This window comes from Bidens hawaiensis, unplaced genomic scaffold (genome assembly GCF_021521415.1).
Source record: "Bidens hawaiensis isolate Kalapana, Puna unplaced genomic scaffold, B.hawaiensis_p1.1 tig00005028_1, whole genome shotgun sequence".
In the NCBI taxonomy this organism is placed as follows: Eukaryota; Viridiplantae; Streptophyta; class Magnoliopsida; order Asterales; family Asteraceae; genus Bidens; species Bidens hawaiensis.
In genome coordinates, this window is record NW_027491319.1 from 1,278,994 (window position 1) to 1,351,082 (window position 72,089).

A 72,089-nucleotide genomic window follows, 5' to 3' on the forward strand; every position below is an offset into this window, starting at 1 on the left:
ATATAATATGGTGTTTGGCTTAAAAAAAATTCTAGAATTACCCTAGGCGCCGCGCAACCAGAGGGTAAGGACCTGGCCGCGCGACGCCCTCATTTGGTAAAATTTGGCACGCGTTGCGCGGAGATGGGAAGAGAGACCCCGTCGCGCGGCGCGAGGGGCACTTTTAACAGAACGTTTGACGTTTTTTAGAGCCATTATGCCTTAGAAAAATTTTTAGAAAATTGCCAATTCTTTGTTATGCCTTTTTTATGTTAATTTTACGTGTAACTAGTCGCCCACTAACTTGAAAGTCTTTCAAATGAGATAGTAAATGTAATGGCGCGTACCCATTATTTGTATATGCTAATATGTTACTAGTAGCCACTATTAGGCAGACACAACAGGCACGCTGCATACATTGTGTATCAGTAGATTCTTCGATTATTAGGTAATCTACCATAAAGTCTACTATACATTTGAGTTTTAAAGATTTTTATAATCAGATTCTTTTGTATCAAAACCCAAATAAGTATAGCACATTTCCCTCCGTTGGTTGTAGTCCAACGAATCCTCATACCCAGCTAACGCATAGCCCTCAATGGACCCCTATAGAATGTTAACAATCTCCAAGGTGACAGTCGCCTCGCTAAATGGCAGGTGAAACGTGCGCCACCTTTCAACCAGAGCTTCTACCAACGCTCGGTCAACTTTCCTATAACCACAACTCATAAATACTGTCAACACATCTGGAACAAAACAGGGTTTGAGGGGGTGTTTGGCCTAGCTTTTATTTTTATGCTTATACATAAAATTAGCTTATAGCTTATTTTTTATTATTTTTCTATTATTTTGATAAGCTCTTTTTAAGTGTTTGGATTAGCTTATATTCTACAAGTTAATTATGTGTCTTAATAAGTTGTTAAATCCATCATTCTTTATTTTGTTAGAGTAATAAGTTGCTTCAATATTTACTAATCCACCACCATTTAAGGACAAATAAGTGATTTACACCTTTAAACAGATAAGCTTAATCAAATAAGCTAAAAAAACCATCTTCAAATAAGCTTCTTCAAATGAGCTTATATAAGCTAATAAGCATAAGATTAAAAAGCTAAGCTAAACACCAAGTTAAGCTTATTTTGTAAAAAAAAGCTATAAGCTTTACTAAAAAAGCTAGGCCACACACCCCCTGAATATGTTCTCCTAATCCGCCATTGGCAATGGCGGTTTAACTATAATCATTTTTTTTGGCTTTCCCATTATCCTTTTTTTTTTGTTAATTATACACCATTTTAAAAACAAATTCTTGTTCCGACATAACACCTAAAATTTCTGTTCTCACCCACTAGAAACTCTCTACAACTTTTTCCCATTTTGAAAAAAAATTCCTAGTTATAGGCAACTCTTCGCCTAGTCAATTATATCAGCATATTGCAACAATATGACATGCCATTATTGTAGGTATTCAATCATGTATGATACTAAAAAACTACAAACCTAACAAGAATTAGCAGAGAAAAAAAGAAAATACTAAATAGTTAGTTGTGAGTATACCTTATTATGATATTATGAAGGTAATCTATTTCACTTGTAGGCTAGACACAAACTAAAAAACATGCAGTCCGGTGGCCGACCAAACGAAGTCCACCACCCCTTCATCTTCATCTTAGAAAGGATTGTAGATGGAGATCTGGAGCCATGGAAAAGACAACGGCTGGTTTGCAACGAGTGACAAAATGAGACATGTATGTACTATGTAGGTTTACAAGATGGGCCTCATCTTCTATTTTAACTCTCATAGCCGGCCCAAGAGATTTTTTTTGAGTCTTTAAATTACTAACACGAAAGTCGAAAGGTTTACAAGATGGGCCTCATCTTCTATTTTAACTCTCATAGCCGGCCCAAGAGATTTTTTTTGAGTCTTTAAATTACTAACACGAAAGTCGAAACACCTAAACTCCTAAATAATTGGTTAGTTGGTAATTTAGTATCAACTATAACTATCGATGTATTAATAAAAACTAGTTTTGTACTCGTCTTGTTGTGGTGGTGTATTAATACACATTTGGTTGATATGATTTAAGTTCGTTATGATTCTAACAATAAATTAGAAAAATAATTTGCCAACGAAGAAACAATAGCGGTACCAATAGAGTTTATAATAAAAAATAACATATTAAAAAACAAACACGATGTTGGCAACAATTTTTTAAAACTAACATATCAAAATATACACGGTACTAGCACGAAACACAAATAATAAATTAATATACGTTCAAAACAATACTGGCACTTTATATGATGAAATACACTAGCATAATTCGTATAGCTTCTGATAGAAAAAAATAACATATTTAAAAAATAAATACGGTACCGACGCCAAATAATTAAATTAAAAACAACATAAATAAATAAATAAAGCACATGACACATCCATACAAGGACTAAACACAAAAAATAAGTTAGTAAACGTTTAAAACAATATTGATATTATGATAATGATACAAAAAAAATAAAATAAAATAACTGATGATGTAAGATGGTCATGTCACATAGTCTAATGGGAGATCGGTGATGCCATCGGCAATGCTTTTTAATATGTAGCTAGGTAACAAAATCTGTCACGTTACGTCGACAACGTAATTTTACGGATTCGATTTTGTTCTTAAAGACACGAAGGAAGAAGTTATAATTACCATCACTAAAGAGCATGGATGTCCTCAGGGGCGGATTCAGCTTATAACTAGGGTGGGCTGGTGCCCACCGTCCGGTTACCGGTATGCCGGTTTGCAGGTACGGGTTAGTATATTATAGACTCAACAATTAGCCTATGCCCACCGTCCAACACCGGTCCGTGCCCACCGTTGGTTACCTTCATCGTTGGATTTACAAGGAGATTTTAAACTTTCGGTGGTCTCATGATACTGTTGAAGAACGTGAAGAAAAGAAAAAGAATAGGAAAGAAGAAGATGAGTGCAGACTTAAAATGCATTTTTTATTTGTTTGGACTTTTGAGTACTTGGTGGAAACATTAATTGTAAATATATATATTATTTAATTAAAAACCATTATTTTTCCTTATAAAACTTACCATCTCTTATGTTTTTAGGATTGTGAAGTTATAGTTTATTTTTATCATTTTATTTATTTTTTGTTTCATATATTAATAGTATTTGTGAATGAATTCCCTGCTATTATGTTTTACGTAACAAAACTTTTTTGTTTTACGTAATATTTTTGTTATTTGATTTGATATATATATTTTTAGTTTGTTAAAAAATAATAATATTATTATATGTAAAAAGTTGTTTTTGAAATATAATTTGTAACCCTTCTATTATTATCAACTATTGTCAGTAAGTTCGTGAAACACATACACACAAAAAGTATATTGTGACCTTTTAATTAAAAGTTTCTAGTTTCGTCACTGAAGTTCATAATAATAACTGTGGGGCTTGGTGATATTATATAATAATTAAAGAGACGAGTCTAAAATGCAACTTAATTGATATATGTACATATTATATAAAATATAATATGTATTTCAACTTTCAAAGATTGTTTGTAAAAAGACTAAATTTATTTTCTCATGTGTCTCGAAAGTTCAATCCGCTCTGTACCTCCAAAATGGTAGGTCGGTCTTATTCTCATTGACCCGACCCATTTTTAACCCGATTCATTTTATGCTCACCGTAACGAATATTTCTGGATCCGTCACTAGATATCCTCCCAATTGATGTTTACATATAAATTAACACAGGATGAATTGAAATGACACAACATAGCAGCTTTCATCTTAAACAAATAGAAAATATATAGTATTCTTTTATGACTTTGTATTAAAAGAAACCTGATTTAGGAAAGACGCACCTATCAGCATATGGGCCCTAGTGGGCCCAGAAGAAGAGTATGCCATAAGCCCATAACAATGGGAATTCAAGTTCAAATTTTCAGTTGGTACCCTACCAATCAACATTATTAAATTATTATATTATTATCAGTGGGAGCTAAAGGAATTTGAAACACAAAAAAAGACAAGTGAAGTTGAATCTTTAGAACTTAAATGAAGGTTCCGGGACACAATGCATGTTCCTAGTAAAGCAGGAAACAAGTTTATTTGAATGGGAAACAATGGACCACTAGATAGATATACCTTGAGTTTTAGGAAGGCAACCTCTTTTGTTTGTCTTCCCATGAGACAAAAACAAAAGCTACATGTCTACAACTCTAGATACCATAAAGTGTTAGTCACACTTCAACATTTACAACACTTTTATTCGATACATGCCTTTCATCTTTAATATGCAACCGCGACTAAGAATATACAACATTTTTAAAGTAACTTAAAACGTAAGGCTTGTGGTGAAACATATGAAGTAATTGGACCATCAGAGCCGTACTTCAAGCTGGATTTGCACATAATTCAATGTATTGTTAAACCTATGTATGTGTGTTACAATTGCATGACAAAGAATTGGTAAGTTTTAGTGTGGACAGTGGACCCAATGACAACCTAAAGCAAGAATGGTTGTCAAAAGTTGATCTATTTTTTTACCTTTTATCTAATAACATCTCTCTGAGAAAGAAAAGTGCAACAGAATTGCTAGTAGTATTCCATCTTTAAAGAAAAAGTGGTCTCTCTTACCCTCCAAGTTAAAAAAATTTACACACCCCTTCTTTACTCTCTATATATCAAAGGGAGGGTGATGCATTATCTTGATGCCAAAAACACCATGATTGTTATAAGTTTATCATCACCCATCATTCACTTTGACTGCCCAATATTCTATATTGGACAAGACATCTAGAGGGGGTGGGTTGGGTTAAAAAGAGGTAGAAACTAGAAAGAGTCTCATGGGGAGGAAAAATAGTACGGTTTTCAGGGCATTTGTGTTTGTTTGCTTCTTTTTGTTATTCGGTGTTTCCATAATCACACACGGTGTAATTCCACCCACTGCAATCGGTTTCCACACGTCAAACAAAGCACCTCTAAGGGCAAGGCACACGGGGTCTTTTTTTAACACGAGCAAAAGACGAGTACCAAATGGACCCGATCCTATTCACAATAGGTATGCAAACACATTTGTCTTTATTTTCATCTTCATTGTGTGTTTCCATCTTGTTGTAGAGATCTATCTTGATAAGTTTTAAAGCATTAATGTGTTGTTGATCTTGTAAATGATATTTTTTTCGTCGAATATCTTACAAAACGGTGTTTTGATAATGCAATTATCGTTAAAGATGATAGAAGGTAAATAATAAGAGGTTTTAAGTGATGATAAAAGATAACTAATAAGCGGTTTTCTTAAGTGAATTTTTGCATGCATTTGTTCAGGAAAGTTGCTAACACAAGACAACCGCCTGAACGAGTCTAAGAGTGGCATAGATTGGAAGAATCGCGTATGAAAATAGGTCCGGAAACCGAGGTAGAATTGCAAGAAGTTTCTGTGGATCTTGAAATCAGTCATAATCTTACATTGTTGAGATAGTGGTCACATGATGATATTTGATCATCTTTTTGAAGCTTTTTTAAAGGGTAATGATGGGTGTCTTTGTATGTAGTAGTTAGTTGTTCAAAGTTTGAATTGAAAGATTCATGGATTTGTGATGTTAAGTTTTAGATAAAAAGGAATGAAATCTAATACAGTTTGTGTGTTTGTGAGTTTTGTAAAAGGAGTATTGCCTTTGCTTTAGCTTTGAGCTTTATTCCTGTTGTTAAGTGGGGTTGTGTTCCTTAGTTAAAGCACTTTGCATCTCTTTGATTTCTCTTCTTTCAACAATTTTTTTTTTCTTTTTTGGATTCTCAATTATAAACTAGAGTATTGGGTTTTATCGGGTTAACCAGTCAATCGCTTTTGTTAATTAGTATATCAAAGAGATTACAAACGAGCTAAATGAGCATTAAGTTATGTTAGAGATGGCATGCATTACATTGAATAACGTTTTAGAACAAGTACATGTAAATATAAGCACAAACGGGTTCATGTTGGATTCATATCACCATTAATGACTTTTTGCTCATTATTTATTATTTAATTCATAAATTGATTTAATATGATTATTAAAGTAAGATTGTTACTATAGCAATTAAACTTTTTTGAATAAAATAGTTTAAAAGATGATAAATTCGAAAAGGGCACAAAATTCTTTGCGAATAAAATGATGAAGTATTGCTTGGACACTAAAATGATGACGTGATTGGACACACCATTTATAGTTATCTAATACAAAGACTACGACTATCTGTGGTTTAGAAATTAATAAACTTAGTAATGTATAAAATGATTTACTCATAAAATAACTTGTTTAAAAATGCATTAAAAGAAAACTATAATCCCAAACCAAAAGCCCAAAAACAAGCAAAGGACCCATGTCATGGGAGGACTAGTAAGCTGGGCGACCATTTAGAGCCCACTCTCTCATTGGACGCAAAACAGAATTTTAGAAAACTTTAGTAAATAATTTTTCTTATAAAACAAAGCAAGTAATTAAATAAAAAAAAAAAAGCTTAAACCCGGTATATTTATAAACCCGTTAACTTATGCTAGTTAGTTTAGACCCATATAAACACATAAACTCAAAAATGTCATTAAATGTCAAACCCATTTTGTAAAACAAACATATATTTTTTTTTTATTTAGAAGCCCATTTTTTATATATTAGTTACTAGTTTTTATCCACCGTATTACGGGGGTTGTTTTATATTATTTGTTCTAATATTTATTTATATTTTTTTATTGTATGAAAGTTAATAATATACTTATGGTTTGATGATAAATTGTTTCACAAATAAATGAGATGTTATAACCCGGTTTAAAAGCTATATGGTTTTGATAAGACTCAAGACCCGTTTATTTTTTTTACTATAAAATTGGTTTTTAATTATAAATAATATTTATGAAAGTTAATAATATACTTATGGTTTGATGAGACCCAAGACCCGTTTATTTTTTTACTATAAAATTGGTTTTTTAATTTAAATAATATATATATATATATATATTTTAAAATAAATAACATATTAATTTTTTGTATATCCTATTTTATAGGATTTTTACATCAACAATTTGGTGAGAATGATTTTTAATTTAATGAGATGTTATAACCCGTTTAAGGAATATCTGGGTTTGGTAAGACCCATACCCATGAATTCGGGTCAAATGCATGAGAAGACTCCATTTAAAAATCAAGCAAATCTGGTGACTCCAAAAAAAATGGAGCGACCACACGCGACACGTAGGATTTTTATGTTTTCGTCCATATATATTTATCCCCTGTATTACGGGGGTTGTTTTATATTGTTTGTTCAAACATTTATTTATTTTATAAATTTATAATTTTTTTATTGTATGAAATTTAATAATATACTTATGGTTAATATATATATATTAAAATAAATAAGATATTAAGTTTTAGTATATTCCTACTTTATGGATTTTTACATCAAATATTTGGTGAGATTAGTTTTTAATTTAATGAGATGTTATAACCCGTTTAAGGAATATCTGGGTTTGGTAAGACCCATACTCATGAATTCGGGTCAAATGCATGAGAAACCTCCATTTAAAAATCAAGCAAATCTGGTGACTCCAAAAAAGGAGGGAGCGACCACATCGCTACACGTAGGATTTTTATGTCTTCGTTTATATATATTATATATTGCATTTGTATTTCACAGGTTCATTTTTTTCTACTCGTTCAAGGCCCCTGAATTCTTAAGGATTGCCTTGCACCCCATAATGCGTGTCTTTACTCTTTAGCCTCTGGTTCATAACACCTACCACCACCATCTAAGCGCATGACAGCCAATCGAAGACGGTCTAACACTCTTAAATGTATTACATAATTAATAATCATTGACTGACTGTTTCACATCTGGGTTTGAACACGAGATGTTGTAAGCTATTAACGATCTTAAAATTCTATCATGATCATATACATATACATACAACTTGTCATGATTGATTGGCAAGTTTATATGAAAGAATATAAAAGAATAATTTATGGTGTTTAGGCATTGAATAAAGTTGGTGCTTTAATTGTCTTCTTTTTTTTCCATCTTTAGCTTTTCTTTCGTCTCGTGTTTTCTTTCATGGTTCTTGATTTTGAAAGTTTCAAGAACTTTGGGCCCAGATTCAGATTTCAAAAGCACCTTTTGTTTTTTTGGGTTTGCATGCATCATCGCCTCACTGCCACTCTCAATTCCTTTTGTTATTTTCGTAATCTGTGTATAACTCTTCATACCATTTATATTCGATTTAAGTCATATTTTTAAGATAAAATCAAGAATTATTATATAGGGTTTGGATCAAATACAAATAAATAACGTATTAAACGTGAGAATCAAGAAGAGTAATTATATATACAAGTAGAGTAATTATGTAATTACATCATAAAGTAATTATGTAATTATCATATGATGTAATTACATAATTACTTGTATATATAATTATTCTACTTGATTATCATGTTTAGCACGTTAATTTCATTTGCACGTTAATTTTCCTCTAATTATCACAAATTCTAATATAATTTTAATAAAATTACTTAATACATTTTCTTTTAAACTAAAGCAGTCACTCCATTCACTAATACTTTTTTCTCCAACTGTACAAATTTACTTAAAGAGTTTGAATATTATTGTGAAATATTTCATATTTGTGTGACTTGATGGAATGTATAGATATAAAACTTAATCAGCATTTAGTGATTTTTTTTAAGTTATCTCCTTGTTCATGTTAAACTTTAAAATAATAATCACTACTTAAGTATAAACTAGTCAATAAATCAACCAATCATACCCAATAAAGTCCCACCAATAGCATAGCTATAAGTAGGGTCTGGGGAGGGTGGGATGTAGGCACACCGTACCTCTATCCACATGGATAAAGAGGTGGCTTCCAGAGAGACCCTCGGCTCTAACGTTCATATGTATGAAGCAATACAAAGGAAATCAGAGTTCAAAAGTAATAATAATAATAATAGTAATAATTATAATAATAATAATAATAATGATATTAATACTATTTATGTAGAGAAAATATTATTATGGTGTGTGACTAAAATAAGGTAAATAGAAGCCCTAAGGTATTCTTTTCTCTCTAAAAATCCTTAACTTTAATTCTACTTCTCCAAGAATTCCTATCCTCAACCATGTCCTCGGAGAGGTTTAAGTCTATCAAATCATGTTTAATCCTCTCATCCCAAGTCAATTTAGGTCGGCCTCTACCCCTTCTCCCCTCTATAGTAATGTTTTATATGGATCTAACAGGATTCGTCGTTTGTCTTATCTTCACATGTCCAAACCATCTCAATCTCCACTCTCTTATCTTGTCTGCTATGTTCGTCACCCCTAATCTCCCCCGAAACACGACGTTTCTTATTCGGTCTAACTTTGTGTGCCCGCACATCCAACGTAGCATTCTCATTTCTGCTACCTCCATTTTCCGCACTTGTGCCTTCTTGATGGCCCAACAATCTGTTCCATGTAGCATTGCAGGTCTAACTGCAACCCTATAAAATTTTCCCTTTAGTTTAGTTGGGAAACTCTTGTCGCACAATATACATGTGGCTGCTTTCCATCTACCCCATCCTACCTGAACTCGATGGGTCACGTCACTGTCTAATTCCCCATCGCTCTGAACAAATGATCCTAGATACTTGAACTTCGTTACCTGCGGGACCACCTGCCCTTCAATGGTAATCTGCACATCCTCATTGTCATTTACCCCTCCAAAAGCACAGTGGAGGTACTCCGTCTTAGATCGACTAATCCTTAAACCTTTTGTCTCTAAGGCTGTTCGCCACTCCTCAAGTCTCATGTTTAGATCTTGTTTTCTCTCAGCAAGTAACACAATTCGTCTGCGAACATCATGCACCATGGGAGCGTCCCCTGAATCGACTTTGACAACTCATCCAAGACTACTGCAAAAAGAAACGGGCTCAGCGCTGACCCCTGATGAAGACCTACCTCTACAGGGAAGAAATCAGTATCACCCACTGGCGCACGGACACTTGTTGCACTCCTGGTATACATATTCATAATTATCGCTATGTATTTCCTGGGTACTCCTCTACCTCTACCCTCTAAGAACTCCCAAAGCACCTGTCGTGGCACACTGTCGTAGGCCTTTTCTAGGTCAATAAACACCATATGCAGGTCACGCTTCTTCTTCCGATATTTTTCCATCAATCTTCTTATAAGGTGTATTGCCTCTGTGGTGGAACGCCCCGGCATGAATCCAAATTGGTTCACCGTAACCTGAGTTTCTTGTCTAAGTCTAACCTCAATCACTCTTTCCCAGAGTTTCATAGTATGACTTAGTAGTTTGATTCCTCGGTAGTTACCACAACATTGGGCGTCTCCTTTGTTGCTAGGTTGTATATTTGTTTTGATTAAGTCACTTAAATTTGGTATTTACATGGAAGTAAAAAAAATTGTTGCAATAAAAAGTTAGTGGTTTATTGAAAACATGCTTAAAGTGATTATAAAAAGGTAATTTTTTGTTTTTCAATATTCATATTTAATGTATAGATTATTTGATGTTTACTCAAAGTTACTCATGTGGGCCTCTTTTGCCTACTTTATCATCTCAAATTTTTTAATGCAAAGTTTTGTTAATTTTCGTATAAACACGCTAAGATTTTCAATTTATCAAAATACAAAATCTCTTTTTTTGGGATTTTATAAATTATTGAGTCTTGTAAAGATTATAAACTTGTAAAAAGGCTAATGCAAAGCTGCTTAAATTACACATATAAGAATAAAGGTATGAATTGTTATCTGTATATATTATGATTCATATTACAAAATTGATTTTTTGGGCTTATTTTCGACAATAATAAATAATTATGATAAATTAATTGAATTATTATTATTATTATTATTTTGGAAAACAATAAGAAATTTTATTTAAATAAAGAAACTGGCAGCCGGAAGCCACAACAATGGACGATTGGACGATACATTAAATTGAAACAGGGGAAATTGCGCCCACTCTACTCACACAATCTCCTTATAAAACGATCTATACTTAATCCAAACATAAATTTTCATCACAATTGATGCTCAAAAAGTAAATTGATGTATAATTTGATCTGATTATAAACATCAAATCAATTTCTGTATCTATAATATTTTACAATTTTATACTCTTTAGACTCACCTTTATGTATGGATATTATATACACCCCACAGTCTATTACAACGGCGAGTCTAGTTTTTCAAATCTAGTTTGTTTTAATAGTGTTTACTTTTGATATACAACTGATTACAATAGTGTCCAAACAATTACAACAACATGCCCAACTTTTGATTCATTGTAAAATGAGTTTTGATTACGTAAGTTTCCTTCCTTCATTATAGTTGTGTGTATAATCTATTTTCTAATGATGTCTCCAACTTATGTATGTAAATGGATGCAAATTCCCATCGCCCCTAAACTAATGCATGTAAATGTGTCGGCAACTCGGCACAATACCTTCGGACACTTTTTATATTATTGATGTTTTAAATTAATAGCTCCTTTTATACATGTGTGCGTAGTGCTATGATCAATTACAGAAATGTTTTAGCATGCTAAACATAAGCAGCAAAGAAAAAAAGGACGTAGTGGTATTTTAGTAAATATGATTAACTATTCGACAAATAATTACTTTACAAAAATTGAAATAGAGCAGTAGCATCACGCTATCAAAAAATTGAAATAACGTAATAATTATTACTCTACTTCACATGCCAAGGTTTTGCATTCATCTCATTCTCGCACGTCCCTTTTCCGTAAGTGACAATTTAGCACCCACAACCTGGTTATATTAAGTCATATTTAGCGGGTAAGCTTGTTTGTTTAAAAACTGATCGTAAATATAAAAATGCAATTTACAAAAATACAATGGTACTCGTAAAGGTCGTAATTTTTTAATCATTTAGAGGTAGTCTCTTAACCACTCATATTTAAAATTATCTCTTAACTATTAAGAGACTATAAACCATTAAGGCTATGTGTAGTGGAGGTGCTACAAAATGGGGCGTTTTGCGTCATGTGACACCCAGTCAGCAAAGAGTGGGTTTTTGTTTTTGTGGTGTAATGGTGTTGTGGCCCAATATATATATAACACAAACAAATATAATAATAATAAAAAGAGAAGGGAAGCAGGCGACAAATAGATCCCCTTCCCCTATCACCCCACATTTCGCCAGGGGGGTGGGGGTGTGGGGGGGGGGGGGTGCTCGCCCTTCATCGCTGGAAATTCCCGCCCACTACAGGTGGCCTAAGAGGTAGCCTCTTAATGATCATTAAGAGACTATCAAATTAGTACGTTTGGATAATTTATGAAAACCAAATAACTAAATATTTATCATAAAAACAATTGGGCCTAAATCTAACTATATTGGTTCACAAAATCAGGCCACCGAATGCATCCGTGACCGACAATTGTTATTGGGCTTGTATCCAGGTCGATATGCATATTTCCCAATATCAAAAATCCGTCGTCATAACGAACCGAATCGATTCTGATTGAACAATGTTGAAAATGGAGTTGATTAATAAAAGCGTTTAACTTATATCTTACATTACATCAAGTGCCAGTACCGTACTAGTGTTGTGACGAAGTGAACTGATCCTGACTTACAACATCAATATAAATATTATTGGAACTGGTATCAGTATTCGTTTTTATGGTTTTCAATCGGTGTAAAACACGTGTAGATATTGTTTTGAGCATATCACATGTTTATTTTGTTAGTCTCATATAATAAACTTTTAAAAGTTTCTACATGATAATATAGCTAAATTTATAATTACATTAAAATAAAATATGTTTTGAAACCGTATAAATTCTATAAATACAACAATCCTTTTATGCCATGAGACTAGCGGAAATCGCTCATCGGACTTGAGCTTCGAGTTTAGCTCGAGACTCAACCATCAACCAATACCTTTCTTGCGACTAAAATACGCATGATCATTATAAAAAGATTTTATACGCAATCTCCACATATAGAAATGCACCAGCCATATGGAGCTTTTGAAAAGCGTGTCCAATGTCCATCACGAATACACACGCTTTAACTGGAAATAACAAATCATCTGTCTATAAAACAATCTGTGATCCTTTTAACCAAAGCAAGTTTTCACTACAACCTTAAGTTTTAGATGACTTAAAATCACAACGGAAAACTTTTTATTGAATTAGAAAACACAGATGTCCTGGTATATATTATTTTTTTACATTTAGTTTTAATTTCTTTTTAAAGAAAAGAATAATATGATCCTCTCATTTGGGTATTTTCAAACATGGATTAGCGTTAAACAAACGAGATACAAAAGTTTAAACAACTGGAGAACGCAAACAATATAATGCACCAGACCAGCAACTATCAAACAATTAGTGAACAAAACTCAAATTACTAGACACAGAATTATAATTTGCTAACAATCATAATAATAATGTTAATAATAATAGTAACATATTAGAAATCTTCAAAAAGCACTTGAAGATAAGTTGGAATAATATGGTTTACATATTTAAAATGCATTAATAATAGAGCTAAATAGAAAACATATAGGATCCACAACAAGCATACATCAGTTATTAGATAATGGATCAGAAACCTAATGCAGTGGTGTTAGCTAAAATAGCATCACTCTGAGTATCAAAAAGAAGCGGAAACGCATCATGATGTTCGGATAAACCTAGTCCTTCTGTCATACCGTTCAAAGCTTTATAAACCTCGTACATTGACCATCTTGCTTTAGCCTTATAAGTAACACAATTACCTGCAATTCTCAAAAATTCAACAATCTTTTCATCATCACCCATGCCTCGAATGTTCTTGTCTATGGCGGTTTTGATCTGGTCCGAACTGGATAGCTGATTCACCCAATCAACTAAATTACCCTTATACCCTTCTTCAGCAACTGTTACATTAGTAGCTTTCTGACCGGTGGCTAGCTCAAGAAGCACGACGCCAAAACCATAAGTATCTCCTTTCAAAGAAGCAACCATGGTGGTTGAATACTCTGGCGCCACGTAACCAAACTCACCAAAGCTACTCTCGTTTGAATGGTTACTGGAAAGATTCAAAAGCCGAGCCAATCCAACATCCACTATCCGAGCGTCATATTCTTCATCCACAAATATAGCATTTGAGCTGATGTTTTGATGCAAGATTGCAGGTCGACACCCATGGTGAAGCCAAGCAAGCCCTCTGGCTGCACCTAGACCGATCTTGAACCGTGTGGGCCAATCTAACAAGCTAGACTGTTTAGCCAACAAAGAAGACAAAGTCCCATTAGACATGTGCTTGTGAACCAAAAGCTTTTCATCTTCAACTACGCAGTAACCTAACAACGGAGTCAAATTCGGATGTCTTAGATTGCCCAACGCATTCATCTCAGCTTGAAACATCCTCTTGTGAAGCTTATAGTACCAGCCAAGTCTCTTGATTGCAATAGCGGAACCATCTCTGAGAACAGCTTTATATGTCGTTCCTGTTCTTGTTGAAGTTATAATATTTTCCTTACTAAAATTATTCGTCGCCATCATCAGTCCACTAGCCTGACCTTCACAAGTGGTTTCTGAAACAACTGTACTTGAATACGCCTGTGTGATCTCAACTTATCGGACCAGCTGCCACTCTTCCTTTTCGACCTCATAAAGCACCACCACCACAACCCATATCCTATTAACGACTCTGCTGCCCCATACTGTTGGGTTTCAACGGTGGTTCGGAACGAAAACGGTCAAATAATTTCACACCCGTTTTAGTTATAATTTCTTTCCATAAATATTAATCAATTTTAATATACTAACTCATAAACGAACTATAAAACGCAGCGGAATATAAACGATTTAAACGAACCATAAACGGAAACCCGAACCCGGATCCGATTACAACAATACGAGCAAGATAAACGAAAATGAATCAACCATAGATAAGGTAGTCGATATACCTCGGTTATCGAAACCGGGAAGACACCGAGGGTTAACGAGATGAGCTAGATGAACGACACTACCAACAGCCTCTAAAAATTCCAACAGCAGCGGCGGCGGCTCACGGCGGCGGCGGACTTCTCCGGCGACGGCGGGAAACGGCGGTGGTGGGTTGGTTCCAACGTACAGCAGTTTAATAATAACAATAAGAACCTGACAGCTACAGCAACTTGTTCCGGCAGCTTCAATAAATGGCAGCAACGAAGATCCGGTGACCTGAGATGGTTCGCCGGAATAACGTCCTACAGCAGTCGGCGGCAGCGAGCGGCAAGCAGCAACACCAACAACTATGGCGTTGGTGGTTCTGGTGGCTAAGTAGTTACGGCTGTGGTGGGTTGGTGACTTGGGGCGGTTTTCCGGTGGCCGGAAAACGGCACCGGAATGTATATATGGTGGCTAGGGTTTGTATTTGTTTAAGGTTATCATCTAATATTATTATCATATATTATTTAACGAATGATATTAGGGTTTAACAAGTTAAACCAATTGGGCTTGAGACCAATTAACAAAATAAAGCCTTTAACTACCATCTCGGTCCAACTAATAGATTGTGTCGGGCCTAATTAACATTTAAGTAGGTTTATATCTCGTTACCCCCGGTGTAACTCATACCGGGTCACATTCGGGTCGGTCGCGTTGACTTGACCCGAACCGACCATTAAATCCAACAGTCTCCCACTTGGACGGATTTGGGTCAAGTATCACAACGCTAACAGCCAGAGGCGTTCTAGCCTGTCCCCAACCAAATATGACATTTTAAATCCATAACCAAAGTATCTTGGAATACCTTATTGCAAGATAATGAATTTATAGTAATCGTTGTCATCTATCCTTTCTGTATAAGACATCAATTGAACAATGAGACATAGATCAAATCAATCTCATACAGTGTTCAATTATTGTAGTTCTTGATATAGAGTCAAAGTGGTCCAATCAAACACACAGTAAGTTTGGGTGAGGCCTCACACTTTACCAGTTTGAATCAACGAGGGCGCCAATATGTCTAACTGTTACATTTTAATGTAAGAGTACAAAATCCCATCTTGACTACATACAACTTCCACTGAACTCCAGAACATTCCCAACCAATGCCTTTATGGCTGGCAGTTACGCAACAACGGTTGACATGATCAAAGAATATTCCTCGGTAAACGAAAGTTCTAATATGTATCTCAGGTCTAAGGATACTAAATGAGCATACTATTATCAAAACATCTTATGATCAAGATCCATGAAGATGATTTGATGCGAGTTACATCCAACGTCATTCATAATGAGGTATGTGAGTTTGGAAGTCAACTGCTTGAGTTCAAAGTCAGAATAGTCTTAATTCGGAATCGCTCCCACGAGTCTGACCGACTACGGATAATTTAGAATACAATATTCACGGATTAAACGTATTAAAATGAACACAGTTGTATTATTCAACGTTTGCATTTAATCATTAAATCAAAAGTGAACAGAGAAGTACAACTGATTAAACGTCCATACATCCAAATACTAAATCAAAATAAATCACTAGCAAGTCTAAGCCCGATAGCATCTCTATGCTGATCATGCTTGTCTTGAGTCATCGGCTTAGTGAACGGGTCAGCTAGATTTTGATCTGTGTCTACTTTGCTTGTCACGATGTCACCTCGTTCCAATATTTCCCGAATAAGATGGAACTTCCTTAGAATGTGCTTGGTTCTGTGATGAGACCTTGGCTCTTTGGTTTAAGCAATAGCACCTGTGTTATCACAGAATATCTCGATTGGTTTGTGAATACTCGGAACCACATCGAGATCGGTGATGAACTTCTTCATCCAAGCAGCCTCTTTAGCAGCATTTGATGCAGCTATATATTCGGATTCGGTGGTAGAATCCGCCACTACACTCTACTTGGAGCTCTTCCAATAAATAGCTCCTCCATTGAGAGTGAAAACGAAACCTGACTGTGAGCGAGAATCATCTCGGTCAGTCTGAAAGCTAGCATCAGTGTAACACTTTACAGTGAGCTCCTCTTCCACTCCTCCAAACACCAAGAACATGTCTTTGGTCCTATTCAAGTACCTTAGAATGTTCTTCACAGCAGTCAAATGGGCAATGCCAGGACTCTGTTGAAAACGACTGGTCATGCTCAAGGCATACGAGACGTCAGGTCTATTACACTACATAGCATACATGATAGAGCCAACCGCAGAAGCATATGGAATTGCTTGCATACGTTTAGATTCAATGTCCGTTGCCGGAGATTGCGATTTGCTCAACACGGTTCCCTTAGTCATTGGAACAGCTCCTTTCTTGGAGTTTTCCATTGAGAAGTGTGCCATTACTTTGTCTATGTAAGTACTTTGACTTAGCCCTAGAATCCGCTTAGATCTATCTCTATAGATCTTTATTCCCAGAATATATGCGGCTTCTCCAAGATCTTTCATCGCAAAACAAGATTACAACCATTACTTAACTTCTTTAAGCATAGGAATGTGTTTCCAATGATCAGTATGTCATCCACATACAAGATGAGGAATGATATTGTGCTCCCACTAGCCTTTCTGTAAACACAAGGCTCATCTTCATTTTTGACAAAACCAAACTCTTTGATTTTCTCGTCAAAGTGAAGATTCCAGCTTCGAGATGCCTGCTTAAGTCCATAAATGGACTTGTTCAATTTGCAAACCCTATTAGGATATTTTGGATCGACAAAACCTTCAGGCTGAACCATGTAGACATCTTCAGAAAGATGTCCATTAAGGAAAGCGGTTTTGACATCCATTTGTCATATCTCATAGTCATAGTATGCAGCAATGGCAAGCAATATCCTAATAGATTTGGTCATAGCAACGGGCGAAAAAGTTTCATCATAGTCAACACCTTGAGTTTGAGTGAAACCTTTCGCGACTAGCCGTGCCTTATAGGTTTGCACATTTCCATGCATATCAGTTTTTCTCTTGAAAATCCATTTGCTCCCTACTGCCCGACTATCAGGGGGTAGCTCAACCAAGTTCCAAACTTGGTTATCATGCATGGATTGCATCTCTGCGTTCATGGCATCTTGCCATTTCTTGGATTCCGGATCCAAGATAACAGATTTGTAGTTAGTAGGCTCGTCGCCAGACTCGGCTACTAATAAGACTTCGGGACCATCTAGATGCCATAAGTATCTAGAATTTGGTACGGGAGTCCTGCTACTTCTGCGAACGCTTGTGTTCATGTATGATGTGTCAGCAACAATAACTTGTTGATCAGACGCTCCAACTTCTTCAGCGGTTGTTTGTGATTCTTGAATCTCTTCAAGATTGACAATGTTATCTCTAGTTCCTTGAGTAAGAAATTCTTCTTCAAGGAAGTGGCATTTCCTCCTGACAGAAATCGTATTTGTATCAGGATGAAAGAAGTAATAACCGCTTTTGTAATAGCATCCGACGAAAACAACCTTTTCGCCGCGGGGATCAAGTTTGTCATCAGACTCACTTGTGATATAAGCATCACATCCCCATACTCTAAGATAAGACAATTTGGGTTTCTTTCCCTTATGCCATATCTCATATGGTGTTTTGTCTATCTTCTTAGTTGGAGCTAGATGACAATGCGGGCGGCGGTCATAAGGGCGTAACCCCAAAAAGAGTGAGGCAAGTTGGTTCTACACATCATCGATCGAACCATGTTTAGCAAAGTTCGATTTCTCCTCTCGCTCACGCCATTAAGTTGGGGTGTGCCAGGTGGAGTGAGCTGTGAAACAATTCCATGCTCTTTTAGATGAGTGGTGAACTCTGTGCTGAGATACTCTCCACCTCGATCTGATCGAAGTATCTTAATGGTTTTATCAAGTTGTTTTTCCACTTCGCTTTGAAACTCTTTGAATTTTTCAAAAGTTTCGTGCATGTGTTTCATAAGATACACATAAGCGTTCGACTATAATCGTCGATAAAAGAAACGAAGTATCTTTCATGGTTTCTAGTCATGGTTTTGAAAGGTCCACATACATCAGTATGTATGAGTCCTAACAGATCACTTGCTCATTCACTTTTATTAGTGAAGGAGTCTTTGGCGAGTTTTCCAGCTAAGCAAGACTCACAATTGTCAAAAGAGTCCGGTCCTGTGGATTCAAGAATCCCTTCAGATTGGAGTCGTTTAACTCTTGCCTTGCTTATGTGGCCAAGTCGGCAATGCCATAGAAAAGTATCATTGATGCTAGTCTTGATACGTTTTGAAAGATGATATACGTTATTATCAGGTTGAACATCAATCTCATAAATACCATTTCGAGGTTTAGCCTCAAAATAAAATATATCATTTAAGTAAGCAGAAATAGTCATGCCATTAAGAACATACTTAAATCCTTGTTCAAACAACAACGAAACTGAAATGATGTTTCTGGTCAAGCCAGGAGCATACAGACAATTATTCAAAGGAAAACTAGGCCAGATGGACAAGTAAAATGAAATACTCTAGTTGCCAAAACTGGTACTCTCTTCCATCTCCAACGATGAGTTCCATGCTGCCTTTATTCAGTTTCCTCCACTTCTCAGGCTCCTACAAGACATTAACGATGTGGTAACCACATCCGGTATCAAATACCCATGTGTTGCTAGAGACAGTGAAAAGTTCAATAACGTATATGGAAATACCTCGAGAAGAGCCTTCACCATTGGCTCTCTTCTTCTTGATCTCAGCTAGGTATTCGGGGCAGTTACGCATCCAGTGCCCCATCTGGTTGCATTTGTAGCACTGGCGCTCCTCAAAGGGCGGCGGTGGTGGCTTTGCAACCTTCTTGTTAGTGTTGGTGGCAACCTTGGCAGCAACAGTAACTTTCTTCTTGCCTTTTCCCTTAAAACCCCGATTCTTTGGTTTTGGCTTCTTAACACCAGCAGATCGAATCATCAGAACTTGATTGGTCCTAGAAGGAATGTTCATCTCAGCCGTCTTGAGCATGTTATGAAGCTCCGGCACTGTCTTCACCCAACCATTCATGTTGAAATTCATTATGAGCTGGTCGTACGAGTTGGGGAAAGAGTTGAGAATGAAATCAGATGCCATCTCATCGGGTATGGGATAATCAAGTTTCTTGAGCTGATCGATGTGCCTCTTCATCTTAAGAACATGCGCACTGACGGGAGAGCCTTCTGCCATCTTGCAACTTATGAGTTGTTTCATGGTGTCGAAACGTTCTTGACGGGCTTGTTTCTGGAACATGCCCTTGAGTTGCTCAAGCATCTCATAGGCATCAAAGTCTTCTAAGCCTTTAGCAAGCTCAGAAGTCATGGTGGCTAGCATAATGCAGGAGACATCAGCCGAGTCATCCTTATGCTTCTCAAGAACTTTTCGAGCAGCGGTTGAGTTGTTTTCAGGCTCGGTTGGAACAGGTCCATCGAGAACATACAGGCGCTTTGCCATGATGAGAACAAGTCTTAAGTTGCGGTGCTATTCGATGAAGTTGGTACCGTTCAGTTTATCCTTCTCAAGGATAGTCTTAAGGGCGTAGGGTGCGTTTTCGTTTGACGACATCTGATTAATTAAGCAAAAATAAATTTAATTAGTATTTTCGACGTTGTAGTCCTATTATTAATGACTTAATAACATTAATTAATTAGGAGTATGAGAATCCGGCTTCCGGTTATTAAAGGTAGCTGTAGCACACAACGTTAATAAGTGGTTAGGCAGACTGACAACGATTGCCAATTGTGAATAGAGCACAACTCTCGGTTATGAGGCCTATAAATAGAGACAACGTTTGTCTGTATAGATACGTTTAGCCTCATCTTTGCCCACTTTAAGTCTCCAGACAGCTTTAGTGTGACAATCGTCAATTCCAGGTTAACTCTGTTAACTCAACTCCGTCAATTCAAACTTTAAGATCGTTGAATCTATAACGCACACTTCATTACATTTAAACTAGGGTTTAAATGACGCTTAACACTCACTACATGGGTAGTCTTTCGGGATTTGCACCGAAACGCAAACGAGTTGACGCAAACGATTGATAAATAAACGACAAACGTAAAAACAATAATTATATGATTATTATGTGTTAGGATTATGTGCTATGTGATAATACTATGGTCATGTTAACTTATTGTCCAAGTATGATGGAATGTTCTAGAAAAACAACACTTGGAAAGAAGAGGGACTAGAATGTAACTTGATTATTTATAAATATAACTTAAACACTAAACCCTAACTATTTTCCCTAACCCTACAACTTCCGATCGGAAGTCTCTTGTTCCCTCTCCACGGCTGCCGTCCACAAAGATCACACACACACACATCAATCAAGAGATTAATCCAAGAACTAGGTGCTAGGAAGGTATACTTGATCATCCCTTACCTCCTTGTTGTGTAATTTTGATGTTTAATGGGTTGTATGTAAACCCTAAGTAGGCCGATTATATGTATGTATGTGATCAATATGATTCTTGTTAGTTGCATAATAGATTGATAACTAGATTGATGTTGTTGCATGATTCATTGTTGTCTTTGATTTGGATTAGATCACAAACCCTAATCTTGTATGTATGGTGTGATTGATATGCATGGATAGTAGTTATAGTGTCTAGAGGGTTATATGGATGCATGATAGTTCATCGGTTGTGATTATGTTGAGTTTTGATGTGAACAGATTCTGGACAGAATGTATATACGATGTTTAACTGACTGTAACGAAGTGTAAACGTGAAAATTGATTGAGATTGTGGGTACTGCAGTAAACTAGGTTGAGTCTAGTTTCTATGAAGTATAAATTCGTAATTTTTGGATAAGTGGAAGTATACTTTTATGATTTTACAAAAACGTGATGCAAAGCTGAGCTGTTAGACCTGCTGTTAGGTTATGTTGTAAATGTTATTTCTCATGAACCACGAGACCAATTGGGTTGGTTCCACTTCTGGAAGTTGACTCACTGAGTTAGGAACCAAACCCAAGTGGTCTTGCAATTATTGGATTTTTCGTTTAACGGGAATTCCAAATAACATTCTGTTGCGCATGAATCTGACTGATATGAGTTTACTGTAGTGTTTTGATCATTATGAGCAATCTATATGGAATAAAAATAAGATAAAACATGTTCTGGAAACCTAAGATATGTATGCTTCTGTGGAAATTTTTGGTGAATTAATTGAGACGTTATAATCGGTGAACTAGTGCAATCTTTCAAGTAGAAATTCTGTCATAACGAAACTAGCTGCTGAGTTGTATAGGAATGCATGAAATATGATAGTTTTTATATAATTGTTGTATTTTGACCAAAATACCCTTGCGGGGAATAGTTGCTAGTTGATTTCCATGAATTGACCAAATTGCCCTTATGGGGAATAATGGTTAGTTAGTCTTTGTTTGTTGACCAAAATGCCCTTACGGGAATAATTGCTAATAAGTATGTTATTAATACGTGACACGAAAGTAATTGCTCACTCATGTATCGTATCACAATTGTACTTGTTCAAGTCACACACGATTCACAAACGAAACACGAAACATGTTACGTGCATAGGTATTATGTGCCGAGTCTAGAGACTCGTTAAATGTTCCGCTACTTAGAAAATCTCTTTGTTATTTTAGAACGCTAGAGAGTTTTCTACGACGCGCATCACTTGGTGATCTAGATCGGATATTCTTCGCAAACAGTGAGTTCACTTACCCCACTCTTAAACTGTTTTCAAACGTTTTTCACTTGGGGGAGATAACATACTCCGATAAACGCATTTTCTGAGATAAACGCATATTTAAGATTTTGTTATAAATTATATATCACTTGTAAAGGCTAAGTGGCAAACGTAACATTTGAAGTCCCACACATCGAACCGGTTAATATTTGGAATAGCGAGTCACTGTTGAGTAGTACTACTGGGTTTGACAAACCCCACCCGACGCTAAGCTCAACTGGAGGTTGAGTGGGTGTAATTTTGGCTAACACTTACCATGGTCTGGAGGACCTGGTGACGGGCACTTGATAAACAGTCAGCTTCGGTCGCGAACCACTTAGCGATACTTGTTGTATAGATTAGCTACCTATCGATATATAATTTGACATAACACTATCTGGTAATGCAAAACACTTAAACGCTGTAACGTGGTTACACACTCAAACGCCGTAACGGGGTTACGCAACACTTAAACGTTGTAACGTGGTTACACACTCAAACGTCGTAACGGGGTTACGCAACATTTAAACATCGTAACGAGGTTACGCAAAACGCTAAACAATTTACCTTATTTAACTTGTGAACTCACCAACCTTGTGTTGACACTTTTAGTATGTTATTCTCAGGTAGCCGAGGCGGGCGCGCGGTTTAGGAGCATGCATTAATGAAAACACTTTTATTCTGCAAACTTAATTTTAACAGTTACATTTGGTTTTAAGTCGTCCTGCGTGACGCAACTTTTGAATTAAGGTTTTACGCTTCCGCATTTACTTTCATTTAAACGTTTTTCTTTGGTTTAGTTATAACTAATGAATCCGATCCTGCCAGTTCACACCCTCTGACGGTAAAACTCCGTTAGTGGATTTTGAGGGTGTGACAGATTGGTATCAGAGCCATTGGTTATAGCGAACTAGAAACTGCATGCATACTAGACTATAACCGCGACGACCCATTAGTTATAATGATACGCACTGCATAGGTTTGTGTAGTCTTGAAATCTTATTTCTTTACCTCCTTTACTCATACGCGCGCATATACCCGGCCTACCTGTAGAAATGTCGACGCCACCCTCATCATCATCCGATTCGATGACGCATGCTCACGGGAAGGAACCGCAGTTACCTACTGCCTCGCCACCCCGCGTAGTCCCGGAACTCGAAGCTCCTACACCGAAGAGGTACCGCCTATCCGGAGGCTAGTATGACAACGACGTTAGCTGGGAGTGGTACCCCAACATGATCAGACGTATGGTCTACCGTGAACAAGTTCCCCCATTGCCTCACCCGAACCACCCTGCTTACCCTAACACCCTACCACTTATAACCGAACCTGTAGAGCGAGTTCTCGCAGCTATCGTTTCTTGTTTGGAGCGTGATGTGGGTTACATGCGCTACACGAGAGAAAATGTTTCCAGACTGTTTAAAGACGGAACCGAGACTCAGGAGGAGATTGCCCGCATGGCAGCGGCAACGAAAGAAATGCAAGAGACTAGTGATCAACAAATGAAGGTTATGATGAAGAAGATCCCGAAGAGGAGCCTGAGGAGAAACCTGAGGAAGATCCCGAGGAGGAACCCGAAGAGGAACCGGAGGAAGAACCGGCTGAGCCAGAGGCACACTCGGATGTGTCCTCAGGCGACGACACCTCGGGATGATAATACCTAGATGGCTGGAAGAAACGCTGGACACGGACGTGGTAACATCAGCATGACTGCAGCTGAACTCCAAACTCTGCTGAATGACCATGTGGCAGCCGCTTTAGCCGCACACGTTCAGAATCAAACTGGGGGTCCAAATGGAACATGTACCTTCAAGAACTACTTAGACTGCAAGCCCAGTACGTTTAAGGGCACTGAGGGAGCTATAGGCTTCCTGCGTTGGGCTGAGAAGGCCGAGTCGGCTTTTGAGATGTGTAACTGTCCCCCTGCCAGTAGGGTCAAGTTTGCTGCTGGGACACTTGAGGATTCCGCCCTCACTTGGTGGAATTCGAACGTCCAGATTCTTGGATTAGAACTGGCTAACGCGATGAACTGGGAGGAGTTCAAAAACATGATGCGAGAAGAGTACTGTCCGAGGGAAGAAATTTCGAAGTTAGAGTCGGAGTTTTGGTCATTGAAAATGGTGGGTTCAGAGATTGAAGCCTACACTACTCGTTCGCACGAGTTGGCGGTGATGTGTCCGCGGATGGTGGATCCGCCGAGCAAGAGAATAGAGATGTACATTGATGGGTTAGCACCACAGATTCAGGGTATGGTGACGTCTTCCAGACCAGCCACGATCCAACAAGCGATCCGTTTGGCTCACAAACTGACGGATCAGGCTGTGACCCAGGGTGCGTTACCACCGAGGGGTTCGACTGCTAAAGCCCGTGACAACCCGAGTAATGACCACGTCAGCAACAGTAACAACAACAGCAACCCGAACAGCGGGAAGAGAAAGTTTGACAACACCAGATCTTCATCCTCAAACCTCCCACCGCAACACCACTACCGTAAGCCCGAATTTACTCGGAGTTTCAACACTCAGAATCACAACAACAACAACAACGGTAGCGGGCAGGTTTCGAGCGGATATGTTGGGAAATATCCAAAGTGCAACAGGTGCAACTTTCATCATGTTGGTCAGTGTGACCGTGTCAAGTGTCAAAGATGCGGAAAGATAGGTCACCAAGCGAACGAATGTAGAGGAGACCTTGCGGCGAAGGGTGCTCCTAAGCCACCGATGACGACTAAGGGATGTTTTGAATGTGGACAGGAAGGTCATTTCCGGAAGGATTGCCCCAAGCTGAAACATAATGACAACAATGGGGGCAATGGAAGTGGCAGTAACGGTGGAGGAAATGGCAAAGGAAGAGCGTTTGTGATTGGATCGGGTCAAGCCCGCAGAGATCCGCATGTGGTGTTTGGTAAGTTCCCTGTAAACGATTGTTTTGCTTCTGTTTTGTTTGACACTGGAGCTGATAGGAGTTTTGTGTCAAAGGCCTTTAGCCAACTTTTAAACCTTACTCCAACCCCGTTAGACGCTAAGTTTCCTGTTGAATTAGCTAACGGTAAAACTGTAATAACAACTTATATACTTGCGGGATGTAAGTTGAAACTGTCAGGTCATGTCTTTGACATCGACCTTATCCCTTTTACGCTTAGTAGTTTCGATGTCGTTGTCGGCATAGACTGGTTATCCGAGAACCGAGCGGAGATTATATGCCATGATAAGATAGTCCATATTACCACCCCTTCCGGCGAGATCATTTCGGTCCGAGGCGAGAGAAGCGGCATGACCACCAGCGTCATTACCCTTATGAAGGCACAGAAGTATTTACGAAAGGGTCATCCGGCAGTTTTGGCGCAGATTGTTGAGAAACCCGCGGAGGAGAAACGAATTGAAGACATACCGGTTGTGCGAGACTTTCCGGAAGTTTTCCCGGAGGATTTACCTGGACTCCCTCCTATTCGTCAAGTCGAATTTCAGATCGAGTTGACACCCGGTGCAGCACCCACAGCACGAGCCCCGTATCGGCTCGCACCGGCGGAACTTCAGGAGTTGTCCACCCAGTTGCAAGATTTGTTGGATAAAGGTTTTATCCGACCTAGCTCATCGCCATGGGGAGCCCCTGTCTTGTTTGTCCGAAAGAAAGACGGGACCTTCCGAATGTGCATCGACTACCGGGAGTTGAACAAAGTGACGGTCAAGAACCGTTATCCTTTACCCCGAATTGATGATTTGTTTGACCAGCTTCAGGGATCGAGTTACTACTCGAAGATCGATCTACGATCCGGTTATCACCAGCTGAGAGTGCGCGAAGAAGATATTTCAAAGACGGCTTTCAGAACACGGTATGGTCACTACGAGTTTTCGGTTATGCCTTTTGGCCTAACCAACGCACCAGCCGTATTTATGGATCTCATGAATCGAGTATGCAAGGCGTACCTCGACAAGTTCGTGATTGTTTTCATTGATGATATTCTCGTCTACTCCAAGAACGAGACTGACCACGAAGAGCACTTAAGGATAATTCTGGAACTGCTGAAGAAGGAACAACTGTATGCTAAACTCTCGAAATGTGAATTTTGGCTTCGCGAGGTTCACTTTTTAGGACATGTGATCAACGAGAATGGTATCCATGTCGATCCCGGTAAGGTAGAGGCCATCAAAAACTGGGAAGCACCTAAGACTCCGACTGAGGTGCGACAATTCCTAGGACTGGCCGGCTACTATCGGCGTTTCATCGAGGGATTTTCAAAGATTGCTCAACCCCTCACCGCTTTGACTCACAAGGGCACTAAGTACAACTGGGGTGACGCGCAAGAAACCGCTTTTCAACTGTTGAAAACCAAGCTTTGTAGCGCCCCTATTTTAGCTCTCCCCGAGGGAACGGAGAACTTTGAGGTACACTGTGACGCATCTATACAAGGTCTCGGTTGTGTGCTGATGCAACTCGAGAAGGTTATAGCCTACGCCTCTAGACAACTACGGGTTCACGAGAAGAACTACACGACCCACGATTTGGAACTCGGAGCTGTAGTGTTTGCTCTAAAGATATGGAGGCATTACTTGTACGGTACCAAGTTTACCATTTACACCGACCACAAGAGTCTCCAACATATCTACGATCAGAAAGAGCTGAACATCCGACAGCGTCGTTGGGTCGAGCTGCTTAAAGATTATGATTGTGCCATCAAGTACCACCCTGGCAAGGCCAATGTGGTGGCCGACGTCCTCAGCAGGAAAGAAACAGATAAACCCAGACGAGTGAGAGCATTGCAACTCACGATTCATGCCAGCTTACCCGATCAGATTCGCGATGCGCAACTGGAAGCTTTGAAAGATGATAATCTTCCATCGGAACTCATGCGGGGCATGAGCGAGCAACTTGAAACCAGATCGGACGGGGTCCGATATTTTGAGAACCGGATTTGGGTTCCACGATACGGAGAGTTGAGAACTCTAGTGATGGACGAAGCTCACAAGTCCCGATATTCTATCCACCCTGGCTCAGATAAAATGTATCATGATTTAAAGGAACTTTACTGGTGGCCGAACATGAAAGCCGACATTGCCACCTACGTGAGCAAATGCTTGACTTGTGCCAGAGTCAAGATAGAATACCAGAAACCATCTGGTCTACTGCAACAACCGGAACTCCCAATGTGGAAATGGGAACACATCTCAATGGACTTTATTACGGGTTTGCCTAAGACACCGACGGGATGCGATACCATCTGGGTGATCGTTGACCGGTTGACTAAATCGGCGCACTTCCTAGCGATTAAGGAAACAGACAAAATGGAAAGACTGTCTCGTGTCTACATGAAGGAAGTAGTGTCCAGACACGGAGTGCCTGCCTCGATCATTTCCGATCGAGATTCTCGTTTTACCTCACACTTTTGGAAGTCGCTGCAAAACGCACTGGGCACACGTCTCGATATGAGTACCGCATACCATCCTCAGACGGATGGGCAAAGTGAACGGACTATTCAGACCCTGGAGGATATGTTGCGTGCATGCGTCTTAGATTTCGGAAAAAGTTGGGAACCCCACTTACCCTTGGTAGAGTTTTCGTATAATAACAGCTACCACGCAAGTATTAAGGCAGCACCGTTTGAAGCGCTGTACGGACGGAAGTGTCGATCACCACTCTGCTGGGCAGAGGTGGGTGATAGCCAAATCACTGGTCCGGAACTGGTACTCGAAACCTCGGAAAAGATCGTTCAAATCCGAAATCGCATGGCAGCAGCACGAGATCGCCAAAAGAGTTACGCCGACAAGCGCCGAAAACCTCTCGAATTTCAAGTAAACGATCGGGTGTTACTCAAAGTCTCACCTTGGAAAGGTGTGGTTCGCTTTGGTAAGCGAAACAAACTCAACCCACGGTATGTTGGTCCGTACCGGATAACTGAGCGCATTGGTCCGGTGGCGTACCAACTGGACCTACCAACAGAACTCAGTGGCGTACACGATGTATTCCACGTTTCAAATTTGAAGAAATGCCTATCTGATGAAACCCAAGTAGTCCCTTTGGAGGAACTACAAGTCGATGAACAGTTACGGTTCATTGAGGAACCAGTCGAGGTTTTGGATTGGGAAACCAAAACGCTCAAACACAGCAAAATTCCAATCGTTAAAGTTCGTTGGAACTCGAGACGTGGACCGGAGTTCACGTGGGAACGCGAGGATCAAATGATGAAAAAGTATCCCCACCTTTTTGAAGGGCTAACCAAACACCGAAAACCGCGAAACCCGGCAAACCGTCAAACATCACCGGAGGTATGAATTAAATTTCGGGACGAAATTTCTTTTTACTAGGGGATGATATGACAAACTGAAATTTTTCTTCTTACTCTTTCAGACTCTCATCACGACTTGACTCAAATTTTCGGGACGAAAATTCTTTAACAAGGGAATGATGTGACAATCGTCAATTCCAGGTTAACTCCGTTAACTCAACTCCGTCAATTCAAACTTTAAGATCGTTGAATCTATAACGCACACTTCATTACATTTAAACTAGGGTTTAAATGACGCTTAACACTCACTACATGGGTAGTCTTTCGGGATTTGCACCGAAACGCAAACGAGTTGACGCAAACGATTGATAAATAAACGACAAACGTAAAAACAATAATTATATGATTATTATGTGTTAGGATTATGTGCTATGTGATAATACTATGGTCATGTTAACTTATTGTCCAAGTATGATGGAATGTTCTAGAAAAACAACACTTGGAAAGAAGAGGGACTAGAATGTAACTTGATTATTTATAAATATAACTTAAACACTAAACCCTAACTATTTTCCCTAACCCTACAACTTCCGATCGGAAGTCTCTTGTTCCCTCTCCACGGCTGCCGTCCACAAAGATCACACACACACACATCAATCAAGAGATTAATCCAAGAACTAGGTGCTAGGAAGGTATACTTGATCATCCCTTACCTCCTTGTTGTGTAATTTTGATGTTTAATGGGTTGTATGTAAACCCTAAGTAGGCCGATTATATGTATGTATGTGATCAATATGATTCTTGTTAGTTGCATAATAGATTGATAACTAGATTGATGTTGTTGCATGATTCATTGTTGTCTTTGATTTGGATTAGATCACAAACCCTAATCTTGTATGTATGGTGTGATTGATATGCATGGATAGTAGTTATAGTGTCTAGAGGGTTATATGGATGCATGATAGTTCATCGGTTGTGATTATGTTGAGTTTTGATGTGAACAGATTCTGGACAGAATGTATATACGATGTTTAACTGACTGTAACGAAGTGTAAACGTGAAAATTGATTGAGATTGTGGGTACTGCAGTAAACTAGGTTGAGTCTAGTTTCTATGAAGTATAAATTCGTAATTTTTGGATAAGTGGAAGTATACTTTTATGATTTTACAAAAACGTGATGCAAAGCTGAGCTGTTAGACCTGCTGTTAGGTTATGTTGTAAATGTTATTTCTCATGAACCACGAGACCAATTGGGTTGGTTCCACTTCTGGAAGTTGACTCACTGAGTTAGGAACCAAACCCAAGTGGTCTTGCAATTATTGGATTTTTCGTTTAACGGGAATTCCAAATAACATTCTGTTGCGCATGAATCTGACTGATATGAGTTTACTGTAGTGTTTTGATCATTATGAGCAATCTATATGGAATAAAAATAAGATAAAACATGTTCTGGAAACCTAAGATATGTATGCTTCTGTGGAAATTTTTGATGAATTAATTGAGACGTTATAATCGGTGAACTAGTGCAATCTTTCAAGTAGAAATTCTGTCATAACGAAACTAGCTGCTGAGTTGTATAGGAATGCATGAAATATGATAGTTTTTATATAATTGTTGTATTTTGACCAAAATACCCTTGCGGGGAATAGTTGCTAGTTGATTTCCATGAATTGACCAAATTGCCCTTATGGGGAATAATGGTTAGTTAGTCTTTGTTTGTTGACCAAAATGCCCTTACGGGAATAATTGCTAATAAGTATGTTATTAATACGTGACACGAAAGTAATTGCTCACTCATGTATCGTATCACAATTGTACTTGTTCAAGTCACACACGATTCACAAACGAAACACGAAACATGTTACGTGCATAGGTATTATGTGCCGAGTCTAGAGACTCGTTAAATGTTCCGCTACTTAGAAAATCTCTTTGTTATTTTAGAACGCTAGAGAGTTTTCTACGACGCGCATCACTTGGTGATCTAGATCGGATATTCTTCGCAAACAGTGAGTTCACTTACCTTACTCTTAAACTGTTTTCAAACGTTTTTCACTTGGGGGAGATAACATACTCCGATAAACGCATTTTCTGAGATAAACGCATATTTAAGATTTTGTTATAAATTATATATCACTTGTAAAGGCTAAGCGGCAAACGTAACATTTGAAGTCCCACACATCGAACCGGTTAATATTTGGAATAGCGAGTCACTGTTGAGTAGTACTACTGGGTTTGACAAACCCCACCCGACGCCAAGCTCAACTGGAGGTTGAGTGGGTGTAATTTTGGCTAACACTTACCATGGTCTGGAGGACCTGGTGACGGGCACTTGATAAACAGTCAGCTTCGGTCGCGAACCACTTAGCGATACTTGTTGTATAGATTAGCTACCTATCGATATATAATTTGACATAACACTATCTGGTAATGCAAAACACTTAAACGCTGTAACGTGGTTACACACTCAAACGCCGTAACGGGGTTACGCAACACTTAAACGCTGTAACGTGGTTACACACTCAAACGCCGTAACGGGGTTACGCAACACTTAAACGCTGTAACGTGGTTACACACTCAAACGTCGTAACGGGGTTACGCAACATTTAAACATCGTAACGAGGTTACGCAAAACGCTAAACAATTTACCTTATTTAACTTGTGAACTCACCAACCTTGTGTTGACACTTTTAGTATGTTATTCTCAGGTAGCCGAGGCGGGCGCGCGGTTTAGGAGCATGCATTAATGAAAACACTTTTATTCTGCAAACTTAATTTTAACAGTTACATTTGGTTTTAAGTCGTCCTGCGTGACGCAACTTTTGAATTAAGGTTTTACGCTTCCGCATTTACTTTCATTTAAACGTTTTTCTTTGGTTTAGTTATAACTAATGAATCCGATCCTGCCAGTTCACACCCTCTGACGGTAAAACTCCGTTAGTGGATTTTGAGGGTGTGACATTTAGCACGTAACAGGAGAGTAAAGTAATAGTTGTCCTAGTACTGTGACGTGTGAAATGGCCGGATGTGTCAACGAAGCGCTTTCACCTTGATGGGATAGGCTAGAAAACAAGTGCGGTGTTGTAGCTCCAAACACTCGAAATTTCACAGTATGCCTCAAGTGTGACTTGTAGTAGGATTGGCATAAACTATTGGTTTTAAAATTGGGATTAATTTTAAAATTACCAAATAGAGTAAAAGTCAAATTTTACTGTATTTATTATCGGGAAAATTTGATGAACCCTTTAATCTCTCAGGACACTTAGTTTTAAATAACCTATTAAAAACTAAGTTTGTCGCGATAACTAACCAATTTTAAGTTAATAGAAAACTATTAAGTTATTAGTTTGTAAATCAAAACGTTTTTAATTTGCAAAACATAATTGGTTAATAAAATGTTTATTTTCAAATTTATTTGGTATTAGGTCGGTGATATTATAATCTTGTTATAAACAATCCAAGCAACCACAATAGCAAATAATAATATGTAAATCCTTATGGCCAAAAGGTGATCGGTCTCGCTAGAGCCAATTAGGGAGACCGATCGGGTCAAGGGGTTCACAACACAAAACAACCACAAGGATGGACTTCTTCGTGCATCCCGTCATCTTGTCCGAACTCCCACTAACTCCAAGAAATCCTTGAGCTCGTCCTCGGTTATCTTCGCGTCTTCTTAATTACAAATTTATAAACTAACAAATGTTTGCCCTATGACAAATTTGAACCATCTTTATGGCCAAAAGAAAACCGAAAAATAAATAATAACCGTTTACAACTTTTGAACCAACCATATGGCCAAAACAAGCTCAACAATCAAACACAACCAAACAAACATAGGTCGGGGCCGGATTTACATATTCAAAATAAACGAATTTCGGGTCGTTTTGACTTGGTCAAATAAAATAAACAAAACTTTGACCAACTCAAAATCACCCGAAAACAAATCTAGATCTATAAACTTTAAACGATTTAAAGTTTAAGATGTAGATCCGGTTTTAAACGAACCGGAATCGACTCGTACGTTGTAACCGCGGCTCTGATACCACTGTTGGGTTTGAACGGTGGTTCGGAACGAAAACGGTCAAATAATTTCAAACCCGTTTTAGTTATAATTTCGTTTCGATAAATATTAATCAATATTAATATACTAACTCATAAACGAACTATAAAACGCAACGGAATATAAACGATTTAAACGAACCATAAACGGAAACCCGAACCGGATCCGATTACAACAATACGAGCACGATAAACGAAAATGAATCAACCATAGATAAGGTGACTGATATACCTCGGTTATCGAAACCGGGAAGATACCGAGGGTAAACGAGATGAGCTAGACGAACGACACTACCAACAGCCTCTAAAAATTCCAACAGCAGCGGCGGCGGCTCACGGCGGCGGCGGACTTCTCCGGCGACGGTGGGAAACGGCGGTGGTGGGTTGGTTCCGACGTACAGCAGTTTAATAATAACAATAAGAACCCGACAGCTACAGCAACTTGTTCCGGCAGCTGCAATAAATGGCAGCAACGAAGATCCGGTGACCTGAGATGGTTCGCCGGAAAATCGGGTTGCCGGAATAACGCCTACGGCAGTCGGCGGCAGCAAGCGGCAAGCAGCAACACCAACAACTATGGCGTTGGTGGTTCTGGTGGCTAAGTAGTTACGGCTGTGGTGGGTTGGTGACTTGGGGCGGTTTTCCGGTGCCGGAAAACGGCGCCGGAATGCATATATGGTGGCTAGGGTTTGTATTTGTTTAAGGTTATCATCTAATATTATTATCATATACTATTTATATAATGATATTAGGGTTTAACAAGTTAAACGAATTGGGCTTGAGCCCAATTAACAAAACAAAGCCTTTAACCACCATCTCGGTCCAACTAATTGATTGTGTCGGGCCTAATTAACATTTAAGTAGGTTTATATCTCGTTATCCCCGGTGTAACTCATACCGGGTCACATTCGGGTCGGTCGCGTTGACTTGACCCGAACCGACACACTAGCAGCAATAATTATTGCCAGATTCTTTGTGTTCAAACCGCCATGATTGTCATGAGGTTTGCCAGAAACAGAAGTCCTCTGTTCCCATCAAAACTTAATGAATTAAATTTCGGAGTGGGACCAGAAAGACCATTGTTTGCAACAGAAAGCTTACTTCCTCCGTTTCCAACAAAACCGGAAACATCAAAATTTGACAGACTTGACGGTATGGGACCATAAAGACGATTGTTTGCAACAGAAAACTTAATTAGCCTGACCAAATTATTGACCTGATGCGGTATATTACCAGTTAACTGATTGTTCGACAGAATAAGTGTATTCAAATACGAACATTCACCGATACCTGCAGGATGAATTCGAACGCGCTGCGGTGTTGTTGTTGAAGTTCCATGAGTGGAGCCGTGAGTCAGGATCGTGAAGCAAGCTGCGCATGCCACGCGGACACTTGGCGTCATCCGTAGCAACAACGGAGAACAGCAGGAGAAAATGGCAAGCGTGATCAGTATCATCCCATAGTGGGAAATAGGTCTGAAAGAAGCCATTGATCAGAATGTTGGAAATTGCATGAATGCACGTACGTCACTAGTTAATGCGAGAAGAATAAGGTGGTAGGAATATTTTACTTTTCTATAAGTTGGACTATGGGGAAAGTCACAGTCTATTTCACATTAGAGCGTTCTTAAATACGGTGTACTTTCCGGGTAAGACACCAAAGTCTTCCCACGTATGTTGTATAATATCCCCGGAAAATGACCGTAATAGGCATTCTTGACCGTAATTTTCTTAAAACGGATAATAAATGGGCTATCGGGTTACAGGGATTGCTTAAAGTGCGTTGAATGGGCTCCAATGTTGCCCAAAACTTCTTTTTATATTTATTGGGAAAGACAATCTATGTGCGATAATTGTTAAGCGAAGATGAAGCATCACCAGTGGGAGCCTCACCATCCACGTGTGGCAACCACTCTTCTACCTTAACCTAACTTTTATTACATAAAATTGTTAAGTTTGAGTAAAAACCAATCAAAACCTCTTTACTCATTAGTATAAAAATATAAGTTTTGGTGGTAAGTATAATCCGTCGACTTTGAATGCTTGCCAAGCAAGCAGACTATTCTTGGGTGCAATTATTGTACGCTAATGCCTTAACGTACGGTAGGTACGCGAGACGCTCAAAGACAAAAGGCTAAAACGCTCACAAAACTTAAACGCTTAGCAAACGCTTAAATACGGTCTTCGTGAAAAAAAAGTGAAAAATTGATCGATTAACCATCCAAAACTGTTTTTCTCAGTGAACCAATGATTGATTGGATATGTATTGACGATTCCGAGATGTTTGAATGTGATTTCATGGATTGATTCGTGAAAAAATGAATTCGCATACGTAATGTACGTTCAGACATTATTGTTTTGGATCTTTTCCCGACTATTCATACGGTGACTGTTCATATCTTAAAGCGTCCCTCTCAATATAAATAATCCTGAAATTTATCTTTTTTAATATCATATTATCATTACTTTTGAAGTAACTTCCAAATCTTTTTTTCTATATAGCTAAATTCATATATTTTGAAATCAAATTTAAATATTTATTTCATTAGAAAATATGTTTTGGAATCGGATACATAGAGGTAACTCTTAAGTCATCCTTTAACTTTACATGCTATGTCTCGTTTTATTATGAACTAGCTTTTGAACTCTTGTGTTATACGGGATTTGTCAAATAATAAAAATAAATTGGGTTCATTATTTGAAAGAAATAAACAAAATTAAAGGTAAAAAAAATAAAGTATATAGTACAAACAATAAGAAGTCTAGAAGCTCAAATTTACAAATTCAAAAAAATATCTTTAATCTTTATATGCAACATTTGTCAAAACTGTATTGACTCATTACTCATGGATAGCTATGATGGATGAGATAACATATTAGATCATTAGAAGGGAAATTATAACTAATTTATCAAAATTGTTTTGACCAACGACCCATGGATAGGTAAAATAAATAAGATGAGAAATTAGATAATTAAAAAGGAAATTATAACCTATTTACAAATATTATTTTGACACATTACCCATGGATAGCTAGGATGAAGGAGATGAGAGATAAGTGAATTAGAAAGGAAATTATAACTCATTTTTCAAAATTCTTTAGCCCATAACCCATGAATATGTAGGATCATTAGGATTAAGCCAAAATGAATGTGAAATTGTCACATCAGGCTCATTATATTCTTTTATTGTATAGTTAGATTAGATTATGTATTAACATGTGCACATAATACATATGGAACTTTTAGAATAAGAGACGTCTTTTAATGAATAACAAAATAGTTTATACTTAGATCAGACGATTCAAAAATTAATAAAGATTAAATGGTATAATAACCATAACATCCCAGTAAAATCTCGCTCATAATAAGATATTAGTATCTTATTCAAAACATGATCCTATAAAATAACCAAGTTTAACAATTAAAATCCCAAGCATCCCAAAGTTCCTATTTATTTAGAGCATCCACAACCAAAGAAAGGCTCACGGCCCCCTTCCCATCCCCTGGCTCCGTGTCAACACATTTCCTCCCTCCATCCAAGGACTTCCCCTCCATTTCTCTCTCCAAATATCTCTCACATTCTTTAGATTTTCTTGTTTCTATTGGTTCGCATGACTGCTTAAATGCGAATGGCTCAAAACTCACTCGAAATTGTCAAGATTTGTAAACAAACGAAGACGAGCTGGCTAGGTTTGTAAATGAGTTGAGCTTAAGCTAAGACTGGCGCATGTTAGCTCGGATAATCTGTCTAAGTAGAGTATTTATATATTTATCAAGTGAGATATCACCAAATATCTCCTAAAGTAGTTGCTAATTGACATAGTAATTCAACAATCTCGCCTTTGACGCAAATTCTTTTTACGATTCTCGGGAACGGCCCTGATGAGAACAGAAGATGCTAATCACCTTTTTTTTTGCTGCATGCCCCACTGTTTTTGCTTAATCTATCGCAGTGGGCTGGTTTCAGATTCAGTGGTCCACTGTCACAGCTCCATTTGGTGATTGTGGTTTTCAATTTCAAAGCAAATTGACTTTAAAGAAAAAAAAAGGAGGATTATTTTACTCACTGCTGTTTACACCACTTGGTGGATTTTGTTGAGAAGGTATGAAACGGAGTGGTGTTTAACAGAGTTAAGAAGTCCATGGAATAAATTCTCGGGGGTGGGGGTTGAGACAAATGCGTTGTCGTTCAGTTGCAAATGAAACAGATCAAAGTGGAAGAACATCAATTAGGAAAAGTGGTGTGGCTCACTGACTCACCAGGTTTCTGGTTTCTTGTTATTATTGGATGATAATGCGTATGGTGATAGAAGGATACGACGACAAAATAGAATAATAATGTCCACCATAGAGATGAACGGTGAAGGGTGTCGTGTCGGTACTTATCGAGCATTTAATGAAGTAACACACCTCGCATTGAATGGCCATAGATACCCTTAACAACCAACTGTGACGGTTAAGCTAACACTTTTCACTAAAAAGATCTGTCGGAATCATTTTTCCGCCACTCATTATCATATCAATCTGCATATACGAGTTTTCAGGCGTATTTTATTTTTAAATTTTTAAAAACGGATAAAACGATCCTCACAACCCAGGAACTTTTAACATAGATTAGTGTTATACAAACGGAATACGAAGTTGTAACTAGAAACCAAAAGCTATACAATGCAGCAGGTATAAAAACAATAATTATCAAATTTAAAATTATCACACAGAAGCACCTGAAGATGAGCTGGAATAATATGTGTAATATATTTGACAAGCATCAAATGAATAGAGCTAAATAGAAAACATAGGATCTACAGCAAGCATACTTTAGTAAATAACTAATACAAATTATTCACGAGCCACGACCATCTTGGAAACCTGATCTAAGCTCAGATAACATCATTCTGAGTATCAAAAAGAAGCGGAAACTGATCATAATGTTCAGATAAACCTAGCCCTTCTGTCATACCGTTCAAAGCTTCATAAACCTCGTACATTGACCATCTTGCTTTAGCCTTAGTAACACAATTACCTGCAATTCTCATAAACTCAACAATCTTTTCATCATCACCCATGCCTCGAATGTTCTTATCAATGGAGGTTTTGATTTGACCTGAACCCGCTAGCTGATTCACCCAATCCACTAAATTACCCTTATACCCTTCTTCAGCAACAGTTACATTAGTAGCTTTCTGACCAGTGGCCAGCTCAAGAAGCACGACACCAAAACCATAAGTATCTCCTTTCAAAGAAGCAACCATGGTGGTTGAATACTCTGGAGCCACATAACCAAACTCACCAAAGCTACTCTCGTTTGAATGGTTACCGGAAAGATTCAAAAGCCGAACCAATCCAGCATCCACTATCCGAGCATCATATTCTTCATCAACAAATATAGCATTTGAGCTAATATTTTGATGCATGATTGCAGGCCGACACCCATGGTGAAGCCAAGCAAGCCCTCTGGCTGCACCTAGACCGATCTTGAACCGTGTGGGCCAATCCAACAAGCTAGACTGTTTAGCCAACAAAGAAAAAGATAAATAAGGGTTTGATCCGGATTTTTCTTCCATTTAGGTGTCATAGACCGAGAGGGATATTTTCATTCCTTGTCTACTCTTTTCTTTAACAGTATTTTCCGTACCACAGCCATTAGAAATAGAGAATCTACGTTTCAAACGTGGATGATTATCATAAGAGATTCCCAACATATCATAAGATTCCCGTTCTTGAAAATCCACACTTTTCCAAACCCAGAAAACAGACGGAATTCTAGGATCCCTCCTCGGGGCAAATACTTTTATGCAAAGTCCCATTAGACATGTCTTTGTAAACCAAAAGCTTTTCATCTTCAACTATGCAGTAACCTAACAAAGGAGTCAAATTCGGATGTCTTAAATTGCCCAACGCATTCATCTCAGCTTGAAACATCCTCTCGTGAAGCCTACACCAGCTAAGCCTCTTAACTGCAAGACCAGAACCATCTCTAAGAACAGCTTTATACGTCGTCCCCGTTCTCGTCTCCGTTATAACACTTTCTTTACTAAAATTATTCGTCGCCATCATCAAATCCACCAGCCTAACCTTCTCAAGCGGCTTCTGAAACAAAAACACCTGAACAAGCTTGTGAGATCTCAACTTATACGACCAGCTGCCACTTCCACCACCCTCACCAACCGATCCATTCCGTCTCCTCCTTTTCGACCTCATAAAGCACCACCACCACAACCCCAACCCTATCAACAACGACGCCGCACCACTAAACACACCCGCCGCAATAAAAATCGCCAAATTCTTCGTCTTCAAACCACCACAGCCCCCAATCGGCATGCCACAAAGTCCTTTATTCCCTTTGAAACCATCCGCGTCCAAACTCGACAGCTTTGACGGAATCCGACCGGTCAAATCATTATTTGCAACCGACAACTTAATTAACCGGCCTAAATTAATAAACTCAGACGGTATATTACCAATTAACTGATTATCCGATAAAATAAGACTATTCAAATACGAACATTTACCTAACCCTGCCGGAATCTCACCGGTCAACTGATTTCTAGAAAGATCTAAGTCAACTAAATACGGCAGCCAGGTACAAAGGTCGGAAGGTATAGAGCCAGTGAGATTATTACCAGAGAGATCTAGCTTCTGTAAGCTACCACAGAAGCGTAAGTCTGACGGCAACGAACCGATTAACCCTAGGTCACGAGGCGTGAGCTCAAGGACACGATTCTCCTGATCGTTCCAGCAGCGGATGAACTCGAAGGTGCAGACGAAGCCTGCGGTGTTGTTGTTGAAGTTCCATGAGTGGAGGCGTGAGTCTGGATCACGAAACGAGCTATACACGCCTCGCAGACACTTGGCGTCGTCCGCAGCGGCGGACGGCGGATGAAGAGAAGAGTCCGGTGAGAGTGATGAGTATGACGTAACGGAGAATAGGTTTGAAAGAAGCCATTGGTTTATTGATTTAGGGTTATGGAGAATAGCGTGATGGTGTGGTAGTGGACGGAGGATAAGGTGGATTGGACATTGACTTTTCAGGGAAGGAAGCAAGTGGGGGTGGGGTAAGTTTGACCGGGATAACGCGCACTTTCCGAGTAATGTCTATACTATATATAAAGCAAGAGTTAGACCTCTAAAGGTACCAAAACTTAATGTTTTAGTTACAACATATAATGCATACAAAATATAAATTTTAAGAGTAATTAAGTCTTTTCATTCTTTTAAAACATAGTTATAACTTTGGTCCCTCAACTCCAATCCCTTATTGTTAATTTCAAGAATGTTTACACATATACCCCTAATCCAAAACCAGCTATCCCCACAACTTTTTAACGGTTATAACTTTTTCACACTTTAATATATATATATATATATATATATATATATATTTAAATTGCACTATGAAAACGAGCATTTTATACTCTTTAATTTGAGTATGATATTGTTATATTTTTTTAGTTTTAAACTGGATTAAAGCAGAACGAGTCGATCAAAAAATGGTTAATTTGGTTCAAGTCGGTTCGGGTTCGAGTCGAAAAGGTCAAGTCAGAACGTTGTCGAGTCAGCTAAGCATGATTAGTGTCGGTAACATGCATTCTGGTGCCGGTTACGCGTGTTCAATCTTTGGTTACACGCATACTAGCTTTACATAAGTTACACGTCCAATTTCGAGTTACATGCACACTGTCATTAGGTGACGTATGTACCTACACTGACCATGCATTTAATGTCGAGTTGCGGTCGTATACCGCCGCATTGCACGGGCACCCAACTAGTATAATTATATACGAATGTAATGTCTGTATAGTATTTAATTAACATTATTATTTATTAATAGTAGTAGACTAGTAGGGAATATTATATTGTTATTTTTCATTTTAATAGTGTTTTGTCGTTTTTGTATAAACTAGATTGTGATTGGTCTTCTTATCTGAAGACATTTGTTGATTATAATAAGGGAAATTCCCAACATAAGCGTTTATCATTTTTCAAGTTTTAGTGTTATTTGCAAAAAATTCACAAAATATGTATTATAAACTAGTCGTGACGAGTAGTTTATGATTATACACGAGTTTATAATTACATACGAGTAGTTTGTAGAACCAGTTAAAACTTGTCACGTGCTCTTAAACTAACCGTAACGAGCAGATTTACTAACCATTTTCTCGTCACGACTAAATACGTTTCATGTCTCGTAATCAACGTCCACGTGTAATTCATAAGTCATTTAGTGACGACGACTAGTTTACCTGGTTTACATTCTCTACATGAGTAGTTTTTTAGTAGTTAACTCGCCTCGACTAGTTTAACCTTAGGATCTACTCGTCGCGACTAAAGAACTTATGAATTACTCGTGGGCGATGATTACGAGGCAAAAAACTTATTTAGTCGTGATGAGTAAATGGTTAGTAAATCTGCTCGTTATGGTTAGTTTAAAGGCATTTGTCAAGTTTTAATTGGTTATACAAACTACTCGTCACGACTAGATTTTAATACATATTTTGAGAATTTCTTGCAAATGACACTTAAAACCTGAAAAACATTTTCATAAACGCTTATTTTGGAATTTTCCCTTTTACTTAAGGCTTCTTTAGTGTTTTAGTTTGGAAAACTAATTTATGGAGAGTTTCTCATCGTGATAAATTTTCTTTTTAAGTGGTGTTTTTGGGTGAGTGATGTCTAGAGCTTAAAATTAGTAGAGGTATACAAGAAACTGAAAAGCCGATTCAAAACGAAAAAACCGAACCGAAACAAAAACAGGCGGTTTTGCTTTATGTTTTTTTAAACCTTAATAATGGTTCGATTTTGGTTTTGCATGCAATAAAAACCGAACGTAATTCCTAAATATTTATTTTTATTTTAAGTAATTTATAAGAATTTAATAAATATATAACTCAAATGTTTTTGATCAAAACTCAAATGTATTGTAGTCTATTAGCTAATGATTAACAAAATTATTTATATCCAAATTCATTATTTTTTGCCAACATTTTTTTCCGGCCTAAAATCTTCAAGTTTAAAAGGAAAAACTGAAACCAAAAAACCTAAAACCGAACGGATTCAAAAAAATTCATAAACCAAAGTTTTAGTATTCTGTTTGGTTTTAGCTCAAAGTCGTATCAAACCGCATCATACACACTCCTAAAAATTAGTATAGATTATGGACGGTTAACATCTCGTCTCATAAAACACACTGGGTTACTATAGTAGCAAACACTATTAAAAAAGTATACCCAGTTTTTATTTTAAATATGCTTGAATGTATACAAAACTTTTGTAATATGTTATTGTTAAATAAGTGGCTGATCCAGTATTAGGTATCGGTGATCGAAAAATAAAGTTATCTGAAAGTTTATTGATTCTTATATTTGAAAAAAGTGAGGGATTTCACCTAAACATTTGATTTTATCGATCTTTAAAGATAGACATTTGATTTTATAGTTTAAAAGTTATATTAGTTGTTACAACTATTAAAGCCTTTTAGTTGACTATCTTGCTCTTAGGTGTCAGTTTTGTAGTACTTAAAGTTTGAGACTAATCGGTTACACATATATTAGGATATAAATCTCTATATATATTTATGAGATAATGTTGTATCAGTATCCTAATTAGAAGATTGTCATATGTAATTATATATAGATGGTTATAATGAATGACAAGGCAAGGGATTACATTCCATCAGAGACGAATTTCTATTTTTATTTTAGCTATACATGTTCTTTAATATTATTTTATATACATACGAGGCAAATTTTTACATATATTTACTACTTTATTCGTATATTAAGTTATTATGCATCCCGTTATTAATAATATTAAAGTATTTTACTACTTTTTTTTTATTTTGAATGATCAACAAAATATATTCATTAAAACGCTACAATCCGTTAGACATGTTAAAAACAAGCAAATTCACCAAACAAACAAAAACCGTTACAAAACAAAACACGGAGCCCCACCTAATCACAATTGTTACAGCCAAAAACTACACCATTTTACCCATGTAAGCCCATGCTTTTAATAATATAAAAAAACTTTATACACATCCAATATATCGAATTAATTCATGATTTCTTACGTATATTATTATTATTATTATTATTATTATGTATTTAAGGTTTGGAAAAAACATTTAAAAACGATGATTTTTGTACTTTTTAAAATGGCAAGTTTAAATACGAAATTTAATAAATAAGTTGTCCAAACACCATTATAAACTACATACTAAACGTGTTTATATATGGGTTATGGAACCATTGGTTAAGGGTTATGATATTAAATTTGAATAATGCCAGTTTTAAGTTTCCAGCAATTCTTTGAGTGAAGGAAAAAATATTTATATGAACAACAAAAACTAGAGGCACCTAGTGATGAATGTAGGAATTCCCGTTAGGAGCCAAAAATATGGTTCGGATTAAAGTGGGTTGGATCACAAAGAAAACAACAAATTATTTTAGGAAACAACTCAATGTAACTTACAAATGTACTTAGTTAAGCATGAATGGAATAAATTACAAGTTATTCCAGACTTCCAGTGACCATTTCAACTTTAATAAATACTTGAGGAACAAAATAAATGAAACAAAATCGCCACCAAAGAAACAGTAAAAAAAATATATATCTATACAAACCCAAATAGGATGATATTATTCGTGGGATTAAAAAGTTACAAATAAAAAATAAATAAATAAAAGATTTGGATACTTTTTTTGAGTTCACGGGGAGCCTATCCCCCCCATAGTAACATGTTGTACGTCACGGGCGACCCCTATAAACAAAAAGTTGCTAGGTTTGTCACTTGTCCATTACTTCATATGTTGTTTGGAAATTCAGAAATAGAATTAGTGTATGTTAGTCACTACAAAGATTGATTGACTTTTACGACTAGTGGCGAAGTATGAATGAAAACACGCTTTGTGGGGGGTGACCAGGGCCGTCTCCGAGGATTTAGATACCTCGGCCGAGCCGAAATAAAAAAGGCCCATAGTCTTAACAAGTAACGAAATATATAAGCTATTTTTTAAACAATGACGCTTAATGTTATAACAATATATATAGAAACATATATTATTAAAATCAAATACCGTAACAAGTACTAACGATTAACCAATAATTTGTGAAACTCTCCAAACATTGGATGAAAAAATAGCTTGGTCCTTGGTGATTGGCTTGGTCAACCGTAGAGGAGCCTGGTGGTCAACAATTAACCATTAGTGGTGGTCGGCTGGGTTAGTCATTGTTTAGATTTTGCTCAATGTTGGCAAAGAATGAAGCAAGCAAAAAAGGAATTTCAATCAACATCTAATTTTTATATTTTGCATTGGGAGTTTATTTAATTTTTTTAATTGTTAGTTATATTTTGGGCCCAATAATTTAAACTTGATTAAATGGATTATGAATAAAAAGGAATTTTTTGTCCAATAATTATAAGATGGTAAAGATCAAATCATATTTTACAAGTTTTATATATTCAAATGTATATATAAAAAATTTAGATATAAAAAATTTGGCCCCCAAAAATTACGTGCCCCGGCCGACAGTCCGACCGGCACTACTCTCCAGCCGGCCTTGGGGGTGACTCAATACGTATAAATTTTCATAAACAGGGTGGTGAGCTCAAAATTTTCATACGTAAACAGATAAATTTACTGTAAATTTTTTCATATGAAACCGAGTAAATTTACACTACTGAACAAAAAAAGAACTGAGAACCGCTAGCTCATGAGAAGCTACGCCCCTATTTACGACGTACGTGAAACTTTAAAGCTTCCAAGATTTTTGAAAATTGAGTTTTAAAATTATTATGGACCTCAAAATGTTTTGAGTCCGTCAAAGTTGTTTTGGAAGAAACAAAATATAGGTTTAACGGCAATACTACACTTCTGATTATGACACGTCGACTTTGACTCCTTGCCAAACGCATAGAAAGTTCTAACAATATCTTAAAATGTCTTTCAAAACATATAATTATTATTAAGGTTTAAAACTTACTTTTTACACAACTAACTTCTAAACCTTCAATAAGTTGGTTGTGGCTCAATAGTAAAGTAATCACTTTATAAGTGAGAGGTAGGGGGATCAAACCTCACTATCACCAACTTATATGGGAGATGTGAGGGATGACCCTGGAAAGTTCGAGTCCTGATCTCACCCGGTTTTACCGGCTCCTCGTTGTCGTGCCGTTTGGCGAGCGTGTGGGTCAGGTTTTATCCGGTGAATCCCTCAATAGGTGGACCGCTAGGGGCTCCGTCCGTCTGGACTAGTGGCCGGCTCAGGCTACCTTTAACAAATGGAGGCCGCGTACGAAATATCCAGCGTTACTTAGTTGATCGTTCAAAAAAAACTTCTAAACCTCCATCCCATGAGTAAAATCATTATTTTAAGTGAACATTAAATATCGTGGATGTAATTTCAAAATGTTAGCAATTATTAAAATGTTTATTTGAGTTGTAGTTATCCCTTACTTAAAATTGTTAATAAGATATTACTTCTTTTTGTCAATGAATAATAAACTGATTAACTCGTAAATACAAAACAAACACGTCATAATTTGGCATGACACGACACAAACAAATTTGGACCTAGGGGGTCTCGTAGGTGTCAACAAACCCCGTATAATATATCTTTTATGTAGAATATCTAATATCCCATGAGACGATCGTGTGACTCCGTAAACATCTTCGGGTCTCAGTAAAACTGTTTTTCCCTCCCCGGGCCAGTTGTTCTTCCATCGCCAACCGTTGTTCCGCTAACAATGCATATATCTTGTTGTCCTTGTTTTTTTTCATTACCGACATCTCCTTCAAGGTCGCTCATTTGATTGACGTCTACTCATCAAGTTTGACAACCACACTTCCTTTGCTTGACAACTCCATTTGTCTTTTTCAAGTTGGTCTTGTCGATGCAACGTCTTTGTTGAGGTATGACATAACTAGTGAAATCACTTTTAAGTGTACTTGTGTTGTAGTTGTGGCTTCCGATAACTTTCTCCTCTTGTCGAAGTGACTACAGGACGCTTCATCCATCAAAGGGAACGTGTCCCATTTATCATGCTTTCTTATAATCTTTCACACATCAACATGATCAAAATCAGGCGAGTGTTTTTTTAATCACCTAATGTCCATTTCATCATGTCAAAAACGTTGTATCTACTATTTCGTAAACACTCCTATAAAGTTATAGAAATAAGAAATAGCATGGTAATAAACTAGCAAATACAAATATATACACTAATACAACAAAATAAACAGAAATTGTATCGCTTGTTGCCATAATTCGTTGACGAAGGTCATTTTTTTTATTTTCAAAGTGGTCCATACTGAATTTAGTTGATGTATCGCTCGATTGCTTCCACCTACGAGATTATTGTAACGTTTAAGTACTTTACCCTAAAAGATATCCATTATGTTGATTTCGGACCTTGTTTTTAAAAATATGAATCCATGCTTTACGCAAAAGCTACCTCTTGCTTGAACGACCCAATTACACAATCCGTCCGTCCTTTGAATTTTCATGTACTTGCACCACCATGGTCATCTTCATCTGGGAGTTGGTTCTTTTGGAATGTGTTTATTATGATCCAGATTTTGTTCTTGAGTTTCGAGAACAAAATTACTGATAATCGTCGTTATCATCATTATCATCACGATCCTCATAAAGTGGGAGGGAATGTTCCTCATTGCCTCGTAGTTCCCGATAATTTGGGCTTCTCGTCACATACGAGTCAAACGGTTCACACGTCATTTGATCATCTAAAGGGTATAGATATTGATCTGGTGCAACGAGAGTAGGAGGTCTTGGGTATAGATATAGATATTGATAAGTTGGGTTTTTCTATTTACGTTTCAATTTGCAAAGTCGAGCCACCACTGAAACAAAAATCGACCAAGTGTGGATATCCTATGGCCATATTAAGATTTTACTTTTGGGTTTTCTTTTTCGATTTTTATAGCGTAAGCAAGTACCGTACCGGTAACGTAATGAACTGAACCAATACCGGCCATTTCCAGCTGCAGCCATGCCACAAATAAAGTTGTTATGTTTTAAGTAGTAAATTCAAACTATATAACCATACTAATAAACATTAATTTTTCTATGAATTAACATAAAAAACGGAGAACAAAATTTTCTTACGGATTGGAGATTACTAGATTAGCCATTCAAGGACATGTTACGAGCTCTTCACTTGCTTTTGAATCCGGCATAACAACACGGGCAACGAGTCGTTTTATAAAATGCCCATTTTGGTTTGGGGGAGAATGGACTTTGACAAAAATGAGAACACACCCAAATGCACTGTTTTAAGAAATGGTCAATTACATTTAAGAAAAAAAAAAGCGAACAAAAAATGTGGGAAACAAACTAAATGGGTATATAGAAATATATCACAAGATTTGGAAAATTCTTATATCAAAGTACAATTATAGCTTCTAATTAAACATGGTTAGTTTAATTTACTAGAGTTTGAGTTTGTTTATTTAATAAACACTGATTTAGGCTCTAGTTCGTTTAAGTTTGACCAGTTTCAAAAGTTTAATGTGCTAGTCTTGTGTGACTCACAAATGCAATGAATCAAACAACATAAACTTTAGAATGAATTCAAATAGATTTAATTAACTCCTCATGGTTGTCTTCAGGTCTATGATCAACAATCAAAAGTCAAAACTCGAGACAGGCACAACACCATTTGTGTTACTGTGTATGAGTGTATCCAAAATCAATCTATATTTGTTGGGCCTTTCTAAAGTAAGCGGCGGCCCAACTTTAAATCATTATCAGTTATTCAGTTCATCACCGGCCGAATTTTACACCAAAAGTTAGCTTTTTTGTTTTGTTTTATTTTCAATTCATTTGTTTATGTATGCATTAAGTTTTAGATTTGTCTGTAAAAGTAAATAAGGTTTGTTATGTAAAATAAAGTAAAAAAAATTAACGGTAAAAGTGAAATAAAATATATTGTAAAAACAATAAGAAGTCTAAATCTCACATGTATGTATACATTTGACAAAAATCTTTTAATAAACATTTGTTATTTTATCACAAGCATTCTCATCGTCACCAAATGTTAACAATTAGCTGGAAGCTGTTAGATGTATCTTTTTAAATATATTTATGTGTTTGGCAAAGTAACTGAAACTTTTAATAAAACTAGTTGTGTACCCGCACGGTGCGGCAGAGTGGGAACGCAACCGGACATCAACTGCATAAATAGTGTCGGTACATGATTCACCTGATGACAATGTACACATGACCCGGATCTAGACGTGCAATTCGTTCGAAGGTGGTACGCTTGTATCCGGTGGTAAAAATCAAAAAACAAAGCTGAAATATACAGTAATTTCAAATATATAATTTTTAAACCAACTTGTTTTAATTTGAATCCCGTTCTGACCCAACACTATTATAATATGAAACATGTTTTGAACTGGCCCTTTTCGAATCAAAATCGTACTGACATAAACCGAACTAAATTAACCATTTTTGTATCGACTCGCTCCGACCCTAATCTGGTCTTACATATGACCCGAGCTCCCCTGAATCGCCTTGTTGCCGATCTTAACCGGTAATCACGTAATATGTTACTTTTTTATAGTTAAAAAGTATAGTAATATCCTATTCAAATTAAAGAATAAAATGTTTGTTTTTATGATGTATTTTTTATAAAAACACGTGAAAAAGTTATGACCTCTTAAAATGTCGTGGGGGTAGTAGGTTTTAAATAAAGATTAAATGTGTAATTATTATATAATTTAACAAAAGTTGATAAAAGTTCAAACACCAAACTAGCAAAATTTCATATATAAAAGATTGTAGTTTTTTTTCCTCAAATACTAGTAGTAGTAGCGTTCAAATTTAGAGTTTCTTATTTTGACCTAAAAGCTTTAAACTTCTTCAAACAATCAAAACTTTTTAGCAAGTATTAGTTTTTTTCTTAAAAACTTGAAGCTAGAAACTCTTAAAAGCTCTCTACCAAACATACCCCACGTCTGCTAGTTATCTTGGAGAATACAAAATATAGTGTCTAGAGAAAAAAAATGGGCATCGAAGGAAACCTTAGAAAAAGTTTGTTCTTGACTATTTTTTACTTGTTGAACTTTATATTTGTTAATGTTTTACTTTTAATTTCCTGTTTATTCTATAACTCAATTGTCAAAATGGTTTTAGTTCATGACCCATAGATAGCTAGGATGAATGAGACGAGAATTAAAATATTTTGAGGGAAAATTGCCTATTTTACAACCTAATTACTAAAATGGTTTTAACCCATGGCCCATTGATATCTAGAATGAGTTATTATAATATTAAAAGAGAAAGTTAGGTTAAAATTGAATGTGAGCTTAACACCTAAGCCTCATTATTTTACTTTGTTAGAAGAGATATTTTATAACTCAATTGTCAAAATGGTTTTGACTCATGACCAATAAATTACTAGGATGAATAAGATGAGTGATTAGAAGCTTACGAAGAAAAATTAAACCAGAACTGAATGCGAGTTTAACACCTAAGTTTTATTATTTTAATTTTTTAAAAGAGCAAGATTTATTATTATTATTATTATTATTATTATTATTATTATCAAGTTATTAAGACGCTTTTTTGTGTGTGATATCTGAATACATTTTTTGTATAGAGCTGTCCCTTAATTATTTTATATAAAAAATAGATGTTATTTGTTGATTTAATTAATTTACTTTATTCTAAACTCATATTTTCAAATAGTTTTTTTAAACAAATCGATTAAAGACAAAACTTCTACATCATATAACTAGTATTTTCTGAATTTAAACCAAGCTAAACTGACACGAATTTTTTTATATTCAATTATATGTAACAATTATATTATACACGTAATATTATAGTGTTGAGTTATTCTATAAAGTATCATAAAAATGAGAAAGTTGAGAACGATTTTTGACCATCCAGCTAATCTTATAGTGCATCTTTTATGTTATTTGAACCTTTACATATCACATTATCTCCTTAAACCACAAAACCCTAAAACCGAAACCTCCCACCCACCGCCCAAAAATCTAAAAACCTTTTGATTTATTTTTTGAGTTATTTATTATTATTATTACTATTATTATTATTATTTTTTTGAAAATTTGTTTTGATGGTTTTTATTTCAACTATCTAAAAACCATCAAAACCACTAGCTTGGTCTAGCGGTAAAGAAGTATGCATTCAAACAATTGTTATAGGTTCTAATATCACTTGAGACATTTGGTAAATAAAATAGGTGGAAGAAAAATATTAGTTGTTTAGAAAAAGAGAAAAAGAAAAAAAAAGTTATCATTCAAGCTTTAGCTAGATGTTAAAGTATTGTTTTCTAGAGCGAAGATCACGATTCAAATTTTGATATGAGAGGATGTTTGCTTGAACTATTTTATAAGTATAAGCAGAATACATGAGTGTGTATAATCACTAAAAAATAATCTAAAGACCACTAATCATTCCCGACCTTTCTATTTTTTATGACCATTTATGTTTTAACTTGGGGTATTTACATATTTCCCCTCCATAAGATCATTTATTACATATTTTCCCAAGCTAAACAAATTAATTATATATTTTCTCTCACTAAAGCATGTATATTACATATTTACTCATTACATTAAAAATAACTTATTGAATGACCGTTTTACCCTTAGCTCTAAATCTTTTAATATCTATATACCTTTTTTTTTTCTTCCATATGCAATCTAAAGTATTTTTTTTTTTACAATCTTTTCCTCTAAAACTTGGTTTTGCTATAGAACTTTGACCATATAATTATATTTTTTTTCAAGTTTCAGGCTACTCGACTAATCGAGTGAGAAACAAAAACACTATTGCAATAACCAAAAGTTCGATACAAACTGAATAGAAAATCAATTTTACAATAATAAGTAGTTCCGTTAACTAATGATAAACATTTTGTCTTTTGTGTACAAGAGGACAAGAAGAAATGAAAACAATTTTCTAATGAACATATACATCTGCTTGAGATACAACATTTGCATCAGTTTAAAATATAGCCAAGAAACAAAAGAGACGAAAATTAAGATCAATTATAGTATTACACTTGCAACTTCTAACACAAGTAGACTGAACACAAAATTTCAAATCACAACGAATGCATACCATCATCGCATTGTTCTCGTCCACAACTCCCGTCCTCTCCACCGCATTTTCCGATTCAGAGGCGGTTGTGGAGGTGGAGACAAAGTAGTAGAATTAAGTGCCTCGGGGACGGATTTGGTGGTAGCGGTGGTTAAAAAGATGGGGAGAGAAAGTGCATGTGGATAGGTGGTGTTGTTGGAGTGAAGACAGCGAAGAAGATGGAGAGCTAGCAGAATGAAACTAACTGTTGGACATGGGTCACAAAAATATTTAAAGTGATAAAATAAAATAAGTATAACGATACTCTCGTTATACAAGGGAAATATCGTAGTAGAATACCGTGTACAAAACCAAAAATAAAATTAATATAGAGAACAATTAATATAGATTCGTGTCGATGTCTTGGTGAGAACTTCACCAGAAACTTATTGGCTCGAGTCTTCCACACGTTGAGTATCTTCACATTCGTCTTAGTTTTCCTTGGTGTGGCTACATATTATTATCCTTGACCCAACTCCATTGGCTGCAACAATACATGAACATAATAATATATATTGAGCGTTGGTTGAGGCACGTATATAATACGCTTCCCTTAAAACAGATTTCGAGTCTCTACTAAAGAGTTCGTCTGTCTCCCAGAGTACAACAGCCGAAACAATATGTACTGCCAGGAAAAGCTACGCGCCTGAGGTTACATCGGGTATGTCGGTATTCTTGAAAATGAATATGCTAGAATAATGTGGTGAATGAATCAAGTATAGAGTACTCCTCTCTAACCATATGGATTTTTGAGTGAACACATTTTTCTAATTCTTTCAAATGAGGCACAAAGCCAACTAATATATTCAAAAGTTGAAAGAAAACAATTGTCTCACTTAATTAGTGACTTAATGTAATAATAAAACTCATTAAGTGTCATCAAGCCACTTTACTCAAGAGTTTTACCAAACCAAGGGTTTTATATTAGGGAAAATTCCCATAATAGTCCATTTAGATAATGTGTTTCCAAGATTATCCCCACTAATTCAAGTTTCCAACTTTGTCCCTTTGGTATCTCGTCGCTGACGACATGATAGTGAACACCGACGATGCGTTACTGAAACAAATAGGATAACGACACGTGGCCGGAATATGTGTTGACGATGCGTTATGTTGCTAACGTAGGGTAGCGGCGATGCGTTATGTTTCTAACGTAGGGTAGCAGCGATGCGTTAGTTGATAACGCATCGCTGCTACCCTATGTTAGCAACATAAACGTATCTCGTCGCCGGCTACATGTTAGCGAACACCGACGATGTGTTAACATAACATAGGGTTGACGATGCGTTATGTTGCTAACATAGGGTAGCAGCGATGCGTTTAAACAATAACACATCGCTGCTACCCTATGTTAGCAACATAACGCACTGTCAACCCTATGTTATGTTAACACATCGTCGGTGTTCGCTAACATGTCGCCGGCGACGAGATACCAAAGGGACAATTAAAGTTGGAAACTTGAATTTGAGAGGACAAACTTGAAACTACATTCTATAAATGGACTATTTTGGGAATTTTCTCTTTATATTATTATTACAATAATTAATTTCCACTCATATTTTCTAAATTTTCCAACACTAACCACATCTTTTTTGATGAATCTGATGAACGTGTTTTGGGGTTATGTGGGGGTAAATGGGTAATTTTAGATGAAATGAGGAAATATGTAATTAATTTTTTTTCTTGAGGAAGTATGTAAATTGATAGGGTTAAGAAGGGAAAATATGTAAAAACCCCTTTTAACTTTTACCTAATATTAGAATGTTGATATCTATATTTACTCTTTAATAAAAGACTACAAATTTTGTCACTTGTCACTCTTACATTAAACTTCACCCATTTTAACAAATTTATAATAGTAAAATAATACTTACCATTCTTAATATTTATACTTCAAAGTTTGTTAATTTAATATTTACTTCCTATTTTTTTTCAAACATTTGATATTTATAATTATCGTTTACTTTAAAATTGTCTTAAAAACTATTGTACAACGACTGCATTAATAGCGTTTATCGGGTTTATTATTTATTGTATACTGATTATTTATTAAATATTGTATTTTCAAGAACTAATTATGTATCACGCGGGCCTCAAACTAGTTCAAGCAATATGTCTTCACCAGTAGTTTGAAAGTTACTTAGAAAACTATTTAAATATTTTATCGTTAATGTAGCAAGCCTGTTCCCTATTCTACTGTCATACTTCATAATGATATCATAATGCAAAAAACAAGTGTGGTACAAACTGTAAGCTCAGTAGACAATAAATGCAAAGTTTGAAATATAACTATTTAAAAAGAAACTGCATAGTTTGAGTTATAACTATTTAAAAAATTATTCGCGTTGAGACTTAATATTTCCAACCGAGAAAAAAACCATAGCTCATGTATTTGACTAGCCTCTAACTTGAGCCATATTGCGAGTAGGGGTGCAAACGAGCCGAGCCGAGCCGAGCCCGAGCTCGACTAGGCTCGAGCTCGGCTCGTTTAACTTACACAGAGCTCGAGCTCGAGCTCGGCTCGTTTCGAGCTCTATTTTCAAAGCTCGAGCTCGGCTCGTGAATGGATTTTGAAGCTCGAGCTCGGCTCAGTTATTATTTATTAATTATATTTTTATATAATTATAATTATTTTATATATTTTTTATATTATAGTTTTATTTATAAAAGAATATATATTATTTAGTTATTTTTATTTATTTTTTCATAACATAATATTTATTAATTAATAATTATTAAAAAATATATTTTTAAAAAATTATATAAATGGCAAGTTCGTTTAGGCTCGCGAGCCGTATCGAGCTCGATAAGTAAAGCTTGGGCTCGGGCTTGTTTATTAAACGAGCTTATTTTTAGGCTCGAGCTCGGGCTCGGGCTCGATAAAGCTCGACTCGATCGAGCTTTTTAACGAGCCGATCTCGAGTAGCTTGCGAGCAGCTCGGCTCATTTGCACCCCTAATTGCGAGCCAACTATTTGACTCATTTTCTCAGTTTTTACCTTTATATATTTCTCTATGTGTTCATTTCATTCGTTTATTAAATAAACAAACATAAAGAAACTTTTTATTGAACGGTTTATAAACAGTTCACTAAAAGTTTGGCGTTTCTAGGCCTATTATTTATGTCTCGTTTTTTCATGCAAAATGTATAAATGACATATAGTTATAAAATATTAGTCAATTAATTTTTTTTACATAAACAGTAAAACAAAGAAAAATTGGGAAATAAAAAAGAAAGATGAAAAAGGTTAGCAGGGTATTTACCATAGGAAGGTAGTGTGGTTAACATCATGGTGCAAGCATTATTGGATATCAGAGGCGTGTTGCGTATATCCGTCTGAGGCGATTCTCTTCGCCTAAACCCTAAGCCGCCGCCTCCTTCTCTATTCCAAGAGAGGCGAAGATGCGGAACCCTAACCCTAGGGTTTGCGTATCTCCGTCTGAGGCGATTCTCTCCGCCTAAACCCTAAGCCGCCGCCTCCTTCTTCCGGCAGGCTATCATTCTACGTTTCTCTCATTCCCACCAATTGCTTCCATCTCTATTCCAAGAGAGGCGAAGATGCGGAACCCTAACCCTAGGCCGCCGTCGCAGGTGCCGGCGGTTACGAAAGAAAGACGGGTATCAAAATACTTCATCACGAATCTCCCGGAGGGTTCCACGCCGTGGGAATTGGCAGAGTTTATGAAAGGGTTTGGGGACGTTGCAGGGGCGTTCGTAGCAAAAAAGAAAGACAAAGATGGTAGGCGATTCGGGTTTGTCTCCTTCATTAATGTTCGAGATTTGGTGGATTTGGAAAAGAAGCTTTCTGGCATCAAGATGGGTAAGAATAGGTTAGTTATTAATATTGCTAAGTTTGCAATTGAAAATGGGGGGCAGTGGAGTAGTAGACAGGTTAGTAGGAGCAAGCCGGTGGCGATGGGGATGAACGGTGGGGTAGAAATGGGGAGGGGGAGGAAGAAGGAGGAGAAGATCAGTGAAAGATTCAGAGCGAATAATGGTGTCACGGTAAGGGGAATGTGGGGAAAGTCGTTCCGGGACGTTTTGGCTGACAGGAAAGGCGGTGAAGACACCGGGGGGGAGAAGAAAGATGTCAATGGTTGCGAGGTGGTTATTCCTGATTCGACCGACGCTTTTCAAGGGAAGTATAGAAAGTCATTGGTGGGACGAGCGATAGACTTCAAAGCACTTATTGATATGCGCCGGTTTGTTAATTCGGTGGGGAGGCGTGAGGTTGGGTTGCAGTATCTTGGGGGCATTTCGGTGTTGTTAACGTTTGAAAACGAATTCGAAGCTTCCTACTTCCTTGAAGATAAACCGGTATGGAATGATTGGTTCTTGTCGTTGGAAAGGTGGACTGGACAGTCTTTGCATGGTGAAAGAGTTGCGTGGCTAAAGATTGCTGGGGTACCGTTGCATTTGGCAAGTAACGAGACATTTGACTTGATTGGTGAGAAGTTTGGGAAGATTCTTAAAGCTTCTCAACTTTCGGAGAATGACGGGGACTTATCGGTTAGTTGTATTGGTATTTTAAGGGGTGAGGGGTTGAAGATTGACAATCTAGTCACTTTGGTTTGGAGAGATAAGTTATTTCGGGTCTCGGTTTATGAAGAAGTGGGTGACTGGATTCCGGATTGGTTGGAAGCGGATGGTAATTCTATAGAATCGGGAGACAGGGTTGAACAGGGTTTTAATGACGGTGATCAATTGGAAGAAGGTGAAATTAGGGGGATTAAAGATGATGTGGGAAATATTTTGCATGAAGGTGAGTTTATGGTCGGATGTAGTTCACGTAAAAAAAAGTACAGGAAAAAGAAATTGAAAAAGAAGGTAGGGGGTTGGCTTGGAGTTGGTGGGGATGTTGGGCCAGAGGTGGGACGGTCTAAGAAAAGGCCCAGGTGTGCATCCAGTGATCCGTTTAGTCTTAATTCAATCATTGGGATTACAAACGGTGGAAAGTATACCCAGATGGAGAATGAAGGTGATGGTTCGGGAGTGGGGATTAGTGGTTCATTCGGAGGGGTGGATCTCAACAGTACCCCTGTTGGTTCTGAAATGAATGGAGGTGACGGGCAGGACAGTATGAGGGTGGGGGCGGAAGGAGGAGATAAAGTGGGGGTTGGTCGGGAGCCAGTGGATGAAGAGGTTGCGGCTACGGTTGAGACGGGTTTGGTAGCTGGAGTGCAGATTCACGGTTTTGAAGGCTTGGTTAAGGAGAACATTGTAGTGGGAGGTATTAATGGTGTTTTATCATGAATTTTTTATCTTTGAATCTTTGCGGGTTTGGGGGGGGGGGGGGTTATAAGGCCAGTTGGGTTAGAGATTTGGTTGGCAGTGAGAAAGTGGATGTTGGTGTTTTTCAAGAGACCAAATTGGAGATTGTTACTAGAGAGTTGTTGGCCAAATTCTGGGTTAAAGGTAATTTCGAGTTCGAGTTTGTTGCTTCGTCGGGGTTGTCGGGTGGTTTATGTTGTGTTTGGGACCCTAGAGTTTTTGGGGTGTTAGATTGTATAAAGGATAGGAATTTTTTGTGTTTAAAAGGTTTCATGAAAGGTGAGGGGAGTCTTTTGAACATTGTTAACGTGTATGCTCCGCAAGGGGCGATGAGTAAGAGGATGTTGTGGGATCGGTTGTCGGATTTGGTTGGAGGTGGTGATGGGTTTTGGGTGGTTTGTGGAGATTTTAACGTGGTTAGGGAGGCGTCTGAACGAAGGAATTCGGTGTTCAAAGGGGGTGTTCTCGGTCGTTTAATGGGTTTATACGGGAAGTTAATCTTAGGGAGTATGAGATGCGTAATTTCCGGTTCACGTGTATTCGTGAAGGGGGAAAGAAATGTAGTAAGTTGGATCGGTTTTTAGTTAGTGTTGATTTTTTTAATAAATGGCCGGAAGCTTGTTTGAGGGCTTTGTCTACATGTATTTCGGATCATAGGCCTATTATTTTGTCGTGTAAAGAGGTTAACTTTGGCCCTCGGCCGTTTAGGGTGTTGAACTCTTGGACTTGTCGTGCCGGGTTCGAAGATGTGGTGAAAACGGCGGTGGATTCTTTTGTTTTTGAAGGTCCGTCGGATTTGAGGTTGTTAGCTAAACTTAAATGGTTGCGGATTCACATTAAACGGTGGAGGGATGAGATGGTAGTTAAAGAGGAAGAGGAGAAAAAGGTGGTTCGGGAGGAAATGGCTATTTTAGAAGAATGTATTGAAGAAAGGGATTTAGAGGAGGATGAAGTATGGACTTTAGCAAGGTGTAAAGCGGTTTTAAAAGAACATGAAGGTTTGAAGCTTCAAGATTTGATTCAAAGATCTCGAGTGAAGTGGGCAAGGGATGGAGATGATAATACTAAGTTCTTTCATTCTATGGTTAATTGTCGCAAAGCCTCGAATGGGATCCCAGGGTTGAATGTTAATGGGGTATGGGTTACTAAGGCGTCGTTAATTAAGAAAGCAGTTTTTCGGTTTTTTAGGGAGCGTTTTCATGAAGATTTGGATAATAGGCCGCAATTGAGATGTATGAATTGTTTAAGGCTGTCGGAAGAGGATAGTGGGTTTTTGGTTGAGCGGTTTAAAACTTCGGAGATTAAAGCCGCAGTTTTTGAATGTGGAAGCGACAAAGCGCCGGGACCGGATGGGTTCAATTTTCTGTTTATTAAAAAGTTTTGGGGAGTGTTTGAAGAAGACTTTTATGCAGTTTTTTCAGATTTTTTTGAGGACGGTAAGATCAATATAGGTTGTAACTCTTCGTTTATCACGTTGATTCCTAAGAAGAAGGATCCTTTGTCATTAAACGACTACCGGCCTATTAGTTTGGTGGGAGTTATTGCTAAGGTTATTTCCAAGCTGTTGGCGAATAGGATGAAAGTGGTGTTGGACTCGGTTATTTCGGATCAACAGTCGGCGTTTATTCGTGGTAGGTCTATCATAGATGGGCCGCTGGTGATTAATGAAGTTGTTTCGTGGTGTAAATTAAAGAAGAAGAAGTGCTTTCTCTTGAAAATAGACTTTGAGAAAGCGTATGATAACGTGAATTGGGATTTTGTGATTTCTATTCTTCACCAAATGAATTTCCCGGGTAGATGGTGTCAGTGGGTTAGAGGACTTCTTTCTTCAGCTCGGTCCGCGGTGTTGGTCAATGGGAGTCCGACTTACGAGTTTAAATGTTCTAAAGGAATGAGACAAGGTGATCCTAGTTCTCCTTTTTTGTTTCTCGTTGTTATGGAGGCGCTTTCGTGTATGATTCGTGCGGTGTGCGATGAAGGTTTATTTTGTGGAATCAAACTTCCTAACAATGGGCCGGTTCTTTCTCATTTGTTTTATGCGGACGATGCCATGATTTTGGGGGAGTGGTCTATTGATAATATTAAGTGTGTTATTAGAGTGTTGAGGTGTTTTTATTTATGTTCCGGGTTGAAAATTAACGTGGCTAAATCGTCTTTGTTTGGTGTGGGTGTGGAGGATGGAGAGATAGGGTGCATGGCGAATGTTATTGGGTGTAGGAAAGGTGAGTTTCCGTTTGAGTATTTAGGGCTCAAAGTTGGGGCGAATATGAATCGGATTGTTAGTTGGAATCCTGTGGTGGAGATCATTCATAATAGGTTGGATTCTTGGAAGGTGAAAACTTTATCGATTGGAGGTAGGGTTACGCTTATTAAGTCGGTCCTTTCGAGTTTACCGGTGTATTATATGTCTCTCTATGTTGTTCCTAAAGCGGTTATTAAGAAGATCGATTCGTTGTATAAGAAGTTTCTTTGGGGAGGCTCGGTGGAGTCTAAGAAAATTCATTGGGTTGCGTGGGAGAGAGTTGCGGTGCCGATTAAGGAAGGGAGTCTTGGTATTTGTAGTACTGGTGTTTCCAGTGTTGCATTGATAAGTAAGTGGCTGTGGAGGTATAAGAGTGAAAATGGTCTTTGGAAGAGGGTTATTTGCGCTATTCATAGGTCGTCGGTTGGGTGGGGTGGGTTACCAATTGGTAGGTTGGGTAATGGGGTGTGGGCTAATATAGCTAAACAGGTGAATAAGCTTTCAGTCGGAAATTTTCCTTTTCGGAATTTTTTTAAGGGAGAAGTTCGTTCGGGGGATACGATTCAATTTTGGTTGGATCCTTGGATGACGTCAGTGCCCTTAAAGGATGTATATTGTAATGCTTTTAAATTTGAAAGGTTCAAAAATTGTTTGGTTTCGGATCGGGTTTTTAAAGGGCCGAATGGTTTGGTGTTTGATTGGAGTTGGATAGATGGTGAGAGGAATTCGATAGTGTTGGATGAAATTGGCAGTATGGAAGCTTCTATTACACCGATGGTGTTTCTGGATGGAGAGGATTATTGGAGGTGGGTCGGTGGTGGGTCTAGTGGTTTTTCTATCGGAACAGTTAAAAATCTTATTCGGGCCCAGAGTGGTTTTTGTGGCTCGGGGTCGTTTCGGTGGTGTAGATGGGTTCCGGTTAGATGTAATATTTTCGCTTGGAGAGCTGTTTTGGGTAAAATTCCGACTGTTGAAGCGTTATCGTATAGGAAGATTTCGGTGGGGCGCTCGACTTGTGTTTTATGCGAGTTTGGTGACGAGTCAGTTGAGCATATGTTCACTTCTTGTTATGTGGCTTCGATTATTTGGCAAGCTATTGCGTCATGGTGTGGTATTAATAATTTTTTTGCCTTCTCCATGGAGGATCTGATGGAGGTGCATAATTATGTTGGGCTAAAAGGATTTGCTAAATCTGCTTTTCAAGGTATTGTGATTGTCAGCTGTTGGCGAATATGGAAAGCTAGGAATGATTGTGTTTTTGATCGTAAAATTGTTAGGGTGGGTGATTTAATTAGTGAGATTAAATCCCTAAGTTTTTTCTGGTTTTCTAATAGGTTTGATAAGTATTCCCTGTCTTGGGATTCGTGGTGTCGGTTTACGTTTATGTAATTGGTGTTTGTGGGTGGTTTTGCCTTTTTTTGGGCTGTGTTAATAGAAATTTTCTTGTAAAAAAAAAAAGAGGCGTGTTGCGTCAGATGCTCCCTTTGTGGGTGCACCACAGGCCCACCTCACCCTGGACCATCCAAGATACTATTTCCCGGACCACTGTACTCGAGGCTAACCTTTCCTAAAAATCAAAAAACAAGTTTTCATAATCCAACAGAAGTAATTAATTGTGAGATCTCTATAATTCATATATATTTTGTTATAACTTGATACATTAAATAATCGGTTTTAATCTTTATTCTAACTTGAAAATTTGAAAAACACTATATTCAAGTGTATTATGTGATTCTCGTGATTATGTAAGTAATGAAATAGATTAAATAATCGGTTTTAATCTATTTCATTATTATTATTATTATTATTATTATTATTATTATTTCATGGAGTATTCAAACGTTATGTTTTGATCACTAACAGTTTAATGTAAAGGATGAAGTCTTTCGATGGTTTCAAATCCGAGTAGTTTGCTAGCTTGGTGCATTTTACAACTTCCTTTTACGTTTTAGAATTATTTTTTTTAGATTTGATTAGTGTTTTTTATGTGATTATGATTTGATTAAGTTAAAATATAAATTGAAGAAAGAATTGCAAACAATAATTATAGACTTGGTGATCACAAAAAAACAAAGAACACCATTAGCATCGTTATATAAAGGGGTTTTTCCTCTGACAACCATCTGGTATGAGAATCAACAATTGGAACGTTGATCCAAAAAATGTATGTAAAGAGAAGTAACTGTAAGCGAGTGAGAATGTGTGCACACACATGTGTTTATATGTGTGTATGAGAGTATGAGTACATGAGGTCTAGTCATATAAAGCAAATTAGCGTTTCACGTCAGTATTGCACAGTATGGTACCTTATTCAGTGCACTCATTGTGATTGATCTCTTCTCCCATTGGTGGATTCGTATAATGCCTTTTGTCTCGCTCTCTAACACCTGCTATGTAACAACCGGATTCGGGTCAATCCAATGAGGTCAAGTCCGTTGTTTTTGGGTCGTACGTCTCAACCCCCCCACCCCCAGCAATTCCGGTACTTATTTGGCGTAAAATAGGTATCAGACTTAAATCATCATTGTTTTTCCTTGGGCATTCAATGTGAGCCTTCTTAGGAATCGTCATGATATCATCATTTAAGCTTTTAAGAGGGACCGTGACACTTTATGCTAGCAATGCATACGTGTCGCATTGTTGTTGATTTGTGTTTTGACGCCACTTCACCTTTTTTTATAAGTCGGGCAAAGGGGCCTTTAGTAAGAAGGTTAGAGACGTTAGTATATTTCTAGGTGAGTTATCTCCCTCAAAATGCATGTCATTGGTCATATAAGTGTATAACTCATATGTTAAACATATACATAATAACAAATTGCTATCCTTTTCAAATTATTTACATACTCATAATTATCTTCTCGATCAATTCCATTTTGCAAAGTTTATCCGAAGTAAAAAAGTTTTGGATGATGAAAGGAACAAGGCAGGGGAAGAATGTTTTGTTGCTCCCTTAAGACCCGACTCACGTGCCTCCTCACGTGATCATTACTCAACAATGCTCTCTCATTCCCACAATGCATGCTTCCAAATAATTAAATAAATATATACCCAATTTCTTTCTTTCTTTCTTTCTATAAAACCTCCTACAATAATCCAAACCACATTCATTAATATGGAAGACCATAAAACCACCCGAAAAGACCACCTACAAGCCGTCTGGTTCGCCGCCGGCACCGCCGTACTCATCGCTTGCGTTGAACGCGCCGTCGTGGTCTCCATTTTCAATCAATGGCAAATGTGGGTGTTCCTTGCACTCAACCTCTTGCTAATCGCTATTCTCTTCACTTCCACACACCCACCTCGAAACCACTCAAACCCACCTCCTAAACCTCGTACCGGTCAAGAATCCGACAAGAAACAGCCGCCGGATGATGTCGTTGACGGCAGTGTAAATGTGCTAAGTTTTTGTGAAGTGAAAGAGGAAGTTTATTGTGCAGATGAAGAAGAAGTAAACGAAGAAGATGATGATGTTGATGATAGTAATAGTAATAATAATAATAATAATGAAACGTCGTCGTCTTCGGGTTTGTTGTCGAATGATGAGTTGAACGAGAGAGTGGAGGCTTTTATTTCAAGATTCCGGCAACAATATTTGGTGTCCGAGGTTAAGATCCGGAGAAGTAGTTCGGATAATGTGTGTAGAGGTGCGACGGTTTTCTCGAAAACTATAACGATTTGAGGTTGTCACGGTGGCGCGTGGTGGTAGTTAGATGGAGCTCCGGTATTACACGGTGGTTGTTTTTGGTGTTGATGGTGTAATGTGTCCCCATTTACATCTTGCTTTTGTCGTTTATACTTTAGATGAAAATTTGAAAATCAAACTTTTAGTAATATTTGTTGATTCTATTTGATGTTTTCTCTTTGGCTTTTGATACTTGACTTTTCAAGAAAAGTGTAGCAATTACTACTTTATTTTCCCTTTTCATGTTTAGATCTGTTTGGTATACATGATGCATTGATGTGCACTATGTTGCAAACTACTATTATTTTACTGTTTAGTTTCATGAAATATACGATGTTAAGATCTATGCTTGGATTCTCAGGCAAATTGGTTATTTGTAGAGGTTTCGGTAAGTCTGAAATTTTTTAGTAATATAAACCAAGGTTTTATGGTTTGGAACGTGTCTAGTGGTGGGGACGAAAACGAGCAAAACGAAGTTCTGGCCTCATCACCGTGCGAATGCACGTTGTCTACAACGAACTGTAGCAAAATGAGGGACCGGGGCGGTGTTTGGCTCGTGGAGTCCTAAACGAGCCCACTACATGTGGTCTTAGTAATCATGAACTTATATTCATTTTGAATTTAAAAAACTGAACCGGTGGTTCGACTGACCCAAACATCGGCCGATTATGTTTTTCCGTTTTCAGAACCAAAGTTAATGATTTGTTCCTAAATTTTCATCAACACGGGTTGAAAAGCGAGTCTAATCCCGATCTTCCTCTTCAATTTTGCTACTATAAATTGTTGTTTTGATTTCCTTTTGTTTTCATTTTAATTGTATATATATATATATATCAAGGTGTAAAGATTCTTCTGACAATCTTAAAAGAAACTGTGAAAATGTCCAACTCTAGCATCTCACAATTCTTTAGAAGTTATAACACGTTCAAATAAGTTTAATTTAAGTATTATGAAATTACATCTAAATATCATTAAATGTTATTATGAACCATATTTTGCGGTAAAAAGACGTGTGTACCAACTACCAAGAGGTTTATAAAGGATGTATTGTGTTTTTTTATAAGACAACACATAGTTGAAGAGAAGAGGGACGAGAAGTTGAGAATGCGGAGGAACACCCTCCCCCCTTGAGAAGTGACCGGGAAGAGAAGATGCCGAAATTTTTTTCTCGCCATTGTTTAAACCACGTTGGCAAAAAAATCATTTATTTATTTATTTTAATTATAAAAAAAATAAATAATATGTGCAGGTCATGTTCTTCATGATGTCATTATCCTAATAACAGTGACATCTAATTAAAAGAGAAAACATGTCATAATAACACCTTCATTTGCTATTATACTCAAGCTAGAAGATAACTTTATCACCTATCTTAAAATTGCTATATTTGTTCTCAAACGATATTATTTCCATTATTCTAATATCAAACATTAAAATTAAAATGAGATGTTATATGATGGATGTAGGTAATCTTACATAATATATTGATAAAAAACAACTATTTATATATTATAACACACCAAGTTATTTTATGTTCAGATATTGATAAAAACGCCAAGTGGCCAATAAAATTCGTGTAATCAATTAAATAGTGTTATAAATAATTAAATACTATTTATCACGTAGTTTCCAAATGTTATAAGTTTAAACGATCGTCTATATAAAGGCCAATTAACAGAGCAGCTCACTGAATTACTACAAGCGGGAAACGAAGGAGAATGGCAAGCAGCAATTCGCAGATGGAGTTTCTAGCCCTAATTCGTGACGCCTCTGCTGAAAAATCTCAAGGAGGTATATGTATATGTATATGTATATGTATATGTATATGTATATGTATATGTATATGTATACTGTGTTCAATCTTAATTCAATCTCTCACATCCTTTTCGTTTTCACTGATCACACTTAATTTTCAACTAAATCGATAGAGCGTAGGGTCGTAAACCTCAAGCGCCAAATTGAACAACTCCAATCGGAGCTTGAATCTGTGAATGCCAAGCTTGAAGACGCTAAGCGTTTGAAGGAACGTACTGAACAAGATCTCAGAGGCTTCGAAGTCGAATTGGCCATGAATGATTCTTCAATTCAAACCCTAGAGGTTTGTTTTCACGTTCTCTGTGTTTAGTTTGTATAATATGCATAATGTAAATGATGATTATATGAATTTAGTCGTGTTTGGATGTCGTCAGGGGCGGATATCTTTGCTTCAAGACGAAGTATCAGCCATTGGATCTGATTTGGAGGCACTTAAGGTATTTGAATATACTCGTTTTGTTGCTGCTTGATTCCGCTTTATTTGCGTGCTTGCTAATTAATAAACGTTTGTGTTTTGAATTTACTTGAACCTGCATTCAGAATGAAGAAGGGGCTTTAAGGTAGGTTTATCGTGTTATTTGTTACAGTTTACTTGTTTGTTAGACGATTACAATTATTTATGACATTTCATTTCTTCGTTTGTCATGCTTATTCATGCAGAAAGGACTTCATTGTAAAGATGTTTGGCCTGAATGTAACCATTCGGTAGGTAATCTGTGTTATATTTGATAAGCTACTTATCTGAATCTTAACATATAGATCTCATATAAATATGCATATATACATGTTGCAGAAAGTTTCAACAGTCGGTAGCATCAGCTAGTAATGAAGCATTTAGCAGCAAAACAGTATCACAAAACGGTCAGTTAATTAAACCAAGATTTATAATGTACTTTTCCCAGTAATCGGCTCGTTTAGATTATCCACTATAGAGCACACTTACAGTGGCGAAGCTTGGACTGAGGCACCCGGGGGGGGGCCGAGCTCAAAATGCATACAAAATTTCACAAACGAGGGGGGGCCGGGCTCAAATTTTCGGCCGAAAAAGGCTAAACTTACACTACATATAAAAATTTTCGCCCGAAAACGGGTAAAATTACACTACTGCGCAAAAAACACAGGGGGCGGGCCCACCCCGGGCCTCAATGAAGCTTCGCCCCTGCACACTTATCTATTACTATTCATGTATCCTTTCTGTTTCATATTTATGACCAAAGTGCACACTGAATATGGTAACACAAAAGAAGTTGAAGAAAGAAAGAAGGATCTTGAACATGAGCTGGCTCAAATAATCTCTGATACTAACAAGATGGAACATGAATTTCTGCTGGAGCAAAATTTTCTTAAGGAGGTACCGTATATCATCTGTAGTAGATACATGTGTGCGTATATAAATCATGAGCCTTGTGAGTGAAGTTAACTATTTTTGGGACTGGTTTATAATCTGTAGGGGCAAAATGAGGTAGATGATATGAAGCATAAAATATCTTTAATGGAAGCAATAATGGAAGGAAGCAAGGAGCTTCAAACCGTAGTTGTATATCCTTACTACGGTTCTTTTTCTACAATAATCGAATTCGTTTTTTGTATACATTTTTAATAAATAAGATTTAAATTTGTCTGATACAAATGCTTCTAAAAAGTAGTCTTGTAAAGAATAAGATAATCATGTTTTATAAAAGTACTCAAATTAGTTTTATAAAGCATAAAAGTATACTTTTGAAACTGGTTGAACCCGGACAAACCATACACGAACTGGCTAAAACCTGGTTTCAAACTAGTCAAACCAACTTGACTTTTGGGGTTCCAACCTGACCCGGTTTGGCCAGAACCTGGCTTTGACATTTGCTGATAAACCGTACCCATATTTTATCCTTGACTGAAAGCACGCAGACTGCGAGAGTTGAAGATGCATACAATTCCCTTTGTGACAAGCTGCAGAAGAAATGCATATGCCCAAGCTGTGAATGTGACAATGCGGAAATTCTCGGTGGGATTCTTCAGAAAAGCTAAACTTCTTGTAAGTCCTTTTGAGATGCTAAATATACCTTATTTTTATAAGAACAATTGAAACCTTACGAATGTCGTTGTATTGTATAGGGGTGGCACAACAAATTAAGTGGGAAATTACGTAGCGGAATAGCGAATTGTGGTAGGGAGGGGTGTTAGGCAGTTCATTTTGAGACTGATTATATGTTGTTAAATAACAAAATTTGAACATGTTTTGTTTGGAGATGGTGTGACATAATATGCTTGCACATGCTTTGTTGTTTGAAAGTGTAGTAAGTGGATGATATACTATATTGTTTGGATTAGATTGAAAGATAAAAGTTTTAAACAATGACACAACAAAGCATTTATTTCAGATATCCTAAACAATTTCGTTTTAAATTTATTAGATATATTTTTAAAATTAGTATATAATAGTTTTTTTTTTCAAAATTTAGATTCCCATTTGAATTACGAATCCAAGACTGAAATTTGGATATATGTTCACACTATACAATTTGGTGATCAAAATGAGATAGTTATAACTCATTCTAAATTAGAGGTTATTTGACAATTTTATATTGAATTATTATTAAGAGATCTAATTAATTAAGAGGTAGTTTTTGAATCATTCAATATGTTTTAAGAGGCTCTATGAGCTATTAAGATGTGTAACTAAAAGCATCCTCATCCTACCTCTGACCGATTCAGAAATAGCCTATTAGTAAAATCATTAAGAGAGTACAAAACATGCCCTTATTTCAATTTGAATAACCTTTTACCTTCCCATAATATTGGGATTTGGTTTATTAAAATGAAAATTAGTAAATTGAGCAGTAAACAAATTCCGTCGTTAATGATTTTAAGTAGGTGCCAATGAACTAGTGATGGAGTGGTAAGTGATTGACCTGGTGTTCCATGTGACATATGTTCGATTCCTGCCTCCAACATTCAGTTTCAGAGGCACCGGAGTGATGATTGGAGACTAGGCGAGTATGTGATTTTCACTAGTTGAATCCTTAAACCGTTAAACCGAACGAGTTTTATATCACCGCACTGTAAAAAAAATTGACTTTTAAATAGGTAACTATAGATAGTTGGTTCCACCCTACATATAAACAAAAACACATTAGATATGAAACATTTGGTTAAGGCTTCTGACAAATCAATTATTACTATTAATAATTTTGATATCTTGTCGTTCTAATGTGAAAATGTTTTCCGGCATGTAAATTAAACGTTTTGGTTTTTAATGAAAACAATTTATTTAAGTACACAGGCTACTTTAAATTATACATGAATTCTAATAGTCATTAGTAACTTGAGTAATAAGCTTATCGATATTATCAAAATAAATACGACAACATGAAATATGTCAGTGGTACAATTGAAGTCACCGTACGAACAATTCAAAGCAAAGAGAAAAAGGACAAGATGGTAATATGTTACTTACATGTATAATGTAATTACACTATATTACTATATCATACAAACTAACTAGAGTAGTTTTATTATGCTATAGAATTTACAAATAGCGTAACTTTATTGCGCTACAGTTTTACAAGTAGATTAACTTTATTATGTTGCTTGTAAATCAATTGCAGCGTAATCAAGGTATGCAACTTGTAATATTAAAGTGTAATTTTATTAATATACTTACAATTTGTGATTTGTATAATTATGTTTTAGACATAATTAGTAAATTGCCACTGTGCTTTTTCTTCCTTCGCTTTGAACCGTTCCCGCACGAAAAATCTACTTTATATTAGATCCAACTCGTATAAAATATATGGAATGCAAACAAAATTGTATCCAAAATCATAATTTTTTACCCCGAACATTTATAATAAATTATTTAAACTTAAAATAAGTTAATAATAAATCCCAAACCAAAACCTTACATCATTTTTTGAGTTATTTAAGTGATTCTTTTTTTACAACATATTAAATGTGATTAAAAATGCAAGAATAAAAATAAGTTTTCTCACTGATTTGCGACTTAAAACACGTAACAAAATGATTATAAATTATTTTTAAAACATACATTGCTTTGTTTAACAAATAAAGGTAAGTAAATGCATTTTACAGCCATTCCCACTTTTAATAGATGGTAAAGTGGTTAGAGCGTTGAATAGAAAGTCAATGATTCAATCGCTGTAAAATGTATCATTTAAACGATCAGAAAAAAAAACCGTTTTACAGAAAACTAAAACAATGAACGATGAACAAAAGCTACCAAAAATTCAACACATCCTAAAAATATTAGTAACTTGAGAATTAAGTAAGCTATATGTTATTAAAAATAAATAAATTTAAAGAACAATTGTGTTTGCTATTTTTTCAGATACCTTCAACACATGACACAGCTACCTTGGCTTTACCACACATAATAAACCCTTTTCATTAAAATAATAATTAGTTAACTTTAACCCACCCACATGATAAACTCTTTCCCTTAAACTACTAATTAGTTGCAAAACCCCTCATATCCACAGACCACAGTTTTTCACACACAAGTACACCCTAAAACACCAAAAGGTGGCCCACACTAAACCCAAGCCCAACAAAAAAGCCCAACAACTTAAAACAATAGAGATTTTCACTTGTCACTATAATAATAATAATAAATATATATATATATATATATATATATATATATAGAAAACCATGTAAATAAATAGTGTCACGTAAATACACTCACAAATATATATATTTTCTTCTTTAACCTCTTTTTCTTTCTCTCTTGTTCTCAAACTGGTTTTGTTTGCCTTGCCTCCGCTGGTGGTGTTGTTTGTTCGTTCGATCTACAGGCCAATTAAGTTGTTAATTCTGTTTGTTGTTACTAGATCTCTTTTAATTTGCTTTCCGTGAAGGCAACTTCACCGGTAATAATAATAATTATTATTATTATTTTTCATTAATAGATTTTAAAAACCGATTTACTTAATTTGTTTCTGATTTATGGTGGTGATGATTTTAGGGATGAAGCGTGTACGAGATGACGGCTACAACAGTTCTCAATTCAAGCGGCCGTAAGAATTGAATTTGTGTGGATTTATGTGATTAATTGTTAAATTAATTTCTGTTTTGTTGGCTGGCTGTTTGACTTTGAGTTTTGTGGATGGTGTGATAGGGTTAGTGTTAGGATTTTGTGGATTGATGTGATGTGTTGTGTGAGATTGTGTAATTTAGGTTTTGAATTATGTATTTTTTGTGAGGTATGAGTTCGCGGCGGATTTTGATGTTTTTGATCTGGATGTGAAGCATGTAATGGTGAATTGTTGTCTTTGTGTGGAAGTTTATGGTATTTTGCTGAAATATATAAATTGCAGCCGCAGTCGGCACGCTGATTAGGTTTTCGTTTGTTACATTTTAGGGTTTGCAAATTGTTTTTTTTTAATAATTTTATTTGTTATATGACTTATCCATGTGGTGTGTGATGAAAATTGAATGAAATATGACCTGTGATTATCGTAGAATGGTTTTTGTCTACTCTGATATACTCTGATATTTAATTGCAAATTGTGAGTAGACGGCTGTTTTGATCTGTATGTAAAGCATGTAATGGTAGATTATTAAATTTTTTGTTCAGAGGATTCTGTTATTTCTGCCGGAAATAAACAAATTTGCAGTTGGTACTATGATTAGGTTTTGGTTTCTTATTTTTTAGGGTTTGTGTGGTTAAAGATGTGATTGCAAATGTTGTAATGTATATATTTTATTATAATCTTTATTTGGCTTTTCCATGGCGGTGCGTGATGAAAATTGCATGAAATAGGACCTGTGATTATCATAAAAGTGTGTATGTGCACTATTTACAACTTGTTCTGCATATCTGATGGCAAGTTTTTGACTTTTTGTTGTTTTGTTCTATGTTGAAGATATGGCCAACCACATGCACCGGGAGATGAAGGAGCAGGGGAGGTGGCGGGAGGGTCAGGTGCAGGAGGAGGAAGAGTAGGTGGAGGGACGGGAGGTGGTAGTAGTGCACAAACGCTCACAACTAATGATGCATTAACTTATTTAAAACAAGTTAAGGATATGTTTCAAGGCCAAAGAGAAAAATATGACATGTTTCTTGATGTGATGAAAGATTTCAAAGCTCAAAGGTACATGAAGTTTAACTTTTGTTTGAGAATTGACTAGTTTTGTTGATCATACAACTCATTCACTAGCTTGTTTGGTGCAGAATTGATACTGTTGGCGTCATAGCAAGGGTAAAAGACTTGTTTAAAGGTCATAATAATTTGATTTTCGGGTTCAACACTTTCTTGCCCAAAGGGTATGAAATTACTGTAATCGAGGAGGATGAGCCTCCACCGAAAAAAACAGTGGAGTTTGAAGAGGCTATTAGTTTTGTAAACAAAATAAAGGTAAATTTTCTACCTTTCTGCTTTGGTTTGTCCCAAAATAAGTGTCCACTTCCAAATTCGTTTATCAAGTCTCCATTTTTACATTAATCACTAACCTGCATTAGTTGCCCGTATCTGAAACTAAGTATACTTTGTTGCCCTAAAATTGGCGTTTTATATTTTTTTAAAACCATTTACATTTTTGTCTAGTGGACACTTATCGCAGGGAGTGTTATTTTATTACTGTAATACACGTGTTAACTCGTTTGATTTACAGAAACGTTTCCAAAACGATGATCATGTATACAAGTCGTTTTTGGACATCCTGAACATGTACCGAAAAGAACAAAAGGGCATCAATGATGTTTACCTAGAAGTTGCTGCACTTTTTGATGATCAACCTGATCTTCTTGATGAATTCACAAAGTTCATGCCAGATGCTTCTGCTGCCGCATCTGCTCATCATGCTTCATTGGGCCGACATCGTTATGATGAACGGAGCTCAGCAATGGCTCCAAATAAGCAGGCACAAGTGGATAATAAGGTATTGCCGTTGATTTTTAGAAGTCTTTTGCTATATTATTATATCATGTGTGACTAAATATGTGATGTAAACAGCCACGAGGAGGCCGACAGGATCGAATCTCTGGTTCACATCCTGAACTGGATCTAAACGCTGACGAGGATGATAAAGCAATGATGAAGTTTCACAAGGATCAGAGAAAGCGATCTGAAAAGGACAGCAGTGATAGGAGAAATCTTGATCAGGATTACAAAGAAACTGATCATGATGCTAATCGGGACACACGTCATATTGAGAAACGAAAATCTTCAAGCAAGATTGAAGATTTTGGAGTCCAATCTGGCGTGGGCTCACATGGTGATAAAGATTCAATGAGAAGTGTGTTAATTATTTGCATACTTGTTGGTCAATTTAAAACAGGACAATTCTGACATTAGAGTATTTATGCGTTACAGGTATGTACGTCCAAGAATTTACTTTCTGTGAGAAAGTGAAGGATAGATTGCATAATCAAGATGATTACCAAGCATTCTTGAAATGTTTGCATATCTTTAGCACAGAAATAATTACAAGGAAGGAACTACAAAGCTTGGTATGTTATATAACTTGTTACATATTTAACACCTAATTATACACTAAAAAATGGAATCGTTTTGTTATCTTAAATATTTTGACATGTTTTTCCAAATTTGGAATTTTGATATCTGGGACTTATTTTAACAGGTTTCCGATCTTCTTGGAAAGCACCCGGATCTTATGGAAGGATTTAGCACGTTTTTGGAACGTTGTGAAAATATAGGTAAACATCAAAACTATCATACTGGATATGCTCTTTTTTCCTCTTGGGAATTCTTTTGTTACATTTTAAATTATAAAATTTTCCTGTTTGCAGATGGATTCCTTGCTGGTGTCATGGATAGAAGTACGTATCTGTCCTATTATTTGCTTTACAATTTTATTTAATTACATTTTTTTAAAGACTTTTCGTTTATTTCACGTGCCAGAAACTTTATGGGGCGAAGGGCATGTATCTAAATCAACCAGAGCCGAGGAGAAAGAGAGAGAACATAGCAGGCGTGAAAACGATGCTGCAAAAGATAGAGACAAATACAAAGAGAAATATTGGGCCAAATCTATTCAAGAGCTTGATCTCTCTGATTGTCAACGTTGTACTCCTAGTTACAGGCTTCTTCCTGATGACGTGA

General features: G+C 36.8%; 2 protein-coding genes and 2 pseudogenes across 3 annotated transcripts in view; 2 read left to right on the forward strand and 2 right to left on the reverse strand.

Annotated features, from left to right (window-relative positions):
- Nucleotides 1–13,587: 13,587 nt before the first annotated feature.
- LOC143628589 (inactive LRR receptor-like serine/threonine-protein kinase BIR2 pseudogene) lies at nucleotides 13,588–34,277 on the reverse strand (annotated as a pseudogene). The gene is made up of 2 exons (XR_013152773.1): nucleotides 33,814–34,277; nucleotides 13,588–14,690 (listed from the first exon to the last, which is right to left on the reverse strand). The product of XR_013152773.1 is annotated as an inactive LRR receptor-like serine/threonine-protein kinase BIR2 pseudogene (transcript).
- Nucleotides 34,278–36,986: 2,709 nt separating this feature from the next.
- Nucleotides 36,987–39,950, reverse strand: LOC143628613 (inactive LRR receptor-like serine/threonine-protein kinase BIR2; annotated as a pseudogene).
- Nucleotides 39,951–63,854: 23,904 nt separating this feature from the next.
- LOC143628557 (uncharacterized) lies at nucleotides 63,855–66,272 on the forward strand. Its single transcript, XM_077098114.1, has 9 exons — nucleotides 63,855–63,996; nucleotides 64,134–64,303; nucleotides 64,395–64,457; nucleotides 64,561–64,580; nucleotides 64,681–64,725; nucleotides 64,814–64,881; nucleotides 65,238–65,371; nucleotides 65,471–65,559; nucleotides 65,910–66,272. Exons 1-9 carry the CDS (start codon nucleotides 63,924–63,926, stop codon nucleotides 66,031–66,033), a joined length of 786 nt encoding a protein of 261 aa, XP_076954229.1. The 5' UTR covers nucleotides 63,855–63,923; the 3' UTR covers nucleotides 66,034–66,272.
- Nucleotides 66,273–68,666: 2,394 nt separating this feature from the next.
- Nucleotides 68,667–72,089, forward strand: part of LOC143628614 (paired amphipathic helix protein Sin3-like 1) — an 8,950-nt gene continuing 5,527 nt past the window's right edge. Inside the window, exons 1-10 of the mRNA XM_077098157.1 lie at nucleotides 68,667–68,894; nucleotides 68,990–69,041; nucleotides 69,891–70,118; nucleotides 70,199–70,382; nucleotides 70,639–70,905; nucleotides 70,980–71,262; nucleotides 71,340–71,476; nucleotides 71,608–71,683; nucleotides 71,777–71,806; nucleotides 71,889–72,085. Of these exons, the coding sequence (XP_076954272.1) occupies nucleotides 68,992–69,041; nucleotides 69,891–70,118; nucleotides 70,199–70,382; nucleotides 70,639–70,905; nucleotides 70,980–71,262; nucleotides 71,340–71,476; nucleotides 71,608–71,683; nucleotides 71,777–71,806; nucleotides 71,889–72,085 (1,452 nt within the window). The 5' untranslated portion in view covers nucleotides 68,667–68,894; nucleotides 68,990–68,991. The remainder of the gene's footprint in view (nucleotides 68,895–68,989; nucleotides 69,042–69,890; nucleotides 70,119–70,198; nucleotides 70,383–70,638; nucleotides 70,906–70,979; nucleotides 71,263–71,339; nucleotides 71,477–71,607; nucleotides 71,684–71,776; nucleotides 71,807–71,888; nucleotides 72,086–72,089) is intronic.

Excerpts from the sequence above, each read along its gene's own strand:
- LOC143628557 (XM_077098114.1), top strand. The coding sequence starts at position 63,924 with ATGGCAAGCAGCAATTCGCAGATGGAGTTTCTAGCCCTAATTCGTGAC. Across the intron at positions 64,581-64,680 it reads AATGAAGAAGGGGCTTTAAG|AAAGGACTTCATTGTAAAGA; the intron begins GTAGGTTTATCG and ends TTATTCATGCAG. Across the intron at positions 65,372-65,470 it reads AGCAAAATTTTCTTAAGGAG|GGGCAAAATGAGGTAGATGA; the intron begins GTACCGTATATC and ends TATAATCTGTAG.